Genomic DNA, 72,089 nt, shown 5'->3' with positions numbered 1-72,089 from the left:
ATTTTCCAGCTCCAACTACAGACTTCAGAGATGACAGGGCTAGAACCAACTTCAGACAGCACCAAAATTTTAACATATTGGAGATTTTTATATCTGCATATCAATGTTATTTGCCTTATGCTAGATGCCTTTTCTAATAACATAGAACATTTGATTTGCCTTTTTCTTGACTCTTACCGAGCTCTGAACTGACATTTTCACAGAACTACCAATCATAACTCCAAAATCTCATTTGCTCATTTCAATGTGATAATTTCAGCAAGGAATCCATCATTACATATGTAAAGTTGGAATAGTTTATTTCCCATGTGCATCACTTCTTATTTATCTAGATTGCATTTCATCTGCTGTTTCACTGCAGTTACTTAGCATGGTAATATCTTTCCTCCCTTCATCATAGTCAGCCTTTGTTCCTATTACCTTGAAAAACTTGGTGCCATCAGTAAATTCTGTCTTTTCACACACTCCCACTTTTTCAGTACTAATGAAAATGCTGAATAACCCAGACAGGTGTGACTCTGCTGGTGACCTCCCCTCCTCTTGCAAAAGAAACCTTTTATTTTTATCTTCTCATTCCTGACTGACTTGACTCTGTCTGGAGACTATTGTTCTACTTAAATTCTTCATTTTTCAGCTCTTTTCCTTACCTCTATTTTTCCTTATTTTGCTAAAATATCTTCAACATAATTCTATAATAATCAACATTGGAGCCCAGATGCCTTCTACAACAAAACCAACAACACCTAAAATTGATAACTTCTGGATAGGAGGGCTGGTACTGCTCAATCAGAGATATGTAACAAACTTAACCCTTATTGTGTGTATTTCTTTGATTGCTATTATGAGGGTAAGCAAAAACAAAACCCCACTCATAAATCCCCAAAATGTTTTATAACCATCAGACACATACAAATGAAATCTCCAAGTCACAGGTGACTACTGCACACTGCAATATGTCACCATGTTAAAGGACTGGGGTAATTCCTCAGTGAAGAGGCACTTGTTGTGCCACTTATTTTTCCTCTTTTAATGCTTTGCCAGTTTCTTTAGAAGAGTAACACTCATTGTGAATCATATTTCATCCGTGTGCCTTTGGAATGTGAGCAACTCCAGCTTCAATACCTGGCTACTAAAAACAGTCTGAAGCATTCTGCAGCAGTTTTCAAGAGTATGCAAAAACTTATATACTATGAATTACCCTTTCCTTATAACACATTGACAACATTAATCTACCACAAAATAGACTTCCCTCTCTTTGGCTTTTATTTGGATAGGCATGAGACTTGCAAACGATATCTATTGACAGTAAGGAAAAAAAGATCCATTTTTATCCCAGTACTATTTCCCTGCTGAGGCTGATTCTAACATCAAAATGAAGGTACTGGAGTTTCACAGGCAATAATTTCTACCTTCAAGCAAGTGCAGTTTGGTAAGGAAGGTTTGCTTTGTTATAAAGTGATCCATTTAAAAAATGCCTCATGTGAAGATGTAAAGTTCTGTACTGCTAGCCCCATCTTCATGCTTTTCTTGTTTTGCCTGCCCATCCTTCTCAGCTATCTTGGAAGAAGAATCAGAACAAAGAGTACATTTTCTCCACAGAGTTATTGCCTTTTTTACCTCTGAGAACAGTAAAGGTCTAGACTTGTACAATCTACCCTACTGCCCATATATCTTAGCACATGCCATACCCTACGCTGACATAAATAAGCCATGGCCAGGATGGCACATAGCTTCCCTGTTCAGTAACTAAAAAAAAAAAATCTACCACACAAAAAAATAACCCCTACCCCACCCCCCAAAACAAAACAACAAACAAAAATCCAAGAAAAACCTAAAACAAACAAACAAAATAGCTGAAAACTCCACTTCCATCTCAAAGTGAGAATACTATTTTAAGGTATTTTTAAGAAATTTAACAGATACTTCCAAAATGCGTGGAATCCATTGCTTTTTTCCACTACATTGTGCACTTGAGATTCTTAGTTAACATAGGCATCTTTGTATGCATATGAGGAGGCTTTGAATGTCGTTTGTGAAAGACTTTCTATAATGTTTTTCTTATTCCACTAATAGATCCTCCTTTGCTTGGTGTTCAAAATTCATTAAAACCAAAACGCATTGAGCTAACTTGCATTTGACAGCTCATTTAAAATAATCTAGTATGACATCTTATATCACATCTCCCATTTGTAGAGAAAAACACAAATTATGCATGCCAGCAATTTTATGAATTTTATGAATTTTCCTGGGTGATTTATCCACACCAGTAATTTTGTACACATGAATGCATCCCCAAAAGAATATGCAAAACCATTTCAGCTTTTCAGATATTTTCTTGCTAATCTTTTAAATACATTTTGCTAGCACTCATTCATTGCTCCCTAAATATACAGACATAAAGGAGGAGTCTGGATCACTACATACACTGAGTAGAGATAATGCAGATATTAAACAGATATTCATATGGAGTTCCAATCTCTCCTCTGCTCATGAACTCTCACAGGAAGTAGGACCAGGAGCAACATAAAATGTTTTAAACATTAAGATGAACTTTTTCAAAAGTTGCTACAATTAATTTTGCAAAATGCCATACAAACACCTTACATGGCAGAAAATAAATTTCCTTTTCTAATCACAGGAACAGCATCAATCCTGTGAGTGCAATTAATCTTTCACTTGAAATCTCCTTTTAAGTCTAGAATTAAAAGGAACAGATGAAAGAGTTTATCCCATCAACCTTTTCCCACCCTATACATGAGATAGTCCACAGTAGGTAAATGGAAAGAGGTGGTGCTTCAACCAATTAATTTCACAGCATGAATATCAGAAAGTGGGTCATAGTAGCCGAGTAGTAATTCTGCATTCTCTTAATTTTAATGAAAAAATAACAAGAATTGACACAGTTCAGTTACTTCTCAATATGACCAGCATCAAAACATATTGTACAAGTCTTTCATTAAATGTATGGGTTAATTGCCAAAAAAGTACCATTATCATTCTGCTGTATGACAGTCCCACACTGGAAAGACTGTGACCCCTAAGTATATGTTAATAAGCCATGCTAGAAGCTTCTGCTCAAAAAATATTACTAAGAATTATCAGTAAAGGCATTCAGTTGATTCTTCTTGTTACTGTAAAAGCTACAGAACATTTTCTCTGATGTTACTGGCAAACCTACATTACAATGCTGGTGCACTAAAAAAGTCAGGATCTATTAAAAAGGTGGGAACCACTTTGCAGGGATGGGAAAATGAAGATAAAAGACACAAAACTGAAAAGAGAGTTTGACTGGATACAAAAAAAGCTTTCCCCCATGAAGACACTCAAACTTTGGAGATGGTTTTTCAGCTAAGTTGTGCAAACTGAGTCTGGACATCCCCAAGGAGTGACAGGAAAGCTTGTCTGACCTGGTGGCTGACCCTGTATTAAACAGTGACCTCCCAAGGCCATTCCAACCCAAACTATTCCACATTCCTGCGACTGTCCACTCTGTCTACAAGCTGGTGATGTTACCAGGCTCCCACCTGGAGTCTGATCTTGGTTCCTTCCCAAAAACAACCCAGCTCATGGGTGCCCAGAAGCACTAGGACATGTGTGTATGTGTGTACACACACACCACAAACTCTCTGCTTTAATGATGCCTGATACAACCAGAAATTCCTCAAAAACCCAGTGGTACTGGGTACCACGTCCTGATTTATGTTGCACCTAGGATTTAACTTGAACAGAAGGATTGCCTATGAATGTCTTGTCACTTGCCTGTGTTTTGATATCTTCTAGAATGGGAGAGAAATTTAAATATTAAGATAACATGAATAATAGATTAATGTATTTCAGCAGGAGATTTCCTATCATACAGTAACTTCACACTGCTCTGGTGGACTGAAAGAATACAAGGACAAGAATTTTAAGCTGTATGATGGAACATTTTAAACTCCAAATCTGCTCTACATTTAACCAAAGTCATTAGGTAGCTTAGTCTGCAGACTGAAATCAGTTGCTTGACTGTGAAAAATGTGTGTCAGGGTAGTATTAATTAACAGGAATCATGATGAAGCACATTCCCAATTGGCAGATTGGCATTTTTTAAAACAATATAGAATATGTAATAGTGACAATTTCAGAAAGAGAGATAGAAAATGAATTGATGGTCTGCCCTCACATTTTTCACAGTTAACTTTTTCATACCCAAATCTTACCTGCTTTTGGTTTGAGTGATCAAGATTACTTTGTTACTACCTGGCACTTCACTGCTACCTTCTCTGAATGTTTATTTTTATACCTTTCCACTACACTGTGTTTCCTCTCAGATAAAAGACCTTTCTTTGCTGTTTCCCCACCCTTCTTTCTCCCTCACCACATTTACAAGAGGAGAAAGCCCTTTCTCCATTAACACAACTGCAACCTGGCAACTCCCCAGTCTGAACTGATTTCGTTTCACTCCTGTGTTGTATAAAAACAAAAATCCTTCATCCCACAGTACAAGATCTTTTTGAATGAGCTCTTTACTGAGGTTTCCTCCTGGTTTCAGAGCCTATCAGAAAATTTCAACTTAAAAAGTTGTGGTTTCTACAAAAAGCTGAAGAAACCTCTCCAACACATCCTCTTGAGAAGCCATGCTGTAAAATCTGAGCTACCCTGGAAGTCAGTCTTGGTACAAGCTTATGAAAACTTGGCTGGGGAGAAAATAATCTCACATTTAGTGAAGCTCTTCATTTCAGATGGTGGATTTCAGCATTCATTACTGTGTAATCAAAGAGCTGAACTCATGCTGGGTTCTTTTTTTACTAATTTTCAAATCCACAAGTCTCTCATGGCTGACTCTTTTTTAAGGAATAAAGTTAGTTGAAAGCTAGGAGAATATTTGACATGTAGGATAGATTAAAGCACATTAGCTTATGACTTTCAAACAGTTACTTCCCACAATGCTGATTTACAGAAGATAAACTCAGCATGAAATTATTTTAAATCCAACATAATTCAATCTCTAGGTGTGGAAAACGCTACAAGACATTTATCACCCTGTGGTTCTTTCAGAGCCCTGAGAAGAGTGGCTCAGAGTATCAGAGGAATCAATCTGCATCTCGGAACACTGCCCTTAATCAACTAATTTTGCATCCAATCAGTTTATCTATTTCTTCTAAGTAATAATCCCTTGATTATGGGATAAATTTTTCTATGGCAGACCTTGGCACAAAACTCATAGGTCTTCTTTTTCAATGATAAAATATAGTAATATGGATTCATCATCTTGCTTCTCCTTAACCTGGCCTTATAGTTTCAGCAGCAAGCATGAACTCCCAGCTTTTAAAAATATTTTTTAAGAACTTCTACATGTCTTATTACTGTAGCAAATGGGACCGTACACAATTTATTATTCTGAACTTGCATAAATTCAGATAAACTCACTAATAAAAAAATTTTCTGAGCAATCCATTTAGAAGCACATATCTTGCACACTTAACTGAAAACACAGTAGTTGCCTGAGCTACTGATGTGTTTGGATATAAAAGTATTAAAAAGAGTGACTACAGTGACTTCTGAGAAACACTCAGTGTCAGTCTGACACGTTTGAATTGCACTGTGAGTGCTGAAAAGTCTCCCTGAGTGGCACATGGGAGGTTAATTCATGTCACCAGACAGAGCTGAATCTTTTAGTCAAATGTTCTTTTTACTTTGCTCTTCTCTTAGAAAGTAACTGTATAATTCCTGAGGCTCCTTTCTCCTTTTCTCTTGCCTTTGGGCTACAGCTCCATTCCTCATGTTAGTTCTCTATTTCTCTGGCTGCTCACTCTAAATTTCAACAGCCAGTGAGCATGTGCCTCAAATATTGCTGTAAGGATACAACTTGTAGGACTTCTACCTTTTATTATCTCTTCTCTGTGTTACTGCATTTCTATTATTTCATGATGTGTTCAGTAAGAGCCTCTTAGCTATTTATCAAGCAATTTCCCTCCCAAATACATGCATTTTCTCTGCTCATTGCCCTCTGAGTTCAGAGAGTAGGGCTCCACAGTAAAAGGAATCTGCTCTTCCTTTCAATGCATGAGTCAAAGATTTGGACTCAGCAAGAGCAAAATCTCTTCTCTCTCAAAATTTACTCATCTTGTAACAAAAATTAGATATTACTTGATGGATTTTATGTGGCTGTAAAAATTTCAGTCTTACAACACTATTAATAATAGTTTAGCAAAACCAGTATTCGGTACCCCCAAAACCATACTCAAAGCCAAAAGCATTAGAGAAAAACAGCACTTGAGTGATAAAAAAAACTGGCAGGTTGTCTGTACTGGAAACCATCCATCTCCTTTTCATTATCAGCATGTAAACTGGGATCACTGCTCCATTATTCACATGAATGAGAGTTTAAAATTTGATGGTTCACTTGTGCAATATAATTTTCAGAAATCAGTAAGCAATTTAGCGTTTCTTATCCTTAGGAAAGGGTGCTCACTGCTACAGAAAACAACTACACTGAATTATAGCCCTAACATGGAAATTACCTCTGAACCATGCTGGGGCAATGACTTCTGTATGTGCAAATTAAAGAGACTTTTAATAATAGAGAAATAAAAGCTTTCATGCAGAAGTCTGGGTAATAAACAGTATCAAAAGCACAGCAAAGGTAATATGGATACTTTTACTATGCTTGCAACATGGGATGATAACTACGTCTCTAATTCACAAAGCGTGTAAAAACACAGGAGCAGTAAAACACTAACATGAACATGCTGAGTCATTAATCAGAAGATAAGTTCAATTTATGAGTAGCAATTAATGGTAAAGGATTGTGATCTCCGTTGGGTTCTAGGGTTAAAAGTCCCTGAATACTTTTAGGCTCCAAAGAACCCCAAATATTTATAAAGACAAGTATGGAAAAATGTGACATCTCTACATTCCATTTCACTTCAGTGAGCCAGTCTGGGGTTGATCAATATCACAGGCCTTTGATAATTGATGGAAGAAATCATAAAAAACTTTGAGAAGATCAAAATATTTTCAGGTGTGGTTTGGAGTGTAGTAGAGATTAAAAAAGCATGACATCAAGAAATAAAATGTTGTGGGAGTAAAATACCTATATGTAAAACTATGCAAACAAATCTCCATGGGCTAGAAATTAGGGAATTGGGATGTGCCTGTAAAGTTGGAATGTGAAGGTTTACTTTCATGCTTATGAAATGAATAGATTGACATTTGAATTACAAGCAGCATGTAAGATTAACTACTTCCTATGTATTCTTTCTCAATTTAAATTTAAATTAGTTCAATTAAACAGTTTTAAATTAGTTATGTTAGTTCTAATTATTATAAAACCCATTTTTCCATGCCTGTTTTGAAGTAATTCCCTACAGCAAGTCTTGATATAACCAAGCATATCCAAACCTATTTTTGTGTACACTCCTCTACCAATCTTTAAACACCAGCGTGATTAAAAAACTTCAGCATGAAACAATTTAAAATTACATTTGAAAATTAAATATTCTGATTATCTTTTCTAACTACCATGCAGAAAATAATCCAACCAAATTATTAACTTGGCCAATCCTAACAGGAAAGCTTGGTCCTTAGTTCTGCTCTTGGCCCCCTGTCCCAGGCCAAGGCTCTCACAATTTTATTGTCATGGTATTTTGTAGCAGAAAAGACCAAGCAACTTTCAAAATTGATTATTTAAACCTCAGCATTATTTTACTGGCCTGCTACAAAACTACATGGGTATATGTCTTGTCTTTTTTTAATTTAAAGGGTGATTATGAAGAGAAATTCAACATTTAGGAAAAAACAGCAAACTAATTCTATGCAAAGCATTAATTTCTTTTTATTCTTCTCTAAATGTAAAGTGCATTCATGGGAGACAATATCTCTTCCAGTGCAAAGGCTGAAGATTGGTCATGTTACCTAGCAGCAATACTTCATTTTGTTATCTTCTATAAAACTGTGAACCCATTTCATTTAAGACAAAGAAGTCTGGTAATAAATTACTTTCTCAGATGGTTCCTGTGTTCTCTTAAACTACATTCTTAAGCAATTTTGATTTTGTTTTTTTTTTTTTTAGTTCCTGAAAGAGGAAAAAATGTAGTCCCAAGGAGAAATAGCTTGTAATTTAATCTACACTCTTTCACTACACACATGTATTCTGGGACAAAAATAGAATAAGGGAATTCAGGATTGTCCTCAGAGCCTGACACCTGGAGAAGCTCAGGTATCTGAGGAGAGTCTAAATAATTGCTGAATCCGCTATTAGAGCAATTGATGTCAGGGCTCCTTCACCATGCTGGCACTGTTTCCTATGTAGCATTACAGATTTCCTGGCTCAATAGAAAATGAGAAGGCAGATTTTAGCCTGGAGAGCATGGCTGCATTATTTTCTAAGAAGTCTCATGAGTAAACAAAGGGTTCAATTAGTTTCCTCCCAAATCAGACACTCCCCCATATCATCACTGTCTCCTACATCCATGGTCAGACACAGGTAGTCAAGCAATAATTCAGCCCCCTTCCACCTTGGCTGCAAGGCTGCCCTATCTCAGATGCCCCCACTTACCATAAGCTGGAATGAATTCAGGCCCTCACATAACTATTCCCTAATTTATTTCCTTGAGCTTTACACAGTTGAACTTCTGTCTCCTGAGTCTGGTTAACTTTCAGGCACCATGCCAAGAGTTAAAGCCCCAGGCATAACTCTCTCTCCTCCTCTGAGTTCTGAGATGCTCTCACCCAGCTGCTGAAGCTTGTGACTCATGATTCAAGCTTTTCAGCAGAGTCACTCCAGAGCCCCTTCCAAGAGGATGCAAAGGTGATGAAGACTTCACAAAGGCTTTCAAATTTCCTCATGTCTTATATTTCCATGGCATCTTTTGAGCATGATACTGTATCAAGTGTTCCCACAGCCTTGCTTGCCTTGGGGAATGCTAATGAATCCCTGATATTTCCATTCTTTCCACTAACACTACGAGCTTTCTGCACAGTTTGGAGCTGCTGCCAGAGTAGGTTAGAAAAAGTCCTTTTTTTATAATGTATCATCTATAATTCTCTTATCAGCTTGACAATGAAGCAGGTCTCACATGTAAAATCTAAAGACTTCCATGCTACATCAAAATAAGTGTGTCTAACAGTACATTCTCAGACTGACCCCAACTTCAGGCTGGCAACAAGACCTTTTCTCCTACACTTTGGTTTTCCTGGAAAGAAAACAGGACCATGCAGATTACAGCACAGCCATATAACACTTTGCCTTGAGGCTTCAGTTTGGATAATTATAGGGCAAATAGGTGCAAGACACACAACAGCATGTCCACTGTTTAGTCTAGAGGCAGCCCAGTTGTCAGAAGAGAAAAAACAGACTCTGAGGATGGGATTTATCTGACCAAAGGTAAACCCATAGCCTTTAGTTTATTTGTCTGTTTTCTACCTCAGCTAGAGTGGGAAACCCCCAACACTGCACCTAAATGCCTCAACTCTACTCTTAACTACCTCACTTTATTTGGAATAAATTATGCAGAGCCTCAGGGATCAATTCAGATGCAAGTATCTACATGATTACATATACATGTCTGTGATGCTGGTTAGATTGATGAGGATCATCAAGTGTCAGCACAGAGATGGAAAATCTGCATATTTGAGGGGTCCAAACAATTTATTGCAACCTTGCACTGTACTACAAAGCACAGTGAGTGTTCTTGGTTAAGATGTTGGTCAAAAATATTAATTTTTTTTCTGCAAATATTGGGGCATTTGTTAAGTTTGTAGACAAAAGTTACAGTGCTGTTAGGCCACTGCTTTTGAGCAGTTACATTGAGTTCTGCATACAGCACTACTGAAGCTTAATTATTAGTAAACCCCTGTTGGTTTTTTCCTCCAAAAATTTGTAAAACATATTAATAAACATGCAAAAATATAAAACAACTTATGAGGATTTTCTATTGTATTATTTTAACATTGCCACAGTACACTATACTCTCTAAGTGAACTTGATAAATTTTCCCCATGTAAAATATTATTTCTTCCCTTCCACAGAAGTGGAAAGTATAGGGAACTATTCCCCATAACACCAAGTGTTTGCACCAATACTGCACAGACAAACCAAGATATGGAAGGTCTCATTTAAAAAAATATTTCAGTATATTCAACCTTAACAAGCTTCTTTTGTGGTAAAAAATGTCATTATATGTAATTCTAACTGCATACAATATACAAATGCTCAGACCTGCTGGAAAATGTGCTCATGGAGTCAAATTAGGTAAGCCATGGAATTAGATGTGGACTATTGATGCCTGTGAGTTGGCAATTTGTTTGAGGTCTTTTGCGCAGCAGCACTTGGGAAACCTGTGGCAGATGCATGGATGGGCTCCAGTTCTGTGTGGCTGCACAGGAAACAAGACAGGCATGGCAAAATCTGCAGTTCTTTTTTATATTATCCTGCCTGCAGTTCAGGAGGACTGTGCACTCAAATATAGGTGGGTTATTGTAGAAAAATATACCGTTCCATAAGCCATAAATCCAACAAAGCACAGCCTTCACTGCTCAATATGATATTTCCAACTTTTTATGAAATACCCTCTGAAATTCTTCCAGTGGTAACTCATTTCTGCTGCACTCTGCCTACAGCCTTCTCTACACAGTCCAATTCTCATGCGAATGTCTCACCCCTTCCAATTCTCTTTTCCTGTTACAATCAAAAATATCAATATAATCCCTAATATTTCCTCTCTCTGCACTAGTGCTACGAGCCTAAATACAGTAAAATAAATCTAACTGCTATTTTTCTTTAATTCTCCTTCCTTACTAGAAGACTAGCAAAGGAAGGAAAAGTAAAGAAAATGAAAGAGCAGCAAAACTTTTATTTTACAGCTATCCATTACTATTAGATAAGCTAAATCACACACAAAATATCAAAATCCACAGAAACATGTCTGCAACAGGAGTTTTGGTAGTATGGACACAGAGCTGATAACATGAAATGCTAACTCATATCATACTAAACAGGATAATGACATGAAGGAAACAGGCTTTGAGTACAGATGTACTTAACCAACACAGCATATTCTGTTTTCCTAATCCTTTAATATAACCATCCTCTGACTTCTCCACATTGATTTCAACTGATTGGCACTTCCACTCAGCACCTCCCTCTGGGAAATTTGGCATCACCTTAAGAACAAAAAAGACAGGGTAATCTGCCCAATAACTTTAGTAGAGTCCAACTCCTATTCTTCAGCAGCAATGGTCATAGGATTGACAAGATTTTCTCTTTCTAATCTAAAAATACAGAGCCTTTTTTTCAAATTCCACCAATACATCAAATACAGCATCAGCTGTTGAACACAACTACTCCTGGTCATATACAACTGAAGTACATTTAATATACATTTTCTAAGAAATGACAAAAAGACACCAAGCAAGCCCCACGGCCAGTTTTAGAGTTCTTGCTTAGAAGATTTGAGGATTTATTAAAGATTAAGGAGTTCTTTGATCTGACCTTTTTTTGGAAAGCAAATAAATTAAAAGCCACACAAAACCCAACATCCCAGAGCCACTTCTCCTACATGAAATAACAAAAACATAAACTGCAATCTAAATGATTAAGCCAGTCAAATGATAGCTCCTAATAAGTGGAGCTATCAATATGGTGAAGTCCATTACTTTATCAGTAATGAAGACTGAAATAAACTTCCCAAGTGATAGAGAACTTTAGTGTATGGTTAGAACTGAACAGGAAAAAGAAATTAAATTTACACTTGATAAATCTATCATACTGCTCATGCACATTTTAAGGACAAACAGGCTAAAAAATAAAAATAAATATTGCTGTAGATAAATATGAGAACACAAACATAAGGAAATATACAAAAGGTAGAAATGAACAATCATGCAGTGAAAATCCAGCAAAGCAGTCTTTTACAGCTGGGAAATAAAACTGAATGCACCTCTCTGAGTCTGAATGAAGACATTGAAATAGGAGGCAAGACAAAGACATGAACTGAAGATGACTCAGACCACTTAATTTTTCACTTTAGCAGAATTCAAGTCATGTATAAGCTTTCATGGTGACTGTCAGTGTCCTGTGGCCCTTTAGAGGAATTTTTTACTTACTTAGTGCAGTACTAAAATATTGTTTATGCTTAGTTACTTGCATGAATGTTTATGTCATCAACTGTGAGAATACGGATTTTACACAACTGGCCAGAATGCAGCAATTTTACTCTAGATCTTCCTTCAGATTCTAAAAACATGGGGAAAACGTGCTTTTATAAATTGTAAATGTTGTTACTGTAGCCATATACATAATACATTCTTTAATCTTTCTTTTTTACAAAAAGGAGTAGACTAGTTGGTTTATTTCTAGTTGTGCCAGTCTTCCTGAAATAGCCCAAAAGAGTGCTCTGCAATTGCTTATCAAGGGATTTCAGTTGTTTCTCTTGAGGTGACTGCAACGCAGATTGTTTGGAATTTCTGCAGTAACAGAAAGGTTAAACATTTTAAACTAGAGGTCAAAGTCAGGCTTGGCACTGACTGAACACCTTCCTAAGCTACTACTGAGCTCAGACCATCCTTTTTCTCACTATACTAAGTTTCTTTGAAATACTAGAGGATGCAGACTTCCCTGCTAAAGCACATATAACTTCAACCATTTAAAACCCCTCTGCACAGCTTTACAAAAGCCCACAATAATAGAATATTTATGGAGTGGGGAAAAAAAAAGCAGGAATCAGAAGCCAATTTCATTTACAGGCTGTTATAACTTCTAAAATGTCCACAATAGGGCAAAACACCAGAGCTCTGCAAGCAAAGCAGAACTATGAAATAAAGACAGCAGACAGTGAAGGAACAAAGACTGTAAGGTGTAGTCAAGGTGCCAGGCTGGCTTTAAATAAGCTCACTCAGGTCCCAGAAGTAATATAGCCATGACAGCAGGGAGCTAAATTTGGGAAAGCTGTCTGAAGGCTGAAAAGAGCTGAACCCAAGTTAACATTTCGACCTCTCCATGTAGGAGAGGGTTTTTTATTTAGACTTACAAGGACAGAGAAATTTCATTTTAAAAAATGCTTTAAAGGGATGGAAAATAAACTAGGTAGGCAGTAATCATTATCCTCTACCAGCTGTAAGTTTCATGCATTTTAGTTCAAATGTAGAATTGTCTGTATATTCTGAAAAAATTAATTAAATTCACACAGCAGTTGTGATCAGTATGTTAGATTGCCATGATTAACTTATGAGGCCAATACAAATTATGTCCTTCATCCCAAGTCCTAAAGCAAAGTTATTGCCTAAGAAGCTTGTACTACTGAAACAGCTTCAACTTAAAACCAGAAGTCCTCCATGAGTGTTATTTCAAAAACAGGTAACCAAAGAGCCAAAATTTACAAACAGATGTTACTTTCCTTGTGCAAGGTAGCTGAAGTAAACATGACATCTGCAGGAAAGCAAATCACGGCTATTTCAGACTGTAAATTGTAAGCAAATCTAAAAATTGAAGGCTAGAATTCTAACATGTTTAAACTCCAATTCTGAATCAGCACAATGCCCAGATTTCCTGATTACAGAGGCAGATGAAATCCAGGGGATCAGCTCCCATTCACGAGCAAAGATGCACTTAAAAGAGGTGGCAAAAAGAGATGATGCAAACACATGAGCAGAAGTGGTCTTGGGCACCACATCCTTCAAAAAAATGATGCTTCTTTAGGAATTACAGGTCAAACAAGCAAAGAAGTCTAAGTGTGCATGCAATTTCAAAAGTTAACCTGTACCAGACACTTGTAGTAACATACACTCAAAGACAACACATTCACATACTAAGTATCTTCAAAAAGCACAAGTGATCAACTCTGTGCTAGGTCAGTGCCATGACCTTTAATGAGTCTTAGTGAATATAACAAAGCGTATTTTCTGGAGCAGTATAACACGTGAACAGAAAATTTACATTTTCATGTCTACTTTCAATGCCAGATGGACATAAAGAGAACTGGAAACTGTTTAATCATACTTTGAGTACTGCATGTGAATGTAATTCTGAAGGGCATAGCTGACCCATTTTGCAAAGACAGAACAGAAGGTAAAAGACCCCACAAGCATCCTTTTGGTGCTTACCATAAACTGCCTTTTTTTTATATAAGTGCGACCTTGGTGGTCACCTGTGTGTCAAAATGAAGTAGGCTTAAAAGCTCAGTCTTTTATGATCTGATTTAAAAACCAAGTTCTAAACAAAATAATCAATTTTTGCCTTTAGGGTAATACTGGGGAGAAAAACAAAAATTTGGAAAGCACAAACAAGCAAACAAAAACCCAAAACCAAACACAAAGAATAAAAACACACCCGAAATGTAATTAAAGCAATACCTAAACATGGAAACTAACAGCAAATGGCTAACCAGATTTGCTTTCCAGCACTTTTAGAGGCTCTTCTATCTTTGTGGTAGCCTGTAACAACACCTTGAGCAAATCACATTTGTAAAGGATAGGTGTGCCTTTGTTTTCATGCAGCAGAGGAAAGGGGACATAGTGGTTTAGTAGTAGCTATTACACAGAACACATATAATAATAACGTTCTAATACATAGAATACTTGACAGGTTATTCCAACCATTCATATACAATAATTATTATGGGAAAACTGTTTAATTTGTATTAAAAACAGGAAGTCACTAAAACACCCAGCACCTACAGGCTTACGCTGTAAATTTATCAAATATAAAAGTATTGATTCCTCTTAATGTAGACCATATACAACTTTTCTCCTGAGTAAAAAAAAAACGTGGTGATTATTAAACCTTTACTTTTAGAGAAAAGTAAAGGATTTTCATGAACATGCATTAAAAATAGTTAGAATAAAGATCCAGCAATAGTTAGTTGCACAATGCTGTACTGATAATACCATCACAGTAAAAACACTCAGAATAAATTTATTGTCAATCTAACTGAACAGTTGAGAAATAAGCTTAAAAGAAGACTTGTTTCTTTCACCAATATCACTTTGATTTAAAATTCAGATTACTCAAAAGGGAGTAATTTCCTGTTTCATTTATGCAAAAATAAGGCGACTGACAAAAGGGTGTTTTTTCTGCATATGCAGATTCAGGTGCATATAAATCACCCTTTGTGAGGGCAGGAATTCTGCAAATATGTTCAACACTTATTAAAATATCTAATAAAGCATCTCTAGACATTCTATTTCACTGCACTGAAAATAAATTAGCAAGTACAGATATGTCTGCTGTAACCCCTTGAGTAGTCATAAGTGAAAACACCCTTGTAAATTGTTTCATTCTTTTACTGATATGACTGAAATTAGTTTTATAATTGATGTTAAAGACATGAAATTGCTTTGAAGCATTAACAGATTGATCATCTAAATAAATATTAGAGTCAAGAGAGACTATGTCATTTTGTGCTCTACTTTTCTAACTGAAAATTATTCTCAGGCTAATTGAAAAATTATGTAAAGAGACATTTATTCATGTTAATTTTAAGATGGGTAGAACAACTCAATATAAATGGAATTTTCCCAATATCTCCAAATACAGACAGAGCATTTATGCCAGTTTCTCCATTAACCATATAAAACACAATCTTTACAGAAGAACTTAAGCAAATGGATCATTCTTAGATTCTAGTGTGCAAGTGCCTGTTTAGTAACCTTGTTATCAAATTGGGAGTGTCACAGAGCCAAGTAAACTAGGAAAGCCTTGCAACTTAAGTTTATGGTGCATATGAATATGCATTATAAAGGTATGTAAGAACTGAATATACCATTTTCACTACTGGCATATTTTTGTCTCCAAGAGGCTAGGAGCTTCAAATAAAACTATTCATGACACAAAGAATGAGAATAATTTACCAAAAATGTTACCAGCAAAAACTTCAGATTCTGGTCTACACGTTTACAAAACCTTCAGCTGCGGCTAACCAAGTCTAAACAGAAAAACTGATTACATCCTCATTATATTTACTCAAACTTTTTTATATCCCCATGATTACAATTGAATTTTTTTTCTTCTTGTTCATCTTAAATTTTATTTTAGCAGGCAGCCTTCCCAAATCCTGATTTTGAGATCAGCTTTCATGAATGCTCTGTCAGAGCATCCAAAACAAGTGGAGTATCAATATATTTTGAGGAAAATGACAGGCATCAGCTTCTCAAGGAAAAAAGGATGAAATGCCTCTGAAGTTACATCCTTGAAAATTAAGAGAAAAGACAAAGCAAACTCCTCCTTACACACACAGAAAGATCTTACAAAGGCACCTACCTACAGAGACAATGACAGCAGCTGTAGCATCTCACGTCTATCAGTCATAATCTAGAACAGTGCCAATTTCCATTAACCAAGCAATAGAGGAACTGAAATTACTCCTCCTGGTCTACGCAAGTCACTGCGGTTGCTCCAGTGCATTCTGATGACTTAATTAGGAAGATGGTGCAGCACATGTGGTTTTCCAGCCAGGTTCATCACAAAGGCCACATCATCAAAGCACAAGAGTTGTGTCTTCTACAGCTAGATTAAAAATAGGGATTTCTTCATTAAGTGTCTTGCAGCTGACTGTGCCTCTTGATTTGTCTCCGTCTATTCAGACAATTAAATAAAGCGTCATGCTTTATTTATTTCTTTTTAAAGGCTAATAAAGAAGCTGTGAATTGAAGTACAGCTGGCAATCTTTTTATTTATTAAGACCTCAGTGTACACAGTGGCAATCTCTGGAAGCACGTGCTGGGATTTTTTTTCCGCTTTTTAATATATGTTCTCTTTGCAGGCACAACATTTCGCCTCATAGGAATTAGAAACCTTTGTCATCCTCTCCAGCATCAAGGAGTCAGAAAAAAAACCATCACAAAAAGCCCAGAACAATTAAAAAACAAGACAAAACTAAAACTACCACCCAACAGGGAAAACCTAAGGTCACAAAAAAGTCCACAAATATGAAATCCGAGTACAGAAATTGGAAAACTTAAAGAAAGATAGATAAATGATAAAATTGTAAAAATTAGCTAGCATATAATCAAGTCAGAAAATACTTAAAATTTGGTCACCATACTCCAAATTAACAAAAACCAGCTATTTCCTTTTACTTCTATCAGCAGGGATGGATGACTAAAGAAATTACATGATTGTTATGTAGGTATATTAACTGAAATTATTACACATAATATACTACACACTTTTCATTTCCTGATAACAAGAAATTATTATCTCTTGTGTTATTAAGTAATCTCATTTGTATAACCATAATGGGAATTATGCATGGTAATGTCATACCATAGAAACACCACAATATTTCCTTGATAACAAATACATTGTATCACAACATAATGGGATCTAGCCTTACTCCATGAATATTAGGAAATTTTAAAAATATTCCACAAGGAAGGATGACTTACTGCTCTGCACTTCAAAGAAAGCTGAAGCTTCCATGAGGCAAGATGACTTCTCAGTCTTAAGAGTTACTAACTGATAATTGTATGTCATTATGCATATTTACAAAGGCACATGCACACAAAAAAAAGTAGTGATGAAATGAGATGATCTCAGGTGCTAGTTCTTTCTTTCTGCAGGAGGTTTAAGGATGGCCTATGCACATTGCAGGGATAAGAGAAACAAGAGGAAGATGGGAACGCAAACATGGTCTTCACCAGAGCAGAGATTTCAGTTTTTCTTAATTTCTTAGCTCTCTTTTTATTTACTCAGCCTAAATAAAACCCTTCCTTAGGAGTCAAAATGTGAGGGGTGCTTGATTTGGGTTTTGGCTTACATTTCCAGTTCTGAACTGACAAGAATATTCCGTCCATTTCAAGTTAAACGGATGTGCATGATAGAAGCTCATCTTTCGACATGTTCCTTGACCCCAGCAAGGCCTAAACTGTCTCTCTATTCTCCCTTAATGCGACCTTGACTTCCACAACCTACAAACTTGGTGGCACTTACAAGTGGAAGCAATACATTAAATCATCATCCCTTGATACACATCACTTACAGATGCATTTGTCACAGTTCTATTAAATTAGGATCACAAAAATGTAATTTATGGCCAAGAGTGACACTTGATAAAGCCTGTGAAAACAAAATTACCAGAAAACGTGCGACAAAACACAGGACTTCTTTCCACTCCAATCTGTCAACAAGAACAGACCCTCCATGATTGTACTCTGTAAAGTAGAAGTTATGTGATAGAAAGTTAAGAGAATGTCAGGATGAATCTGGGAGCCTGGTTGGTGAGCTGGATTTGAGCTGGCACTGCACCCTTGACCTAAGGATGCCTACCAACACGGTGGGATGCTTCAGTGAGAGCACAGCCAGCAGGGCAAGGGGCAATGGGCTCCCTTCCTGTTGTGGTTTCATGAGTGCCCGTGGAAGGAAAAGAAAAGAAAGAGTGCATCCTATGCAGACTAAATGATTTCCATGTGTCTTCCAGCCTAATGACTTGCCTGATTCCGTAGGTGTTCCTACCTCTGGGTTACTCACTTCAACTCATATCTAAATGTATATATTAAATAAAAATATAGATAAATGTTATCTTCATTTGGCCTCAGACTCAAGGACAAATAGAAATTGCATGGAATTTGCAGATTATTAAAAATCTGACTCTCTTAAATCATATTGTTCTTCAGAGTTAAGATTACTCAGCAATTTAGAGCTTGTATCATGTTGCACAGTCTCAGGTACAAAGTATTTGTTTTGCTTTTTTTTTGCTTCTGTCCTTACCTTATTTTCCCTGTGACTTAAAAACCAAGCTTTGGAAAGCTTACTGGCTCATCTCACAATAGTTACCAACATGACTTTACTTTCAAATACTATAAATTTATAACAAGAAAACACCAAGCCCTGCCATTGTTTTTTACTGAGTTTTGCTGTTGGATCAGAAAAGCTGAAAACTATTCTGAAGTACTTCCCAATTGAAGGAATTTAAGTTCATATCCACCATTCTTCAAGAAGTGCCAAGATCACTCAATTTTCTTAGCTCAATGAGGCATCACTCTTCCTTTACATTTTCATGATGAGGGGCTTAGACGAAATGTAAGCATTCAATTCTCTTTGACTCTCAGCCTATGCCAAAAGACAGCATGGGTTGGTTGAGTCTGGCTGAACATTCCCTTTTTTTAAACATTCTTCTCAAAAAAAGACCTGTGTAACCACAAAACTAGCTCAATTCTATTCAATGCCTTTTTCAGTCCTTGACAGATTTATTTTGAATATTTGACTGAAAATCCATTCAGGCACTCAAAAAATACAGAAAAATTCCTGAATGCACATTACAAGACCCTGGTTTTCTTCATGAAGCAGCAAGTTAAGATCTTCCAGTGCTACAAAACTTTTACTCAATACACCTTCACAGGTTGCAGAGAAATTAGAAGAAGGTGGAATTCCTTGTTAAAATGTATCAAACAGACCTATAATTCCTAAGTATATTTTGACAACAAGTTCAGTAATGTTACAGGTTAAAAACACAAATCTTTTTTTCTCTAGCCAGATGACAAAGTTTTGAGTACTAAAAAGTTGACAGCAATTAAAAAAGAAAAAATAGACACCAAACAATTTAGTTACTGATGTTACTGAATTATGATTGCCCTGACAAAAGTCCTAATAAAGGAGTATTCAGATTCCAAAACAACTGCCTCTTTTTCACTGCCTTTAAGATGCTATGGTAAGTAATCTGAATTTATGGGAGTTTCTTTAGGATCAATTGTCTCCTGTTGCAAACAAGCAGACTAGGTAGGAGGGTGAATTTATTTCCTGCAGTGCTTCAGTAATAAGCCAGTGAGTATTAGGGAAAAGGAAACTTAAAATATTACTTTCTGCCCCAGGAAAAGTCAAATCCTGAACTGATCCTCCTCAGTAAGCTACTGTGGCTGCCAAAGAGAGTTGTTTACTTTATGAGTTTTATACATACGCCCATGAATAATTTCTCAAGTTTATATTTCATGATGTACATCTTGTATATCTTATGCTATATATCTGTATTTCTTATAGAGAACCTATTTTGTGGAGAAACAATGAACAGTAAACCATAGAGGTCCAGAAGCTCTTAAAAACTTCTCAAAAATCTGGGCTCAAAACAGGTGTTTTCCTTTTCTTCCTCTCTGTAAAACCTATAGAGAATTCTGTTGCGAAAATATTATAATCTATCAGAAGCATTCAAATTTTTTTGTTTGTTTTCAGCATTGCTGACAAATTTGTCATGTTTCTACAAGGCTTTCTTTGTGCAGGTATCTCTGTAAAGCTCAAGGATTGACACCAAACAACACAAGTGGCATCTGCTCCAGTTCAGATGGAGAGATTTTCCACAACACTCACTGTTTGGAACCAAGTTCCAAACCCGGCAAAAAGCAGCAGGAATGCTCCTGTTGTCTCCATTACCAATCCAAAAACGTGTAAGTTCGCAGTTATTTATGTCAGAAAGAAAAAAATAAATCAGTTCAAATTATTAACATCTCTTTCTGTATGTCATGTATAGTTTTGGGGGTTTTTTTTGTTTTTTTGCTTTTTTGACAATCTATTAACTGGTAATTTTAAAACACTTTAAAGACTTAACTGAAAACACAGAGCTCAACATATGCATCTAAACATAATATGACATCAGTTAATGCCATGTTTTCTTTAAAATCAGCTATCATGTTTTCCAGCTTTAAAATATGCAGAGCAACTGGCAAGGAAAAAAAAAAAAAAAATCACATCTTTCCCAGATAATGTTCAATCCCTGATTAAATAAAGATGTGCCAAGGCAGAGATACTTCATGCCTCAGGAGACAGCCATGGTGGAATTGTGAGTGTATTTTATATGTGAATTAGAGGTAAGATGTAATGACATGAGATGAAAGGCTCAGCCGTGATTTTAATAAAGGGGGGAGACAGTGCTTCCCTGCAGACCCCATATGCAAAGGAGTCAGACTCAACAAGAATATATGGAAAGATTCAACAAAAAATACAACAAATGCTTCAAAGTTATAAGGCCACTATTAAAATTCATCACATTTTACTGAAGCTGAGTATTCCACATCTGAGGGTAAGCGCTAACACATTTCTTATAAACTTCATTTCCTATGAAAAGCTACATCATCAGTAAGGCTGGAATATTTTCAATTTTCAGACAAAACAGAATCATGTTTTGAAACCATAACATCTCATTTTTTAAAGGTTTCTAATAACATCACTAAAAATAATTCCCTGAATTTTTTTATTTTAAGAGTATGGTCTTAACTGTAATAAAATATAACAACTTAGTAGTATTACTATGATAACAGATACTTCAGGTGCTTAATACTTTTAGCATTCCTCAGGAAAAGCTATTACCTATTGCTCCATTGTTTTTTAAAAATTTTTTATGGCTGTAGCAGAAATCTAAAGAACCATTATTTAATTTTCTTTCATTAAACATAGGAAATAGAGATTTTTCACAGTTCTCTCTCATTCTCTGCATTAAAAAAAAAAAAGACATGCCTTTGTAAGGAATAGACATGAAAAGAGCAAAGTGAATGGGATGAACTGCTTAAAGGAAAAAAATAATCCTTCTTTATTTGATCTTTTGTGATAATCACACTCCTGGCCCCCTGCCAGCAAGGCTCAGCATGCTGATGTCTGGCCAAGTACAGTAATCTCTTGGTTCAAGTCTGAGGTCTGTGATGAAAATTACAAAGCAGAGGCAAAAATCAAAATGCCACCTGTGATTTTATTCTGAAACTAATTTGATGGAAAAAGTAATACAATGAAAACAGTCTTTTTAGTAAGGACTATGAAACTATGACTAAATTGAAACCAAGGCAAGTGGATGGAGGTAGCTATCAAGCAAATACATTTGGATCTGCAGGCATTCCTTTTAAAACGAGCAGTAGATGTCTTTGTGACAGGTAAATTGCTTTGAGATTATGTTTGAAGTCCAAGGTCAAACTTTTAAAATGATAATTTTAACTTGCATCTTCCTTTACTCTGGAGTCTTTCTGCATTTGAAAACCAACAAAACCAGGAAAAATCCCCCAATAATTTATTTCTTTATTTTCTGTGAACCACCTTACAATACAGGCGAACAAACAAATGCTTGAGGAAATCTTTTTTCTTCCCCTTTTCTTTTAGAAGTCGGTATTTGAGCTAGTTGCTCAAAAGGTATGGGGAAAAGAGTTCTATAGCCACAAAATTCTGTATTCACAATGTACTCAAATTAGAAATCAAGCCAGTAAAGTCTTCTACATTATTATTCAGATTGAAACCAGAAAAAGCAACCAGTAAAATCCAGCATGCCACTTATTTTTCTATATAGTTGTGCTTTCCTGAAAGGTCGTACGTCATTAGCAGAACTGATCAAAGTATGGTTAGATTTTTCTTTACAAATATTGAAAATTGCTCAGAATTACTTGGAAGCTGCTTTTAGAGATTTGCTATTTAAAAAAAAAAACCCCAAAGTTTTGTTTCCTTTGTTTTACTACAACATAAATTTACTATTTTCTGAAGCAATACATGTTCCCTGTTTTACCACCATCTTCTTTATAAATTTGTACAGTATCTTGCCATTTGTATACACACTACCCCTCTCTGAACTGGTAAGAATTACCATACTCAAGCACCAGGACAATCCCTGGTCTCTGGGCCTCACTGAAACACTGCATTTCAGCAATCCCCAGCTGCTATTTTGCTTTTCTTCAGGAAGGTTCTCCATAGATTTCCAATTCTCATTGATATTCAAGTCTGTTTCTGCCCTCTCTATCTTCCCCCCACCAACTGTGCTAATCAAAGGAATGCTTTAATAGCCACCTTAACCTTCTCATATTTTCATGCCACTCCCTTTCTATATTTTCCTTTGCAGTCAAAAAACCCCAACCATTGCAGCACAGACAATACAATTAAACTGCCAGATTCTGTGTGTTATGCATGCAGATAGGCTCACAACTTCCTTAACTCCACACATACACACATTTTAACATCCAGAGAGAACTTCAGGTATATTCATGCACATATTCACATGGACAGCAAAAAAACCATGAGCATTTATGTTTAAATAAAAGGCACCTACCTGGAATGAGCTGGCCCAGTAACTGATGGCATCTGGAAAGGCTGAATACAGCAACTACAGCCAGAAAAGGATAATGTTTCCATTTCATGATGTGTCCCTCCTTGCATTACACCAGCTCAGCAGCACTAACAGTCAATGTCACCTGAAATACACCATGGAAATAAGAGCAGAGGAATTAATGACAAATTGAGGTACTAATAAATATTTTTGTCCAGATTAACTCCATGAAGTGTGCTGGTTTCAATACAGCTTTAGCTATTACAACAATGTTAAATTTCCTAGCAGTTAGACAGTTGAAAACCACAAACAGAATATTAGCTATCCTTGCAGAGCAGACAACCCCAAACCAGATGTTATAAAGGGAGACACAAGGATCCCCATGGTGCACATATATGTGTTTACAGTGCTGCATGTTGTTTGATTAAGTTATTAAAGAAATTGCTCACTTCAGCAGGATAAAGTACATGTTTAATCCATCTCAGTGCTAGAAATACTTAAACCCCTGCACAAGTTGGAACCACAGTCAAGGCTATTCAACTTACTATGAAAGGAGGGTTAAAACTTCACTTTAGCCTTATGAAATTATGTTTTGCTGAAGGCGGATTAGGTATAATTGTTCAAGTTATTACTGGGTAAAATTAAGACAATTTTCTGGTGAGTTTGCAATCTTATGAAGGAAGACAATACTTGGAATCAAAAAAAAATATTTTTAACCAAAATATTACTTTTAGATGCATCATTCTGACCACCACATCTGTAGATTAAAAAGCATTCACAGCTCTGCTGGTGCTTAAAAGCCATCTCTGCTCATCCTACTTATTAGTTTACTCTTCACCTACATTAGTGCTTAGTATAGACTTGTCCAGAAATCATGGAATTGTTGGGGCTGGAAGGGACCCCTGAAGTTCCTCCAGTCCCATCCCCTGGCAAGGGAGGGTTACCTGGAGCAGGTTACACAGGAGTGCACCCAGGTGGGAATGGAATGTCCCCAAAGGGGGAGACCCCATGGCCACCCTGGGCCTCAGGCCTTGTTTTCAGCCTGTTCCAAACACCTTTCCTCTAAAACTTCCGAAAATATACATGGTGTTTTTCAGATGATCTCAGTAGATTTTTAAAAGCAGTAAGATTTTTTTTTTTAGATAATTAAATGCACAATCTGATGGTTTCATTTTGGGTGATTTTTTTGGGGGGAGGTTCTTTGAGTGCTTTGGTTTTTTTTAAAGGGCCCTTCTCTAAATACTAACCCAAATGCATGTGAATGTAGCATTGCCTATATTCCAGAGTGTCTGGGGTTCATGACAAGATCATGATGGTGAAAAGACACACTGTTTTAAGTGTCTGTCAAATGGTGAGACGTGCCAAATTGCCTGACCCTAACCAACAATTAGAGACCACCAAGGAACTGTAAATCTGACATACACTGACACAATAAAAACTACTCCAGCAATAAATAATTATGTTAGACCTTAACTTCACAGCTACACTTATTTCACTCACCTTGTTGTCAATGTATACTCAGAGATGGCCAGTTTGGATGATGAATCTGACATTATTTAAATGCCATCAGACATAATTGCAATAGTGAAGAAAACCACAGTGACACCAGTCACTTGTTTGTGCTGTTGGGACAGAAGAGTTTCATCTGTAAACCTAATACCTATTTAATGACTACAGATTGAAGAGTTGCATGACTACTGGGAGCACTCAGTGCCACCTGACACTTTTGGATGTTCAAAAATGCATAAATAAGTTTCATATGAACAGATTCCATCTCCTACACATGTTGCATTTAAAATTTTCTTTTTGTGTTGCATCTGTGCCTACACTATCTTAGTAACTAGAAATAATAATCCATTTCCTATTATAATTACCCGTGTCTCACAACAGATTTTACTTTTTTTCCTCATTTCAACCACACAGCACACAAAATCTCCCTGTTCCTTCCATTCTCCTTCTTTTAATTTCCCCTATCACTCATATGGCTGCTCTTCTGTTGCAAACAGCTTGACAGCTCTTAATGGCAGAGTTAACTGCAATAAATGGCCAAGGTGCTACATGCTGCTCATGGTTGCTCATGGTAGGGCTCCAAGACTGAAATTTGGAGGCTCAGGCCCTTAAAATACCTATCTATTTCTCTATACAGTAATATAAAGCTGTTTACTACTTTGGTTTCTGTAAAGCTATTTACTACTTTGGTTTCATACTCCCATTGTTTCTTCACTTTCTGTGCAAACACCAGACTGAATGTTGCTTCTAACACAAGTTGAAGATGCAGCCCTTGGATTTTTCTTCTTCAAACAAAACCGGGAAAATAACACCTTCAGCTCAAGATTTACTTTGCCATTATGTGAGGTAAAGGAACACTGAGGTGAAGGAGGAGAGTTGAGCCAAGGAAAAACAAGAAAGGTAGGAGAGGGAGGGTTTTAATTTTTGTCTTTTTTCTCACCATCCAACTATATTTTAATGAAAAGTAAATTTTGCTCTTTAGCCAAGGTCAACTGACCCCCAACAGTAAAGTTGCAGGGAAGAGATGAATGCCAGGAACATACCTGATGGCACTCACCTCCTCTGAGAAGGCATGCCATGCACAAACCCAACATTTTGTCTTTCCTTACCTCTCTCTTGCATTTATTTAACTGGTAGACTTTGATTTCTTTTTAATCTGTGTATGTGATAGAGCTCCACAGGGAGCTCTGACCATGAATGCTTGGCTGTTCAGTTAAAAGCTTTTTCACCCTCTTATTCTGCTTGTAGGCTTATGTTTGAAATAAAATATTTCATTCTAAAGCTGGAAATTCTCAGTATCATTAGAAACATTTTTCTTACAGAAAATTTGGGGGAAAAGAGATTTCATTAAGGCAAATAATTTTAATAGGAAAAACAATATTTTTTAGTCTACAGTTTAAAAACAAATCCTGTACATATTCCTTGAAAACAATCTTCAATAGGATGTTAATTTGTATTATTTGGGGTACAGAGCTTCTGAAAGAGTACCCCTGATCACAGGAAAGATAAAGTAGAAAGAGTTGTCATCAAAATGGTTTTCAGATAGAAGCTGAGTCGAGCCAAAGAGAAACAAGATCTTTCTTTTCATCATCTACTGCCACAGTGCCACAATTCTGGCACTACACAACAGCAGAAGAAACACCCAGAAACGCACTGCAGCCAAAGGGACTCGGATGCAATTCTCTGCAATTAGTTTTTCAGTGTCTGACCTACAAAAGTAATGCTGCAGAATGATGACTGGCACTAATTAGATGTTGCCAGTGACAGGAGAAGGATGCACTCACCACAGACACTTCAGCTGGTCTGAGACCTCGCCTCACTCTGCATGAAATGGCCACAGACCTTCACCAGAATGTGCAAGGAAAGATTCAGACCCAATGCCTTGTCCAGGGTGCACAAAGAAGATAAACACTGGCTTCTCTATGACATTATAATCATTAAAGAATCAATGGCAAATTAAACTGCACAAGCCCAGAGGGGAAAGGAGTAGCGTGGTAAAGGCAGGGAAAAGGTCCAATCAATTTTTTGCCTCTACTTCCAAAGTCTAGTGCTATTTATCACTACAGCCAGTGTAGAAGCAAAGACACAGACAAGATGAAACCAAAGCTGGTTTTCTTTTCATGTCTTCAGGGATTTTTTTTTGTTTTATTTCGCCAAAAATTTTGATAATTATTGATGCTCTGCTGAGGTAACCAGCTTCCTAAGACTAGATTTTGACAGGGTCCTGAGTAGAAAGAGTAGACACAAAAGTCAGGTTTAAGATCCTAACTAATAAAATTAACTTCCCCTTATAAAACATACGCACTTTAGTAGATAATATGCTGAAGAAGATTGTTTATCTACAGAATGAGGTAGAAATTTGATTTGCTGTGTACCCAACCATTTAGGAGTGGACTAGCAAAATTGCACCAAAAGAAGGAAAAAATAGAAAATATTCCTTTCGAAGCAAGGTTAGCTATTTCTGGAAGTGTCATTTTTTAACGCTTGTAACACATTTTTAGGCCTGCTGGTAGTGGATGGTCCTTTCCTTTCAATCCCCATGTCAGACACATTTATTTGGTCATCCCTGTTTAGACTGACACTCCTTCTAAACTTACTCCTCCTGTTACAGATCACTGAACTTCCCTTCACTATTTTAAACATCCTGTCTATGTTAAACTAAGTTTATTTAAAGTTCCAGGAGGAAGCCCTGCCCTATATAGTCTCAACTGTGTCCATTTGGGAGCAAAAACCACAGAGTTGATGAACTAGGGGGAAAAGTCTGGTTAGCTCCTTTCTTGCTATCAAGTAAATCTACTCTACCAAGATCAAAGCAGCTGAAAAATATAAATCTATTTAAACCAGAGTAATTATCAGTATAACACATCTATGGATGTAGACTGTCACCCTTTCAGTGACAGTTTCAACAGGCATTCATAAAGCTCATCTTATTTAATCTTGAGTAGTCCCAGACATTTGCATTTTTAGAGACAACTCTTAACAACTGGTTTTAACAGTTATCATGCAAGATTTACACTTTACTTACTTTAAGCTCTTGTTTGCTTGCTTTTTTAATGCAGTGAGAAACCCAAGAATAAAATATTTGTTATTAATGATAGCAGTGTATTGAATGTGCTCTGTTTACATTCCCAAGCTGGTTGGTGACAAACTTGACATACAGCAGTCTAACCTAAATTGTGACTCAATTTCTGTATGGTACTTTTTACTGCCTAATCAAAACCACAGGATTTGTTCATCTACTATAATTAAAATTAAAAAGAAGCTGTCCATGTTCATCCCCTTGTAGTTAAGCCAAGTCTGAGGCATCAGACATGTAACAAAAGAATCCAATTTTTCTGCCACCAGTTCCTTGGACCTGACAGATGCTCAGGAGAGACTCCTGAGAGCTGGAAGAACGCAAGAGATACTCCCATCTTCAGGATTAATAATTCAGGGGAGAGCACGCCTCTTTGCCTCATCTCAAACCCTAAAAAGGTGAGCAATGAGCCCATTCTGGAGACCAACTCCATATACTTGGAAGGACAAGAAGGTGATCTGTAGTCAGCAAGGTTTTATAAAGAAAAAAATGTATCTATCCAACCTGAAATCCTCCTGTGATGATCAACTTGGCAGCTGAGGGGAGACCAGTGGGTGTTGTTTATCTTGTCTATAAGATGGCCTTTGATGATTTAGTTCACAAGTCCCTGGTAAAGAAGCTGAGGAGGTACAAACTACATCAGCAGTGAGTGAGGTGGACTAAAAACTGCTTGAACTGTCAGGTTTAAAGGATTGTTATCAGCATCATAAAGTCTAGCTTGCAGTCCATCCCAAGGGCTGCTACTCCTAAATACTGCATCCAACACTGTTTAATATCTTTGCCAGTTACCTGGATGGTAAGACTGAGTACACCCTCAGCAAGTTTGAAGGTGACATTAAACTAGAAAGACTGGGAGCATGGTTGTACCACTATCCAGAGGGGCCTCTGCAGGTTGGAAAAAACTGATTCAATTCCAAGAGTAACCTCAAATCCTGCATTGGGTGAGGAATAACTTAAGGCACCAGTATACCATAGAGGGCAGCTGGCTGGAAAGCAGCTCTCCCAAGGAGGACTCAGAAGTCCTTCTGGACAAAAAGTTGAGCAGCAATGTGTTCTTGTAGGAAAGAAGGCCAAGGTATCCTGGACTCGTCTGGGAAAGCTCTGACAGCAGGTAGGAGGAAGGGTTCCTTCTTCTCCCTCTCCCAAGCAGAGGTGAGGCCACACCTGGGGAGATTTGCCCAGCATTGGGGTCCCCAGTACAAGACTGACAGGGGAGCAAATCCAGCAGAGGGACACAAAAATGTTTGATTTAGGAAAACCTGTCATTTAGGAAGAGGCTGGGACTGCTCATTCAGCAGAAAATCCTGGGAATCAGCTCCATGTGAGTAAAACCTTGCTGTGATGGAATGAAAAGTAAAGAGCTCTGCCTCTTGGCATAGGTGGCCATTGACAGGGCTAAAAGCACAAGATGAAACACAGAAATTCCACTTAGATATAAGAAAAAACCTTCTCTACTGCAAGGTGAATGCACAGTGGAATAGGCAGCCTGGATAAAGGTGGTTACTCCATCTTTAGATGCAAAACATAAAAGACATCCCTGATCAACTAAATTATCCTTCCCTATCTCATCTTTGATTATCCTGCTTTCAGGCTTAAGAATATTGCATCAAAATCAGCAACCCATATTCTGTTTTGGCTAATAGAATATTATAAGGTGCCCAGCATTGAATGAAGAAAGGCTTTCTCACTGAAAATTGGTCACAAAATGCTTAGCAGCTATAGGGCAGGGTGACTAGAAAAGCTGTCAGCATCAAATGGTCCTGGAGCAGGGGCAGACTGAATGAAGACAGCATGCAGGGGATGTTCTTTAGGGCTTAATAGAAAAAAAAAATTAAATAATATGAATACAAAAATCATTTATTCTGTGAAAAGCCCTCAATTCACAGTCAATAAACAGAAAGTTGAGGAGGTTTGTGATGACATTTTTAGGGGAATAACCTTATGATCCCACAGGGAAAGAGAACAAGCAGATAGATGAATGTTTATGCATGCTATGCAGCATTGTAAGCTATGGCCTGTCATCACTGTGATAGTTGTGTTCAGGTTGATTATTCCCCTGGAATGCAAAAATCAATTCTAACTTGCAGACTATTATTGTGCACAGACCTTCAGCATCGCAGATTTTGTTCTCTATTTTATCTTCACTCACTCCCAGGGGAGAAATCAGAGGCCAAAAGGTAATTGGTACCAGTCACCAGTGAATTCACTGAACAAAACTTTCCTCAAATCCAGAAAGTGATTTCATTCTGCTAATTAGCCTTTTTTTTTTTCATGTGTGGAAACTGCTGATATAGCTAAAAGCTGGGGGAAGAGAGGGGAGTGTGTGTCATCACTCACAATAAGCTATTCAAGGAGGGAGAGGGAGAGCCATCAAGGTCTTAGCTAAGAGTTTTACAGGTAGCCTGTGTGCGCACACAGTGCCTGAGTGAGAAAAGGAGGTGATGGGGCTTTTGAGATCTTTAATGTGACAAAATTTACTTCAAATCTAGAGCAAAGACACTTTGGGTTGTTCTCCCCAATAGTAGCCAGGCAGCCTCACATAATTCATGCTCAGTGACACAAAATGTCTCTAGAATTCAAATAAATCTGGAACAGAACTACATTAACAGCAGCTTTAGCTGCATTGGTACATGCAACTCTCAACCACAAGATTTTTGAAGCAGCTGTTTGGGGTGGTTTTTAATACAGTTTCATATTTCTCAACATTTTACCCCTGTGGTCAGCCTGTGTCCCCCTTTGTTTTTTGCACAATTAGGCTCCATCTGTTAATGAGGACAAGCAAGCAAATGGGAAACAAAGCTCATAGTAACTAACAGCACTACAGAAAATCCTATGAGAAACTAAGTGGAATTCAGACTTGGATTTGGATGTTGTACCATATTCAAAATGTAAAGCAAGGAGGGGAAAGTAAAAGCTTACAAATCTTGGTTAGTAGCTCAATCCCTAACTGTGGCAAAGTATCTTCAAAGTAATTGCAGATAGTCATGAGACTAAAAATGATAACAAAATTAATAGGTTATCTATAAGGTTGCTACATTTAAAATTCTTTGCCTTGTTATAGTGAGATTTTTCTTCTTCTGCCATTCAACAACCAGAAAATAAAACTATAACATGATTTTGAATCCAAATTGCAAGACTGCCTAACATCACATACTTGTCTACACCTACTCAGAAGTATTTATGATATAATATACAATATGATATGTACGATATGAAATAATTTTCTCATAATTTCTCAAGCATGGGAGTTTCTCAATTCAGAAATCTCCCATTGAATGTCAGGTAGAAAGTGATGCTTTACTCCTATTAGGTAATTTCATCTTTCCATTCTACAAATGCCTTTTGCACCTAAGTGGTACAAGAATTAAGTACCTCCAGTTCAAACTGAAAAAGTTTCCTTCAAGGACCTTTGAACGTCTCGAAAGAAATGCTATCTTTTGAAAAAAATTTATGAGAAATTCAGTAACAGTGTAATGAAGCCTGTGTTTTCCACCACAAAAATTTGAAAACCTGGCAAAGTGCTTAAAAATTTTGTGCACAACAAATCTAAATAAAGCAAAACCTCTTAGTGCACCAGTAATGCAAAGTATATCTCCTTTTGTCCTTCAGCAAATTGAACAAAAGATTCATGTCTCAGCTACTAAGACCTTCAAGGGAGTGTTTGGGAACTGTGTTCTCTACATCTATACACTCATCAGTTTTTTAACAGGAAAAAAAATTATTAATGCCTTGATGTAATTAGTAGTTTCTTGATTTGTAAGAAATACTGACAGCTTTCAAATACTATTAAGTAGTGGACATTTGAAGAAGTGCCTGCTATCAAAAGTGCTTCCAATAGAGTCACACTGAAGAAGAAACATTTTCTAGAAAGAAAACCCAGTGCTGAAAGGTTCAAAAAACCCAACCAAAACAAACCACTCCTTTTAATTGCATTTTGAGTCCTCTGTTATACCTGATGTAAAAAAGCAAGGGTTTTCCAAAGGCATTGAAGTTTTAAGCATTCACAGTATCTTTGAATGTCCTCAGCAGCAGCAGAAAAGAGGGATTCAATTTTCAAAGATAATTGTGTCAGATAGCTGTCTCATCCCCTTTCAGAAACAATCTGATAAATACCTAATTACCAGCCAAGTGATTTCAGAGCCACACAGCTGGGCCTGAGAAAAGGCTACAGGGAATGACAAGGTCCCCATAAGCCATCAAGAGCAAGAGGCATTTGGTTTGTGAATTACTTCATTTACTCAGCTGATAAAATGCATAGAAAGTCCCCAGAGGAAAAAAAAAATATACATGAAATGTTGAAATAATAGATAGAACCAATATTTAACCAGAAAGGTAAAATGTTTTCAAATAACACAGAATTGCATGCTACAGAACAATTACATTCCAAAACCCACACTGGTAATTAGAGCCCTTAAAACCACTCATTTTTTCCAGAAAGCATTTGTGCAGTACTCAGACTAACCTTATCTTTTCTTGATACTGCTGTGCAAGAGGAAAATGGCTTAACAGTAAATTTATATTGCAGTTTTGTTGAGAACTAGAAAAGCATTCTGATATTAAACAATTACAGTCCTGCCTGTTTGGCAGCTGCCATATAGGAATGTTTAAAAATCTCTCATTCTTCTTGAACAAACTGGTAATACAGCAATGTTTTCTGAAAACAACAAGTTTGATCACTTTTAATTAATCTCCACCAATTAAAAACCCCACAGGTCTTTCATGTAGCACCTCAGATTTCAGTCAATCTTTTGAAAATCTGCATTATAAAAGCCAATCTTGTAATCTCGCTGAATTCCTTGTGCTTGTAGAAGTGTGGGCCCCTATTACATATCCTAAGTGTCAATGGATTGGAGAGCATTTATATCAGCGTAATGATGTTGAGTTCAGAATCACAGATGGGAAGGAGAAGATGACTGATAATGCTTCCACAACATGAAGTTGAACAACTTATATATTCCTCAGGCTTTGTGCAAAAAATGCAACAGATCTGGGGTGGTGATGTCAGAAGTACCTATTTCTCACCTAACTCCATTCCCAGATGGGAGCAAATCAATTGGAATTCTGCAAATGCAAGGAAACAAGGATGGACCTATGCAATTCTGTAGATCTCACAAAACTTATGAATGAGGACACAAAGTCTTGGATGTACATATCAGAGATGTGAGTCAGTGGGCTAATGTGAGGGATCAGGCTGCCCAGGAAAGGAGTCACTACCCCTGGAAGAACTTAAAAGATATGTTGATGTGGCACTTCGAGACAGGGTTTAGTGCTGAATTAAGTTGGACTCAGTCTTAAAGGCCTTTTACAATGTAAACAACTCCACAATTCTACAAAAAATATTTAAACTGTCTTGCCTTTCCTCTGCTACCTCACAGCAGTGATCTCACAACAAACAGCATGATAGTTTTCAAACCTGCTCCTTTCTGATTCTCAGCTGGTAAGTTTGAGCATTTCTGCACATGGCATCATTCACCTTGCACATAAACATGAAGTAAAGCTGTCTGGAAAGAACTGACACTCTGTTAGCATTTAAGTTCCAGCAGTCAGGCCTGAATATGCAGTGGGTATGAAGCAAAAGGTCCTGGGCTTGGGCCTGCCTGAAAATTAAGGTGTGACCTCAGGTCACAGCTTTGGCATAACCACTGTTCTGAAACCATTTAAATTATGGAAGTAAAAGCCCTGGATGAATTCACCCCCACAACTAAAACTGCAGAAAGAGACCCGAGTGCAAATCACATAGTGCAAAGAAACACCCAAACTTCTTTTCAGTATACTGTGAAATCTTTGTGTTCATCTGGTTTCCAAACTTCTTAGGTTTCTATCTATCATGACAGGCAAGGACATTAAATACCCTCTCAAAGAAAGAAAAAACTTGGTGAAATTAAAAAAAAAATAAAAGAATTCTAGACAAAACAGGGACTGCTTTCTACTGTGAAGCTGTGAAGCTATGAAACAATAAGCATTTTGGGACTGTGGGCTGCAGCTTCTGCAGCAAGGGGCTTGCTGGAATTATTCCCCACTCGAGATTCAACTCTGAAGGAAAGAAAAACACCTTGGCTTTTGCCCTTAGTAAGAACAAGAGCAATTAGAAAGGATTTCCACAACCTGTCTCACCAACAAGCCTTCTCAGAGACAGAAACGCACATCAGGATTCAAAGAAAATTCAGCTCTCCCCTACAGCACACTCATCCTTCTGGAGCCACCAGGAAAGGTGAAACAACACAAGGACTTTCAACCTTGTCTGCTCCTTGGTTAAAGGGTGAAATGTTAAATGTGAAACACTAACTCCTTGGGGGAAAGGAAGAGGATGCTAGCTTTCATGAAGCTTCTGGAAGAGCAGCAGGATCCCTTTGAAACTGAGACTGATCTGATAAGGTCGTTATGGTTGTTAATAGCAACTCCTTCCTCTGCTTCCCTGGAAGAGACTCTGGCATTCAGGGGCAGCTCAGGGAAGCTGAGCTGTCATTGCAGGGCTGTGCCTCTGAAAGCCTCATCCTGTTCATATCTAGCAGACAAAAGAGCTTTTCCCTGTAAGTGAGGAGTAGTAATGCCTCCTATTGTTCCTGGAATGAAATCCGGAGCTTTTTGTTATGCCTCTGCCATATAACATATGCCTATTTGTTATACTTAAAGCCATCTCCCTGACTTTGTTCCCACTGGAACCAGGAGCGCAGAGAAAAAAATATTTCAAGTAATTGCATTTCTACAGCTCCTGGGACTGTAAACCTTTGGGTCAAAGGTAAAAATCCTAAATGTCACCACTCCCAGTCACAGCAAGAATGCAGGGAGGATGTAATCCTTACCTCTTCTGTCTGGCTATGGGCACATTTCCACACTATCTGCAGGGAAGAGATGCAGAGCAGTGCGGTGGGCCTAAAGTACATGTGAGGGAATGAAAAGTGAGGTGTGGGATTATTTCAAAGGGAAAGTTTAGAGATGCAGGAATCCTTATGGTCATTGTGGTCTTGGTATTTTTGTTTCAAACTCCTACAATAAGAGCCAAAGAGGCAGTGGTACCACAGACTACATGCAATAAAATGCTACTCTGCAAGCCCTAATAATCCCTCTAGGATGCTGAATGAAAGGGATTTGTTTGGTGCATGTGCTGTCAACAACAAAGGCTGAGGTACCACCAGCAACAACAGGCTTCCTGTCTTTAGAAGCAGGAGGGAAGAGAAAATGTAAAGCAAGACCTAAACTTTCATTTTTATTGTGTCTCTGGAATCACAGAGAAAACATATTTAAAAGCTGCACTTAATTTGATGAAGAGCAAGATACTCTAAACAGTAATTTTAAAACCAAGATCACTCCTGAAAAGAATGTCGTCCTTGTCCCCCCCCCCCACCTTCCTCTTTAGTTTTTTTGCTTTTGATAAAGTCCTTTAGATATTTTTAGTCATCTCAGGGTCTATTGACTCATAAGTTCTGGTTCATAATTTAAGAGCTGAAGTTACTGGTTACGGAGTTAATAGTAGAAAACTCAAATGGATAGAGCATCATGACCCCAAACAATTTCCCTTGGGAAGATGCTCCCAGATCATTAATTCTGTCTGTTACAAAGAAAAGCTGCTAGTGTCCATCAGGATACAAAATTCAGTAAACAACAGGGTGCTTTTAAAGTTCTGTTTTGAAGTATATCAGTAAAAAAGTAAATTAAAGGCATAAAGCTAAAAATATCCTGACCAGGAGAGCACAACAGATATGGGAGAGAGAATGAAGGACTTATGTCTTAAAAAGGCTACTCAAATTCTGTGCAAAACTTGAAAAACCCTTTATATACAAGGGCAAACAACCATACGTGTCTCAGTACCAGATTCTAGAGTTCCAGCTATTCAAATACCAAAATAAACCAAAGTTAAATACTTATTTTCTCCTATCAATACAATGTACTTTTCTGAGAGAAAACAGTCAAGCAAAAGGCATTTTAACAAAATACAGATAATACACTGAAAGTTCAAACTAACTGGGTATTATTTCAACTGCTATGTAGTTCCTAGCATGGGTCCCGAGGCATTTTGCACCTGTCAGATGCACCATCAGATTCTCACACACATATCACACTCCCTGTAAGTACAAGGGACGCCAGCTATAAACATAATTTAAAAGTTATGGATGCACCTGACATAACTGGTGTGACCTTTCCTGATAGAGGAACTGCTGTATAATCAGTCTCATGTGGGCAGGAAAATACAACATCATCTTGAATCACTGAATTCAGTCACATCAGCAGGAATCTGAAAACGTAGACCAAGCAACTAAACTATAACAGCTCCTGAACCTTCAGAGGATAAATAGTTGAAGCTCAACTTTTCCCAAGCTTGAAAGAAATAGACAATTGGAAACTTACAAAGGAGGACAACTGATTTCCTGTGAGTAATCCATAATAATGGCACCAACCTTTAATGGACAAATAACTGAATCCTCAGGAATGGTGCGTTCATGGCTCAATCATCAGCTACATTCACACGTATTTTATTTAAATCTTTTTTGTGATCTGGGACTACTAGAGGAGTAGGTATTTTGAGACTGTAATTTTGAAAAGGCTAAGATTCAAGAGGAGTATCACTTCAGAAAACTCTCTATTTTCTTTCACTCAAGTGGCTGTCTCTTTGAAAATACCTGCAATAAAATTCATTTTCTAACAAGCCCTGTGCTATTAGAAATAAGATGCCAGTAGAACATAAGAACAATATAGTATTCTTTATCTCTGAGCTGCAAACTGAATCAAAGAATGTCAGTTTGATATTGAAGAAAATTATGCATGTGCTACTTGCACTTTTGGAAGGCAATACTTTCTTTCTACGACTCAAAAAAAGGCAACATTCACTCAGCCAAAGAAAATCACTGTAAAAAATGAACCACGATATTTTTTACCTCACTCACTCCTATTTAAGATCACAATTTGGTTCCAGTATTTCCACTGGCTTGGCTTTCCAACACTCACCCATTCCCTCCTTTCTTTTCAGGTAAGTGCAGGTAGATGGGTGCTTTGCCAATGCTGCCAGTGAAAAGGCAGTGGATTGGATGTTCCCATGGCTGCAGTGTAAATTTGCTCACATTTTGAGCAGATGAGTTATGATACAATCAGATGAACTAATAGGTATTGGTGTGACGAGGTCCATAACATGCCTCCAAGTCCCATCCCTACTAAGCATTAAACTGATTCAGAGCTACCCTTCTCCAGTTATTTTCCTGTTAGTGAAAGGGAAATAAAATCATTTTTGATCCTTGCTCTTATCTGCACCAACCCATATCACCACCATGCATTTCCATTCATCTCCTGATAAATGGATATTTAATTTGTTTTCAGCCTACCTTGGAGATCTCCAGTATGTATTGGCAGACAAAAAGCACATGTGCTGAATGCCCCAAAAAGCACTTTCTACAGAGTACAAAGCCTTCCTCAACTTCATCACTAGAAAGAAGTAAAGTTAATATTTTCCCAGAGAAATTGGTATGCAATAGCACATTTGCACGCACTTAGAGAAGAAAACTATCTTGCACAGCAAGCACTGAAATTGAAACCTCTAACAGTATATCATCACGTTAATAAATTCATACCAGTAAAGCTTCTTTTAAGCACAAAAAATTTTTGTGCCTGAAAAAATAACTTAATTATTCCCTGTACTCTTATTTCTTTTATGTCACTGTGTCTGTACAATTACTTGTGTATTTTTCACACATAGCAGCATCACAACTTTTGGCCAAACTTTGCTGACTGAGCTTTTAACTGGTATAATTTCCATGGAATGATCTACTCCTAAGCATGAAATGTACAGCTATCCTGGTCTTTGCACAACAGTTTATATATTTTGTTTATAAACAGCTACTCCTCAATAACAACTTGCGTTTTCCCCTCCCAGCTGAGGCAATGTTGCCATGAAAAACTCTCAGCTCCTGAAATGTCTCCCAGCTCCACAAAAGCTCAGCTTATTCAGAGTACTCAAATAGCCAACTGGTGACAAATCAAATCTCATTTCCACAAAATGAACACTATCTCTCCTGGCATTGAAAATTCTTGTCAAGATGGCCTTCAATGGAATAAGAAAGTCAAATTAAAGCCAGAGAGAAAGATCACGGTAAAGCACATTGTTATGCTGACAGTGGTCCAAAGATTCACAGTGGGATACCCTAATGTGTGTTTTGGAGGAAAACACTTTCATCAGTACTCTGGGAAAAATTTTGCCCTCATTGATGCCTACAAGCAACTCCCTCTGCTTGTCTCTTCCAGAACTATCACCTTAAAAGATACTCACACAGACAAAACATAACCAAACACAAAATAATTCATGACTGACAAGTTGTTGACATTCTTCAAAGCAATAGATGATGCTCTACTACTGCAAGCAAGGAAAGTTAAGATAAATAAAAATATAGGGCATAGAAATGCTAGCAAGTTTGATTATGGTGAAAATAAGAAAATCCAGGGCTTCTGAAAAGCTGTTTGAAAATCAACAGTCCTTGGTAAGAAAGAAAAAAACCCAGACAAACACAACCTGTTTCCCAAATGTCATTCAGAAAATCCAATTTCCCTGCAAAATCTTTCCATTTTTCAACATTCAGAACCCAGTCTTCAAAAGCCAATATTTATGAGACTCCTATTTACCAATTTGCTGCTCTAATCTAAAATAGCATTGCTCACATTTACATATAAATTAAGCCAACTGCATCATCACATTCTTTAAGCAGTTTATTTACTGTGTACTTGGCAAGGCATCTGTTTTAGTTTTCCATAAAATAGAAAACACCATAGAGAAAAACATATATCTTCTCTGAACAAGGAAATGGAAAAAAACTGAACTGTGTGCTCAGTGTGGTGCAGAAGATTCAGATCACAAGATCAGAAGAAAGGAAGTAGAAAACCAGGGCAGGAATGACATTCTATTTTCACTTCCATTCAGTGCAATCTGTCAGTCTAACTGTGAGCCTAAACCATTAAATTCCACATATGAAGGTCAATCTGATCTGTTAGGCAAACATTCTGGCAATTTATTTTAGTGGATCACTGTCTCTCTTCAAACATGAACCAAACCCCATGTTGTAAGCAATAGAAGATACAAGAACAATTTCTGGTAGCAGACCCAACTTCATGTCATGAAACCTGCAGTAAATGCACCTTTTATTAAAAATATCTGGTCAATGGCTTTTGAAGGTTTCTTGGGGGAGTTTTTGTGATTCTGATACAGACTTGATAAAAGTATTTACTAAACAGAATACACAAGCAACTGTATTGACAAATCCAAGATTAACCTCTCCACTCCTGACCTTTCCTATACCTAATACCCTACCAGAGCTGTCTCACTGATACCTCGCCTATCTGGCATGCCATCAGCTTAACATGGCCAAAATTGACCTCTTTGTCTTCCCACCCAAGCACTGCATCACCAGCATCCCTCATCACTCAAGCCCATAGTAAAAAACTCATTTTTGTTTCACCTTTCCCTAGCCTTCTTAATCCAGATCATAAATAAATCTTTCTGCAGCTTCTCCTACACATTCAAGATCATTTTCTTCCTCTTTGCCTGCACGGCTAAATGCTCACTTAAGCTCTTGGTTCTCATTTTGATTCATTTATTCTCAAGCTCCCTTACATTGTATCAACCATTCCCTTTCAGCCCATTCTAAATGCAGGTTTTAGTTTTATCTCCATTTAGGTTTCATCACAATGGCTAAAAATTCCAAAGGCATAAAACAGTCTAAAACCCAAAGATCCTTGAATCCATTTAGGATTTAAAACAAATATGGGTTATTTTAGTAAGCATTCATGCAGCTCAAGATGCAGACACATGTTATTAGACACATGAACATCTGCAAAAGCTTCTCCTCCTGACAATGGCACATAAGCCTGTAAGTATCCTGGAAACTGGACAATTTTACACTTTCATCCACTCCTGTAAGCCTTCTGCCATCTTCGTACATTTCACACATCCATTTATTTTGGTACAATTTCTTAATTCTGTCCTTCTTTGCTTCATCATCTTGTTGGGCATTTTAAATTATACTTCTTCTGTTACCATCTATTTTAAATACAGCTGTGCCACCTCATCCCAGAAATATTTAGAATTCCATTTCATGCCATGCCTTTGACATAAAGCATCTTCTGTATACTTCCTCCTTATTGGCACATCTAACTCTAAGTAGCAGTTCATTATTGTCACTTCATGAAGATGCTTAAAGTTACAAGAGTAACAAAGCAAGGAACTATTCATATAAAGAATATATATGTACATAAACGACATATATTTGATGGCATATTGTCACCCTGCTTACTCTACATTCTAATCCATGTCATTGCTGTGCTGTACCATGAGACTGAGTCTCCACTGGGGACAATCTTCTATCTACACATATATTGAACCCATAACTTCTGGTAATTCATGGACAGAGACTACATAGGAAATTATCAAACACTCAACACTAAAATTTTGAAGACAGCCATGCAGAAGTATGAATGAACAGTTGTTCATTATTTCCTGTCGTTTCTGCCTGGGACTGCACTCTCTTATACAACAATAAAATTTTGTTGAATTTACTATTAGATAACAAAGTTATAGAGTAAATTTTAAAAAGTGTTAAAGAGAACCATTTTTATGTTGTTAGCGTGAGAAAATGCATGAGGGTACCGCAGTGTCCCCTGCGGCAGCAGCAGATTAACAAGAGTGGTTCACAGCTGACTCAAAGAGCAAAGGGAGCCAGAACCTGTTGATGTTCCAACAACTAGAGCTGAACACATGCGCTGACTGCCACAGAGAGATGTTTCCAGGCTGTGAAGGACACCAGGTCCTGTGTTGTGCTGAAGTGACAAGTGGTGACAGGACTGGAGACCGGTGGGTCATGGCCTCAGCCTGCACCCATCCACTTCCATTCTGGAAGGGTGAGAGGACTGGCTCTCTAGGAACAGTGTGGTTTAGAGGTTCTGTTAAAAATTTTGTCCTTTGAATCCAAATCAATACCAACCACCCATGAGATCAAAATTCCAACAGCAATTTCTCCTGCTTGGTGGACTGTCCTGTTCCCTCTGTCTGAACTAGCAGGGGTAGTTGGTAGGTCATTATTGCTAGGCTTTGTTTTCAATGTGTGTAAGTCTCCATTCCCTGTAAAGAAAGAACATCCCCAAGTTGTTGGCTCAGTTCTGGTGATGCTATAATTCCTGCATGCACCCAGCCAGCCACTTTCTATTTATTGGGTAAGGTTTCCACTCAGTCTTCACAAATGCTAGGGGGAGCATGAAGGGCATAATCAAAATAGGCAGCCATGACTGTGGAAGAGGAAGGAAAGAATTGCTTCTGCTGGCATTTGTGCCAAACTGAATGACTGTATGACCATGGCTTTAGACTGACAAAAACACAACTCTGACTTGTCAGATATTCTTAATTACAAACCACTACCTTCTGGATTAATTTTTAAGGCATATATATGCAAATAAGCACTGCACAATGAACTAAAACACCAAGGAGAAAGCATTTAGCAGCTGTCATGGGTAAACTTTATACATAACTAAATTACTAAGAAGAAATGTAGGGTTCTTTACTATCCACAACAGAAAACACATATGCTCTTCTATTTATACATGCATTTCACAGCTATAAAATAAAGGAATATTTAATTATTTGAACCAAAAATTCTGAGCCTTTTATTTAGTCAACCCTACTGCATTTTTAAGGCTGTTGCTATTAGAAGGATTTTGAGAAGCACTAAATATGACAGCAAAAACTATCATGTCTATTTTATAAAAAGAATTCTACCTTAAAGCCTATATAAACTCATCCCATAAAATACTTGGAATTTTTCCTAGAGGCACTAAAATTTGCCCCTTTAATTCATTAGTTTTCATTCAACTTTGACTGCTGCTATAAAATGCTGTTCCTTTTTTATGATACCATGATCAGGTTTTTTGGCTTACCATAAAGAGACTATCAATCATTTCTATTATTCTATCATGATCAGTGCTCAGGTGGGAATGCTCAAGTAACTTTATTAAATCATGCATTACCTACAGCTCTCAGTTAAAGAACCCAAAAATTGTGGTTAGCAAAGAAATATGAATTGCCCTTTTCTATATGTATTATTAAGAACCCTTTACAAACAAAGGCCTAATACTGAAGCCAAAAGCAATTCACATCAGATATATTTAGGGATGAAGCACTAAGAAATTTCTGGCAGAAGTGTTAATTCAGCACATTCCAATGGTGGAATGAAATGGCCAGCACAAGCATTAATCACCTGATATTATCTTTTGTATAACAGCACGTACTTCTCTGCTACTCTGTAATTGTTGCTTGCTGAAATGGCATTTGGGCTGAGGAGACACATGAGGATTAAGATCATAATAATATACAACCAGAACTGCTTTGTCAGGTGCTCTGCTGAGTAAATCTTGGCCATGACTGTCCAGGCCCCAATTCTGCCAGAAGTTGCAATCAAGACACCCAGACAGTTAGAGAAACAGAAATGACCCCCAGTCTAAGAGCCATGTCCCAGTTTCTTATAAAAGAGCATTTGTAACCAAGAGATCAAGAATTAACATGACCAAGAATGTATTTTTATTCTGTCTCATGGCAGAAAGAGTAACCATGAGCACAAGACACTCTTCCACATGGGAGTATCACTGTTAACAACTCCCTCATAAAGGTGGTCCTCATCTGAGACTTCATACATTCTTACATCTATCCAGAAACTTGGAGACTTCTTTCACATTCCTCCCTTTATATTTCAGTGAATGCAGTTCCCACAAACGCTGCTGGATACTCAGCCCCAAATATGACTTTGTTATCTTGGTGTGTATTGCAACAAAAAACACTACAAATAGCTACAAATAGTGCCAGTAACACCACCAGCTTATTTCCACTGGCCCTCAACTTTAGCTACAAGTCTGAGGGAGTAAAATTATGGGCTTTTCTGCATAAAGCTTTGTCTTACACTTCAAGAGGTGGCTGGGAGCATGCATTGTATTGCCATCTGTTAGAGGTGGGGCAATTATCTCCTGTTAATTGGGCAGTTTTCTTTCTCTTCCACAACCAATCCTCCCTCCTGGAGATATCTCCTGTTAATGGGCCACTGAGTGTCACTGCATGGCTGATAAAACTACATCATCCCATTGAGAGAAGCTTTGTCCAGGGGGAGGAGCCAAGCATTCCTACCTGGATATGATCTGATATTTGGAACACCACAGCAGCCTTTTCTCACTGGGTTGCCAGAGGAGCAGCTTTCTTTCCCACTGGATTCCCAGAGGAAGACCAGGCCCATCTACACCATCACTGGATCTCCAGAGGAAAACTCCACCCTTCTACAGGATCTCTGGCACAACAATTAGATCCTCACTAGTGCTGGGCTCTAGAAGAAATAAGCCAAACTTTCTCACCTGCCTACTTAATTCTAAAAACTGTCCTTAGGATTAAGCCAAGCTCTTTATTTTAATATCCATGAAATAGAACAAAGTGTCAAGAACTTTGAAGTTAGTCCTGGCTTGAGCAGGTGGTTGAACTGTCTGCCAAGTAATGAAGTTTGAACATCTTAAGTGCACATGTTCCAACTACAAAGACATGGGAAAACAACCTCCCTTTTCCTCATGGTTGCAGCTCATTAATCACCATTCTCTGCTTATCACCTAACCAAAAAGAAGATACTTGGTAGCTTTTAGTTTTCAAGTTCTACTGTCTGAGAAACAAAAGATAATATGCATGCACTTCAGCATATCTGAAATGAAGATTATCTTCCTCAACAGACATTCTACACCATAGCATTAATACTTATAATACTGATGTAAAGCCATTTACATGATTTCATAATGCTTTACCTGAGCCTTCCTAAAGTTTTGGTACTGCAAGTACAATTGCTACCTGAGCTTGGTAGATCTAATGGTATAAATTTCAACATCTCAATAGGAAGAGTTGGAATCTGATATAAGTTACAGTTAAGTTGAAAGTACACAACCTATTGACTTAAGGAATTGCTAAAATTATTTTAAGAAATTGAGTAACTTTATTTTCATCTTCCTATTTTGATGGGGTTTAAATACACAGTAATTATTATTCTCAAACTCCACCTGCATATGTGGAGTAGTTGCTACTTAGGTCATGGGAAAAGACTCCCTGATAATAAAGACTGGTTCATATTTGTTCCTGAAAGAATAAGAATACTATGGATGTTTCAAATAAAGAAGATGCAAATAAAGAAGAGAGATGGCCCCAACAAAGGGTCTGATATACTAGAAAGCAGTAGACAGGGGAACTGAGGTCTCATCACTTACCACATTTCTAAAAATATCTACTGTCAGAAATAATTTTTACTGCAATATCAGTAGATGTTGCTGCATTGTTTCTAGATGGGCAATAGGTCATACACACCTAGCAATGTCATTGCATCCACTTAAAGTAACTGTATATCAAGCTCATTTATCATGCTTTGGTAAAGGGCGGGTCTTTCTGCCTGCTCTTATTTGCCTTTTTAGTCATGTTAACAAGAAAGCAACCAGAACATCACAAAAAAAAAACCAAACAAAACAAAAAACCACCAACCCCAAACCACACCACAACACTAAGCCTGTATGAACTGGACACAAATACATACAAATACAAATTTGCTGAATCTCTCTCTTCAGCAGTCTATATTTATGCAGTTCTCTTTCATTTGCATATCTCTGTTCCCAATAATAACTTGGGCACTGGAGAATTTTCTCTTAAGGAAAGCAGTGCTGATTGATTGCTGCCAGCTCCCCCCACTGCTCCTCATGCAAGCCCCTCACAGTGGGCTCATTGCTTCCTTCCATCACCTCAGCCTGAGCGCCTGAAGCAATGGATCCCTATCTAAGCTTCAGATCAGGTTTTCAAGGAGCAAAGGACCTAATTAAATCAACTGGAAAAGGAGTTTAATCAATAGCAAGCCATAAAATCACATCTTTGTTTCATCTGTAAATACATAAATTACAAAAGAAAAGTTGAAAGCAGCAAAAGAGATTGAGAGAAGCACTACCCAATCTACTCTACCCAAAGCTTCATTAAATTAAGCCTCAAACTACTCAAAAGGAATAGCTTGAATTTCAATCAGGAAACACAAGATTCATTGTACACTTTGATTGAGGCAGGTGAAAAACTATAATTTATTCCCTGTTTGCAGCTTATTTCAGCTTGCAGTTTCTGCTCTTTAACAATTCCTTCCTTCAGCTCTTCAAGGTACAAAATGCTTTTCCATTTCCTGTAGTGTTAACTGTCTGCTGCAACCTCTGCCCATTTGATTGGAATGCAGCATAATAGATACAAATACTGGTCAAATACATATTGATTATTCACAGTTTTCACAGCATTTTTGCAATGTGGTATCTCCACAGCACCTAGTCTTTCCTGTCATGATGAGAGGGACTCTGCCCATCCAGACAGCCTTGATAACCAGAAGTATCACTATGGTTTCCTCATTGCATGAAAACTGTCAGGTTTTCTGCTCCGTTCACATAGTTCATAGCATCTATGCCTTTATAAGCCACAGGCTCTTGCACTGTTTTCATGATGCTGTGTTTGTAAGCTCCTGTTCCAGACCACCAGGCTGAAGCACTGCTGAGCTCCATCACACCACACATGGTGTCCAACACCATTTACCATACTCAGACATGCTTAATCTCAAGCAGTTTCTTAAAGACATAATTTTAAAAAGTGCAGAGTGAACTTCATATAGCAGACATAACTCAAAACTGAATTTCCATTCCATCCCACTCTGCCTGTGTTGCTTGAATTTGCAAAGTACTAGGTAAATATTCTTCTCAAACTTACCTACTTTTAGCTGCATGCTGATAACCTTCATAGGCAAAATATCAAAAAAGGATTCCATATTTCTAAAATACCACCCAGCATTTACCTGAAGAACCCTCCATCCTAGATTTGCAGCTTGTTTTGCATAGACGTATATGAAGGTTCACTTGCAGCCAGAATTTCTCTCAAATCTCGTGGACACAGATACATCTGAACCTAGCTTGCACATCTGTTTAAACCAAGCACCAAACTGGCATGGAAGTGACAGTAAAATGTACCTTAATAGACAAATATAACCTATATATAAAGGCAACAACTTTTTTTTTCCCCCTGGTAATAGTTGCCTGAACTAAAATAAAGAAACCTGACTTCTTTTTCCCCTCCTGGTATCCTTCAAAACAAGATCTATGCAATTATATGCCATGTACTGTGAATCCAAGACCATGGCAGGTGTTGAATCTGCTCATAAACTGTACCCAAGGTTGGGAGGTGGGGGGGTCTCAGAGAGCCTGCTCCTGGATGCCCTTCAGTGAGAGCACTCATGGATGTCTCTTTGGGTGCCCATCTCCAACACACGGAATTGCAGCAGGGTCTCTCCTCACCAAACAGCTCCTGCCAAGCCCAGGAAGTAAATGAGCACATCTGATCTCTGGGCAAACACCACTGTCAGGCAGGTAGGGGAGGCTGGACCAGGCACCTGCCACGCAACACCAATTCAATTTTGGAAGGATGAGGCTGCACCAGAGGTGGAGCTGTCGGGATTGGGATGTGACAGGACAGACAAAAACCTGGAAGAACATGCCTGATTTCCCTACAACAAAACTAAACCACATGCTTGCCAAAAATAAAAAAAGCTAAATCTAATGATGTTTCAAAGGAACATTATATGCTAGTGACAGACACCAATTCTCTTTTCCTCTCATCCTTAATTCTGCAAGGAAACTGCAATGAGACATCAAAATCCATGCCTACCACTACAGTAAATCATTTTTTTCTACAACAAAATCTTAGCTACTCAATGGAGTCAGATATTGAGTTTCATAAAACAAATTGTTCAAAAAGAACATGGCTTCATAGCATTGACTCAGTATTTTTTAAAAGCTGTTATTCATATTCAAAAAAACCCTAGGAACTCCATTGTTGTATTTGACCCACAAATCACTGGCTTCCATTAAGTCCGCAGTAATATTTTCTCCTCTTGCCATATTGCAGGGTTCATTTTATTACTGTCTACATAAAAATGTGGAGAAAAATAACTTCATATTTTAAACCTTGCTTAATTAATTAAATGTAAAGAACTCTATATCTTCCCACAAAATCTCCATCTTATTAATGGTTACAGCCATGCCATTTGGATATGTAATTTCAGAAAGAGTGAGGAAGAGACTTGTCCTTCATTTCAAGTTCCCTTTTAACATCAGCAAAAAAAAAAAAAAACACTCAAAAAAAGTAAAGAATGAATAATTCTAGGGAAAGTTACTTAAAATTTATTTTAAAACCAGCTTCACTTAGTAAAATCTTTTACTAATATTTTTAGGCAAACAGAAAAATGCAATTATTCATGCTTATAACTGATAGAGAAGAAATAATTTCAATCTTCAGTACATGAACCATTAGGCTCCTGCAAAAAAATTTTCACTTCTGCAAGACAAAGTGGAAAAAAGCACATCTGAAACACACCCTCCATCCCTAACTGGTAGTAATGTTTACTTTGCTCATAAGGAGTTGAATTTTGCTATTTTCTTTGACAAGTTTGAACTACAAACAAAATTTGCACTTTTGATGAAAACAGCAACAAACCAAAAGGGTAAATTATATAGCATGTAGTCAATTGTTCAGCTTTCAAGTTACAGTAAATAACAAATCAGCAACTCCATCTGTTTATCAGACTGATCACATTGTAAAGAACTGAGCTTACATCTCAAAAATTTGATCAAAACTAAAATCAGAGCCACTCAAAATAAGCAGACAGTGTTGAGTTTTCTTTGTTTTGTCTCTCATCTTTGGGTAGAAATGTCTGTGTATAGCAAACTCTTATTTATTGATCAACAGCTATTTTCACTTCAGATCCTGCTTGCAACTAAACCTTGGTTCACTTACAAATTCTGAGAAAATAATTGTTACATGCCTACAGTGACACTCAAGTTTGTATGTTCAGTTTTATCGAAGTAATTCTTTGGTTTTTTGATCCACAGACATTAACATATCCTTCCAAGCATATGTTTCTAAAAAATTAAAATTGACTAAATGGCAAAAATTTCAAAGCCACATAAAAAGGTGTTTGAAGAGCAAAAAACCAGCCTAAGATTCTCATTATAAGCAGAAAAACATGCTACTTCAAAACAAACACTTCATTACAGTAGTTCAAGAAAATGCCAAGATACTAGAACTGTTGACATTTACATAAACAATTAAATGTGATTAATGAAAGGCAGAGTGGCTAAATCAAATCTAGTTTATGATGACTAATTTCCAAGAACTGATAATGTATTGGCAGCACTTTTTATGTTGATGAACTAAGTTTTTAATGTCTGTTGTTAACTCCTGTTAAATTCCCAGGTTTCCATCACATCTGGCTTCTAATTGCACATAAAGAGCAGTTGCTAAGATGTGCTCTACCATTTGAGAGAGGAGATGTCATTTTCACTCACAAAAATATCATATCTATGCATCATTTATGTTTTGTGACAGCCAAAACCTCTTCGAAATTACATTTCCCTATTACTGGCAGCTGGGTTGGGCTTGTGTAAATCTGAAGAGCCTTTACAAGATGCACCAAAGAGCAAAATGAACCTACATGGATCTACTCCTCCTAGAGTACCACTCTGAACCTCACAAAACACTGGACACTTACAAGGCCTGTTGAAGTAACCAGGATGTACAGATGCTTGGCAGTGCAAGAAAATGGCTAAAATAAACTAATTTAAAACAAATGGGAAGGCTTAGAGCAAATTTTAACCCATTTTATATTGCTGCAGTTTGCAGAATGGAACAGGCACTCAAGTTGGCAAATCCTCCAAGACAGGTAACACAAATGACACAGAAAGTGAAAAATACTATCCTTTGTCTTTTAAAAAGCAGTCTTTCACAAAGAAATTTTCATCTTATATTTCCAAACCAAACAGCAGAAAATAGACCAGAACTGTAACACTGATGACATGCGTATAAGTATTTCCTTGGTTTGCTTTCCCCATTGGGGTAATAATTGACTTCAGTATGTTTGCAGATATTTTTTTTAAAGAAAAAAGAAATAGAAGAGATTGTCTTATTCTATTGTTTTTTCACTTCCAGTCCAGACTTCTCTTTCTGGTGTTTTGGTCAGCTTGTTTTTTTTCACCCTCGAGAATCAAGTCCAGCAATTTTACTGCCTTCAAATAACCACTGAAATTTGCTGCCTATGAAAATCTAAGCCTATAAAACCCAATGTAACTGTTCTTCTATGGTCAGCTGATGGTCCTTATAATATAGACACACATTTAATTTACTATTTGAAACATTGCAAAGTAAAATACCAGTGATTTGTTGCTAAAATCACAGTATTTATATAAACACTACACGTGTTTAAGCATGTTGTTGCTAACATTAATTTGTACACACAACGACGTAAAGCAAGTTTTGCAAGTTGCAACTTGAAATTTACACCATGACCTCAAGGTTATGATCTCAAAAGAAAATATTAAAGCTTTTTGCCTTTCAAAATTTTTATTCTGCTTTACAAGATTAATGTGGATTTTTTTACTCTGTATTTACTTGTTAAAAACATCCAGGAAAGCTTCACTACAGGAAGGTCAATGTTATCTCTTTGATATCCTTAATAAATTACCAAGTAACTCAACACTGCAAATGGCAGGGGGAGGTGATACCTCCCCCTGTCTCACTGTGGCTTTCAAACATCCTTCAATTTTGTCCACAGAGCAATAGGTAAAGAGTGGCAAAGTTCAAGTGTTCTTCACATGTGGCATTTTAATACTCCCCTTCATGGTCTCCATGGGTAAAACAAATTATTAATATCCCTGCGCAAATTGTGATTGTCTGAAGGATGTCAACATTTGGATAGTTAGAAGCCAGAGAAACTGGATTGTGACAATTTTCCCCATTTCCCATGGATTATGGAACAGCTGTCAGATGGTAACAACTTACACTATTAAGCTAGTCTGCATTTGAACTGGTGACCTAGGAGTGAAATATTCTCTCTTATGACCGTTCATTCTCTCATTAACAAGGCCCCTGAGTCTTTTACTTTCCACTGAATAGTTCTTCCTTTTTTTTCCCCCCTTTCCCAAATTAGATGTATTTTCCTGATTATCCTGTAGGATCACTCCAACTGGTGCATCTCTTTCAGACACCTGTGATCAGGGATAGAGCAATTGCTGGCTAGGCACTTAATGGAGAAGGTAAAATACAATAAATAATATCTACATTGCACCACATAACTGAAATAGAGGTTGTAAATAATTTGAGGATTAAATCCAAAATGAAGGCAAGGATATAAAGTATAATGCTACATTTTTATAGATGTACACATCCACACATTAGCACTGCCTACACCACATTTATCAGCACTAAGACTGAACAAGAAAAGCAGAGTTCATTCTGACGGAAAAGCACTGAGTTCAAAGAAGCTATATATCAATATATCTGCCAAAATGCCACAGTAGATGAACAACTTGTCCTAGAAATATCACATGTTCTCGCTCTCCAAGTCCTGTAACATTTTTAACAAGCTGATACCTCTTAAAGACTCAAACTCCTGCAGGATTTTACTGAACATACCCTGAGGCAATGGATGTTGTAGAACTATAAAAATCACAGAAAGATATAGTGGAGAGAAACAAAGCCACAACCCCACTATCAAAAGACACAAAACTGTCAAAGTGACTATATATTTATTCACTAGAGATGCAGAAAACTACGAGAAACATAAAAGAGGAATAGGCAGCAACCATTTAATCTTTAAAGTAAGGAAGAGTGGATGACAGCCAAACATATAGAAGCAAGAAGAACAAAAATAAACTATCATTAAGAAAGGATAACAGGCATTTAATAGCCCCAAATCACAACTGCTTCTTCATTCATCCTTCTTGGCATAATAGACTAGAAGGAAAGTGGAACAGCAAAAAGGGAAGCAACTTACTCATATTTAAAAGGGCACTTATATTCACAACACTTAACCATACTTAAAAGACTTGGCACAGTTAATTCCATGGATATGCAAGACTGTATAGGATTTAGCAGTAGAACAACAACACAAGAGCAGGCTAGAAATTCTAAACCACACTTTCAGTAGTTTTTTTTACAAAAACAAGCAAAATAACTGGTTAGTGGCTTCAGTTATTTTTTATAATCAGGTTTTGCAAATAAGTACAAAATGAAGTTCCCAACCAATATACAACAACTACAGATATAAATACTTATGTCATTAAGCAAAGGGTCTGACCTGAAGCATATAAACCAGGCATCTTTTTCAGTCAACTAGGCAATTAAAATTTAGACACACTTAGAAGTGAAGGTGCCACTTTATGTTTCAAAATTTACTTTTAACAGGGATTCTAAATGTGTTGGTGTTTCTCCAAGCTAGGGGTTAAATTACTTTCTGGTCCATCTGAACCATAACCAAAAAGCATTTTATGAATGCAATAATGCACTTCAATAAATGGAGCTCACAATGGATACTCACTTTTCTCTGGGGAAAGAAGAAAACTAGTGTTCTCTTTCTGCTTCACAACACATTGGCAGTCTAAGGTATCCTTCAAAGGCACAGTGCCCACTGTGTATTACTGGATTTATTTCACTTATATAGATGCAAGAAGTTAAGTACAGCCCCTCACCTAAGGTCCAACTTCTCATCTCTCCAACTGTTACCTTTCTTATTTGTGCAGAAACTAACATTATTTCTTAACTCCATCCGAGTTTCCATTTCCATTTTGGAAAAAAAAAATGTGAGGTAATTCTGAAAAAGGGCCTTAAAGTTAAACCACATATATTTAAATACTCTTATTTATACTACAATAGCCATTCTATTACCATAATAATAAGCATATGGATATAAATAAATGCTTCACTTCATTTTTGTCAGCATTTGCAGAAAATAATATGACAGAGAGCAGGGCTCCAGGGACTCTTTTGACATTATTGAACAACCTCTTTGCCTAGGATCTGCCTGTAGCTGCCCTGCTACAGACAGGTTATACAGACAGATTACACAAAGGAGGATCTGCTGTTGGCTTTCCAATGCAAGACTCAGAGACTTACACAAAGAATTGGCTAATGGGAATGCAAATAGCATCACCTGTATAAAGCAGAACAAAAACCCACAGCAAGAAAATCCCAACAATTTAGCCTCCATTTAAATACTTTCTAAAGGATGCTTCTCTAAGGGGGCCCTTGTGAAGACTCTTTCTGCATGCACCAAGGAGCAACAGCTAAGATTTCCCATACAAAATCTCTATTAGTACTTCATTATTCCATTTCAAAAACAATGAAATACAAGAGGTTTTTAGCTTCAGAGGCCATGAAACTTAATAACACACCCTAACAATAAGAGCGTAGTATCAAGTGCTATATTACTGGATGTAACTCACAGAGCTAATTCCTGAAAATTTAATAGCAACCTACATGTGGTAAAGCATCCAAACTAACTTGAAACAATTATTTTTTAGGGAAGTGCGCCATATATTACAGAGCAGTTTAAAAGGCCGAAAAATTTGGGATACTCTGCTGCAAAAGGACTTCCAGTATTCCAGCTGGGGAATATCCTACACTGCCAAAGCTCCAGGAGAGAGCTTGTTACCACTTTAAAGTGCAGAAGGAAGAGAAGGGGTGTGAGGGCAAATCAAACCTCTCAGGGGGCTCCTTTAAGGACAGACTCCTGCTGGTCCTGGGCATATTGGATAGCATCCCCAGCCTGAGACAAGTCAGGAAAGTCAGAGTCGTTATTTGTAGCAGAACGCTACTAAAATAAAGATTTAGAAGGTCATTAGAGATCATTTATACAATAGCCTTTAGTTTACTCAGCAAAATAAGGGGCACTCATTTCCACATGTAATCACCTGGAGACAGATACAGCCCTGCAGTCTACAAGCAAAAAGAAACCTTTTTTTTTAATGAAATGTGGCCAATTACCTGCTTTTTACATGTTGCATTTCAAGTGCACTTGAAGTCAAAAACCTACAAATTTTCAATTCTTATAATGTCTCATGGGGGGGGGGAATTAAATATCTGCACTATTAACAGCTCCACCCATAAATTAATTTAAAATTAACATGGGGGAGCAGTCTCCAACAAACCTATGGATCACATGGCACACCTGAGGCCGCCTTGATAGAACTTCAAGACAAAGGTTCCATGCAAAATTAGCCTGAATGAAGTTCAGGTAAAATCACAGCTCTGAAAGGAATACTCTTTTTGGCTTTTAAAAAATTATTAATAACTTGATGTGAGAATTCATTTAGAGTGCTAATGTCAGAGCTGAATTTTTACACAGTTTCACTGCTGTTCTTTAATAGCTTTTTAGATGTGCATCAATTGAGCATAAATTTAGAAAGAAGTAAAAAACCAAGTAGAAAGTTACATGGCTGTATAAAATGACAATATAAGAAAGCCATTTGTGAATATACTAAGCCTGACCTCAAACAGGTGGAAATCCACAAAGCTTCCTTTTACACCAGCTGAGAATTTGACCTATTGAATTTAAGATGACATTTCCCATCAATATTTTATTTTTTTTTCATGCCCATTGACAGTTTTCTATGTACTGTATGAACCAATATGAACTAAATCTATTAGCTGCTGTACTCAAGACTCAGCATGATGACATTAGAAATAATAAGGATCAAGTTCAGCTCTTTCCTTTTTTCCTCCTTTATCACGCTTTACAACTCTTTCAGAACTTGATAATTCTGCTTGGCACCATTCCAGCTACCTTGTCTTATTTCAATAAATAAAACAATCTGAAAATTAATGTGGAGCATGCAGAAACTAAGTTAGAGATTAAGGATAAATTGAGGATGCTCTAAAGCAGTAAAAATAAATTGATTTTTATTGCAATGAAACCACCTGTAATAGGCTGCTTCAGCAATCTTGTACCCTGTGATAGAGGCCTGACCTGCCCACACATCAAAGCACAGAGGGTGAGGTTCACTACAAACTCACTTCTCAGCTGAGGACCATCCTTGGCACAGGTGGGAGGAGAAGGGAGGGAGGCCTGCAGCATTCTTACTCACCCAGTAAGGCTGGTACAGTATTGGTATTCCCTTGGAAAAGCAAACGAGAAAACGGAAATTACCTGCATTTAGATTTTACTTCCATTTCCCAGGAGCATTGGGCACGCTGCCTTTTATTTGGGGTGAATAATGGGACAGCCATAATGTGCAGAAAGATCTCAGGTGTGGAACACAGAGGTGTAAAAAGTAGGGAGTCATAAGGGAAAGAAGGGGGTGTAAGAAAATTAAATGTAAACTGCTGATAAAGAACAGAAGCATAGTAAGAAAAAGAGCATTCTTCTACAATGGGATACAGCCAGCACCCACTTATTCTACAATAAAAACTTCAGCCTGAAATGGCAATCTTCTTACTAACTAGCAAACTGTAGCAAAAGAACCTGTAGTTAATCCTTGCACTGTGCCACTGGATATTACTCCATGGCATTAATTTGGCAGTGCATTTACCTTTTAGTGCGCTCAAAGCTGCAAAATACTTTGAATATATCACAGAACATGGTAGAGGGAAGTAGGAGATTGTGGCAGCTGCAAAGGAAGCAGTTTGCATCTAGCATTTGGGAGCAAATTAACAAATAATACAAAGTAGCTAATTGATCATTGAGAATGCACTCTCATGTCAAGAGTCTTGGCTAGTAAACCAAGCTGATGAGGGCAAAAAACCAATCTCACTTGGCTACAGCTCTTGGGCTTCCAACATCTGCTACAAATAAATTGACCCTGCTTTCTGATGAAGTTTATCCTCTTACCCTCAAGAGTCCTGAAAAACTGGTCTCTGAATGCAGGAAAATAAAGTACAAGTTCTTTCACCTTCCACATGCCAGTCCCAATCTGCGAGCTCCAGCCTCAACTCCTCAGATTGCTGAGACAGTATACATTTCTCACCCAAGTTCGATCTAAACATATTCTCAGTAAACATTTAATTCCAATAAAATGTCACGTTTATCACATAAGTATTTTTGTTGAAGCAGATTCCTTTTTCCTAAACACATGATTTCATTTCACAGCTGTTGTTTGTCTTGAAAAGCAACAGCAACAAAGACACACACAACAAGAAAAACCACCCAAATCCTTATCAATGCCCACATCTTGGAAAAATAACTTCACTCACAATTTTCAAGTAAGACAGCATATCCTGAAACTCCATCTCTGGCCTTTCTTTGAGCACAGGCAAGAGGGGCTTTTCACTAAACTTCAGTGTCAATAACCAATAAAGAAACGCTGTTGTCATCTTACTGCAAAGCTCCCATACCTTCTTGGTGATTTCTAATGGGCACCTCCTTGCAGCGCTGACTCCTTCACAGCACAACCAACCAACTCCAACTCTCTCCTCACCCACTCTTTTACAGCACTCATGTTCTTATTGGACACAGCTGTGGCCTGTTAAAGGCAGGCCTGTTCCTAATCTTTGGTGATTGGTACACCTGCAACTCATCAGGTGTGAGACTGCCTTCCACACTATTCTCTTAGGTTCTATCCCTTCACAATCCCCTTTTTTAATTACAAAGTTGCACCATCTCTGGAAAGATATGTTTGAGTAAATTGATATTACAACATTCACATATCCCACTTAGGACTAACAATATACAAATGTTCAGGCAACATGTCACAGTAAGAACATACATTTCTAAGTTCTGATTTAGTTTTGCTTTTCACAGTCTAGAACATCAACCTAAGGCTTTTCACAAGCTAATGCTGTGTTTACTATCTTTTGCAGGGCCCTCTGCAAAAGACAGTAAATCGAGTACCAACATATTTTGTATGGATTTAACTTTGGAATATGTCTGTGCCCTGACCTTGATTCGCTACCCAAACTTACATTACATATCAGAAACCCTTATACTTACACTTGTAGAATATTGACAATATCAGTAGCTGTACAACTTGATAAGGCAACTCACAAGCATAAGCTAAAGGCTATGTATTCAGCTAGTAACCAATCAACAGTTACATAATTTTATCAATAACTATAGAACTTGAATAACATCTGTCAAATGTTCTTATGTGTATGGAATATAAACTTTTACACTTATGCCTAATAAAAAATTAATAGCTGCAATTCACAAACAAAATGCATGTTTCATCAGCAAACAAATACACCACACTGAATGATAGAGCTACTCTGTCCCCAGCTCCCACTGCTGGTTTAACAACTCTCTTCTTCCTTTTACAGTTTTTTGTTGTATTAGTTGGCCACTGCAAGCCTCTCTTGCCCTGCTCTGTTTTCCATGTAGATAAAGCAATCTATTCTTCACTAGACATGTTATTTCCCACTGTCTCCCCAGCAGCTCACCTGTGCTCCAGGTGTCCAAATCCATCAGGTCAGGACCAGGCAGCCTCCCCTGCTGCTCTCAGTGCTACGCTGGGCTCCATCTCTGGCTGCACCTTGCTCCACAGCCCAATCCTGAATCACATCAGGCTACTGTGGAGATGGCCACTATTCAATTCTAGAAGGCTTCTCTTACATACTGACTGTGCAGCTCTGGCTCTGCCTCTCAGAGCTCCATGTTACAGCTTGTGTCCTTCTTCTTGCGGATGGTATATCATACATATTCCAGACTTCCAGGTTCCCAGGTCTGCCTGGCTGTAACTCATCTGGATTTTTAGGCTCTCAGGCTCTTGGTGTGCCTGACTTCACTATCTTATTTCTCTTAGGTCTGCAGTCATCTTCCTGAACCACCTTGGGATCACATTGCTTAATATTAAAGTCCTTTTTCCCAAACCACCTTACTGCTCTCTACTGTTCTCTACCCAAATAGCCATGGGATCACGTTGGGCTCACCAAATGTTGTCATCTTATTGCAAAGCTCCCATATCTTCTCAGTGACTTCTCATGTGCAGCTCCTCACAGCACAACCAACAAACTCCAACTCCCTTCTCAACCACCTGAGCCACTCTTTTATAGCACCCTTCTAATTGGACACAGCTGTGGCCTATTAAGGGCAGGCCTGTTCCTAATCTTTGGTGATTGGCACAGCTGCAACTCCTCAGGTGTGAGATTACCTACTGCACTATTCTCTTACATTCTATCTCCCCACAAAATACACCTTCAGGTGCATGACTCACCCTAAATACAAATTTTTAGGAGGAACCAACTCTGGACACAGTCATTGGTCCCCACTGACATTTTGGTCAAGCTGCTAGAGTGTAACAGTGCAAGCCTATCCTGAAGATAACTGACTTGGGATGGGAGATTCCTTCCCACTGTGGGCACCTGGTTAACATTTCAGTACTATCTAAAACTGGAAGGAAATAAAGCTGTTCTTCTCAACACTTCCAGAAGACATCTGACACACAGCCTGCAAGGGAGTCCATCACCAAACTGCTAAAGCAGATGGTTTTCTCCTCCATTCTCTGCACATTGAAGGCTTAGCCCATTCCCAGTCGGTTCCTCATTGTCACTCATCTGTGACTTGACTCTCCATCTGTATTGCCGTATGCTGAGTGATAAGGTCAGATCAAAGTCCTATCCACAATTAAAAATAAAAAACAAAAAATCCTGCTATGTAGCATCTTAGGCAAACAAGACAAAATTTAACAGCAATATTAAAAAATTTCTAACTCCCACCTCAAATGAAAACATAACCATTCTGTAAGTACATGAGTATAAAACTAGGGTTAGTTTCAAATTCTGCCAGTGTTCAAGTTCATGGCTCAGAAAACAATACTCTGGATTGCTTAAGGGTGTTGTTTTCAAATCTTATTTTCTCTTTATCATGCATTTCTGCAAAGAAATAAAACACTATCAGATATTCTGTGTAGTAACCATATGTGGATAAAAAACGAAACCTGCAAAGCAGCTGAAGTAAACTATTTCACAACAAAACTGTTTTCTCTCTCCGTCTCATGTTCCTTCCTCACCCTGGCATTCTAGAGCACCCAACGAAATGGTGGTGAAATTTATGTAGTTACTCAAACCTCCAATGTCCCTAAAACTGCTGACACAACATCCTTCTCTCAGGACGCTACTTCTCATGGGTGATGAAGCAAAGAACACCTTTATCTGCACATGTCAAGATAAGTAAAATTCATGTCAGCCCTTGCAAAACAAAACTACTGGTGCAGAAGGTCACTAACCACTTCAGGCCAAACACTGCACTAAGGAACTTATCCTGCAAACTTTTCCGCTACAAGGCAGGGTCAATGGAGAACATGAAGAATATATGTATATAAGTGAGGTTAAATCCTTGTTGAGGGACTTTTGCATGAGCTAGAATTATTATCCTGAATATTTACTGTTGTTCTGGAGTATTGAAATAGAGTTACATAATAAAAGCTGTTATAGTTATTCTCCTCATAACCTAGGAAGAACTGTAGGTGTGATTATAGATAAACTAGCAATTCAGCAAAGCATTTAACCTTGTGCTCTACAACTATCCCTACTTAGCAAAATCCTTGGACTCAGATGAAAGTTTTAAATGCTCTAGGTAATAAACAGCAGTGGAACAGCAGCTAGATACTGAAATTACCAGCTCAGGAGGACAATTTTTATGCCTATGCAAACTAATGGCAGTACTTGAAATACCACTGGCCCACATAGTAAACCAACAGCTATATAATTGCAAAAGAGGAAGGAAGAAACAGCTGAAGTAAAAAAAAAAAAAAATATATATATATATTTACCTAAAATCATTAACCATCTAGAACATTTCAAACCATTTTTTCTGGCTTAGTACTGTGTAGATCAGTCAATGGGGAAATGGAAGCACAAGAACAGTTCAGGTACACAGAACTGCTTCTCTGGTGTGACTGCCCAACTTGTAGCAGTTCCTGGTTGAGGATGTTCCTAGCTCTGAGGTCACATCTGTATTTTTACTCATCATGTTTCATATAGAATATTTTTTCCTTATTCAATTGATGTTTTAATCCATTTTGGCCACTGCAGCATTTGCCAACGTGGTCCATAACAATAGAAGCAATTCCTTACATTTCATAAACATACTGTTTAAACAGATATATCAGATTTCATGAATCAAATATTTGGTTAGTTTTGTGCTCCTTACAGACAAAAAGCCCTTCAGCTGCTGAGTTCAGTAAGGATGGTGCAGGGTACACCAGCACAGACTGCTCAGTGGACCCCCAGGTATCACAATGCCATTCCTGGTATTTTGTAAAGCTGCGTGAGAAGGAGGAAACTTCTACATTTGTATCCTTTCAAATGCTTTATTCAACCACTTTTAACACAGAACTGAGTGTATTCTCTTAGCAGGTGAGACTCAGGGACACTGGGTCAGGACCTGTAGGCAGTTTTGGTCCATCTCCCTCCTGCTGCTTTCAATGCTAAGGGAGGGCTGAAGCACTTGCCACTGAGGCCACCTCACATCTACAAATGGGGACATTAAAGCAGGTGTCCCTGCACTGTTCTGTCTCCAGAGCTGGAGAAAGACAGCAGGAAAGCATTGATAATGATTATGTTACTTTCGGCTATCCCATGGGAAATAACTTCATCCAAAAAACACAAAAAGTTCTTGGGCATGACAAAAATCCTTCGTATTTGTCATCACAAGATATAGTCTTCCACATAGATGAATTATTACTGAGATTAAAACCAAAAAAGCAATTTTACCTTCAGTCTCTATTTCCACTCAGGTTGCAGCTCACGAGGGATACTAAAGTGAGCATAAGAAGAAAAAACCCCAATAATCTCTGTATTAAATAAAAAAGTTACCATAAAGAAATGCATTTTAAAAATAAACAATCCATACCCACAGAAAGTAGAAAATTAAAACCATAAATGTAAATTTAAACTTAAGGAAACACATTTTCCAAGTCTTCAGAGTCCAATAATCACCAACAAGCTAGCAACAGACTCCTCTGAAGTGAATGGCATTTCTACATCACTTTCTTGGTTTTTATGGCTTCAGACATCTGGGCTGACTAATACAAAATCAAATCTTGATGGGGGCATGCAGAGGAGGAAATCACATGAACAGCACAATCCAACAAATTGTGGAGTTTTGCAATCATAAAACACCACATTGCAAGGCTCATAGAAATTTTTCATGTAATCAGGGCTAACATAGCTTTAGGAAAAAAAAAACACCTTCAAAGGCTATTTTCAGTATTAATACTTAAACTGAATTAGTTACTTATTTGAAGTCTTAAATGACTATGAAGCATATTACTCTTCAGATGTAGTTTAATCATTTTCAGGAATGGTAAGCATGGATTTGTGAATGAATCTTCTTCAACTTCACAAAGAGCAAGTAATAAACAACAAGCCTGATTGTACCTTAAGACTTGATTAATCAGTTTCTTTAATTAGAACCCCAATATATCTTGCAATTTCAGGGTGATCAGGTAGAACTCCCATTTGAGATTTTCACTGATTATATTTCGTTCTTTGGAGAAGTAGCAAATTTGTATGGGACACTGGGCAGATGTCAAAGGCAGTGAAAGGGAGCAGGACTTTCCTCCTCTGAGGGATTTACAGAAGCAGTTGGTCTAAATTTGCTCCAAAAATCCCTTTGTATGCAGATTAACCCTCTCTCATTTACATGAGAAAAATCTTTCCCTCAAATCTCGCAGTTGTTATGCACAGTAGCGACTCATGGCTGTCCCTTTGATTACATTATAAATTAATATTTGCCCTTGCTTTCCAATCAATAGGAAAGAGTGTTTTGTCAAAAGGCACGCTGTTGGCAGCACTCGAGCATATTCATGAGGGCTTAGCAGTGATTAGGGCGCTCAGGCACAGGCAGCAGCAGCAGAGCTTCTCCCACCCTGTGCGCTTTGTGTGCTGTGAAACAAGTCAATCACTTGTTTTTAAAATTTTCAAAGTTACATAGTAATAAAATGGCTATAAAAATAGCAACACAATTAGAGTAATTACAATTGGGACAGTTTGAATTAGGACAATATAAGACAATAGAAGCAGAGTTACAGACATCCGGGCACCTTTTTCTGGGCTGCATAAGCCCAAAAAAGGACACACATTAACAGAGGATTAACTTCTAAAGACAGTAGACCTGTTGTATATTCATATATCTCCTACATGATGCCTAACTTTCATTCAAACACAGGATTCTGCCTGGGCATCCTCAACTTCTTCCTCATAAGCCTAATGGCGTCATCCTACCCAAGCGAGGCATGAAGAAGTTTCTCCTGATAATGGAGCAATAAATTATTTCTCTATAAGATTCAGGTGTCCTGTGACTGCTTTTTCTAAAGAAAGGACTTGCACTGAGATAAAGTACCCTACATAGCATAGCTTCTATTTTCACATTTTGTTATAACCTAAAGCTATATTTAACACACCACTTAAGACAATGAACATTGTCTTAAGCATTACTTTCTAACAAAACACACCTAACATTCATTTTAATATTTGCAAAAGCCCAACCACAAAACACTCATTTTTCACACGTGCTCTGCACCTCGCATCCTTCCTGGATATTTTCCACAGGCTCTAATAGTTCCCAGTTGGCCTCCCCAGGGCAGACCTTTGCACAGCTGGGAAGCCGACGTTGCTATGGAGCACCACCACCATTACTGAACAAAGGTGCAAAACGCTGCATTACAGCTGACACGCAGCTCAGGAAGGCATTAAGTGTCTTTACCGAGCTGTCACTGCCAGCCCTGTGGGACACAGAGCCAAGTCACGGGTCCAGGAAAATAATACACTGCGTTAGCAATAACTGTGACAGAAAGCTGAAGGGGTTACGCAGAATTAAGTGTACCACATATGGCCGTGCTTGGCAAAGGTTGACTGAACTAATATTGACTGTTTCAAAGCACACAGCTCTGCTCCAGCCTCTCAGAAACCCAAATGTGTTGCTAGAATGGTGATCTGACCAAGAGTTATTACCTGTTTTAAATATAGATATATAGTAGACATTACATGTCTATTTTGTATATACATATATCTATTAATTTATCTGTATGAGAGTGAATCACACGGTTTTGAAGCTTACACATGCCAGCCTTATTCACTGCCCTATGAATTGTAAATGTACATCCCTACACCACAGTCTATGCCTTATAAGAATATATAAGTAAGCCAAGTAGTGCTCTCCACTATTTTGTATTTCTGACACTCTCTTCTGTAACTTGGAAAAATTTCCATACAGTAAAATGTAGTAAATTAGACAACACTATGATCCATCAAGTGTCCCTGCCCCTGTTAACATCTTCAGGTCTCAGAGTCAATCTATAAAATATGCTTATTCAGATACACTTTTAATCACAGGTTTACACATGAGAGAGGAAATGCTGACTTGTTCTTTTGCCTCCAAATTTTTTTTTTGGCGGGATGCTATCAACAGGCAGGTGGCCATAAAAACCCACCAGTTCTTTTTTATCAAGCAAAGTCTTCTCTTGTACTAAAATATAATTTACTTTGTGTAACCTCCCAGTTTAAGCCTTCATATTCCTTATACCTAAGTTTGAAAGTCTCTGACTAAATAAAATGCTCCCCTGGGATCTAAGTATGCATCTTATATAGACACACACAGGAAATCCTGATCTTCATATGACCTTGTGAAAACACTCACTATAAATTAGGGTCTGAGAACAATCAATTCTAGAGTTACCATGGCAGCTGTGGTTACAGGTTACCTTTACTTAACATGTTGGTTCCAGTGTCACATGAGGTATGAATCCAGCTGAGCAGTGACAATTTGGCAGAGCAGAAAAAAGCTTCTGATCAAACCAAGACATTGCCCATCTGCTAGAACTTCTGCAATCAACACTGTCCATATCAACCCATTATTAATTCCTACTAAAGAGCACCACACAGGACAACATGAACTTATCCATTCAGGGTTTTACTGCATTATGGCAATATTTAGGTGTTTCCTCTAGATCAGGATGTTTTCCAGAGAAACACACGTAGTGGGAGCAAAAAGTTTATCTCCCAAAGAATAAGACCTTTTCTTTTTCTACAAAGAAAAACACTTATGTTCATCATGGCTGAACACTATTTCATATCAGTATTCCAGAGTAGGTTTGGATGTGGTGATTTTATTGTTGTTTTGCTAGGGATTTTTTGAAATTGCTAAGTATGTTTTTGCTACAGCTAATGAAAATAATTGAGGAGTTGAGGGACTTGTTTTAAACCTCAGAAAAGTGGGAAGACTTGCTTTGACAAGAAATCACTTCAATTTTATCGGCCAGATGGATAAGGCTTTGCAGCTCTATGGAAATGTAAACCATTCCACATTTCTCATCTAACAAAAAAGACACAATATGGAGTTAAATTGTATCTCCATTATGAAAACAGCAAGTCAAATCAGACTCTTTTAAATCTATGAGCTTAATTCACTCTTCAACAAAGCTATTCCAAGTGCAAACATAGGCAGACTTTGAAAAAGCACTACTAAGTAAACAAACTCAAACATACAAGTTATGCTATATCAGTAAAACCTGACTCAAATGCAAACAGTGGCTGGGTTCTTACTCAAAAAAGAATTCCCAAGTTTAAATGAAAATACAGTAGGGGAGGAAAATCACATGATATTACATATTTAATAGGGAATGAAGAAAGCAAGCTCTCCCTTCTCCAAGCACAGCTCCTTTCAGTGTCCCCACTGGAGATGCACAGGAGTTATTTCACACCTAGGGCTGCCAGCACATCACAAGATGCTTTGATGCACCCTGGCCAAGCTTTTTTGCTGCTATTTACATTCTGCCCATTGTCTGACTTCACTGTCCACTACAAAAAAAACCTGCTAAATAGAGTGTACACATATAATCCATGGAGACCTGGTCAACTGCTACCTAACATCAGTTAACTTTGACTTTTAAATATGCAGCACAGCTGCATATTTATGTGACATAAATGCTTACAACTATCCATATCCAATATACTTACAAAAAAGGAGAGTTTGGATTAATATTACCCATGAAGGTGCTGTTGCTTGACACCACATTAATTCAGTTTTCTCCAGGGGAATCTATTCACTGCAGTGGTGCAGTGAATAGCAATACCACAGTAAGTAGTTTTTTAATAATTTCTGATAATTCAATAATTTCAGAACATGGTCTGGGGATGTTATAGCTACAGATAATGAATATTTTATATACTTTTTTTAAGGATTTTTTTATTTCATGCCAGACTGACATGGAACAAAAAGAATTTAAACTGAGGGTTTCTAAAACGTTGGAAAGGAGCAAATAGGAGTTATAGAGTTGCCAGCCTTTCTCCTAAAGTAACATTGTCTCTGTTAATAAAATATTTCAAGTCCATTACTACTAGCGCAATGCAGGTTTTGTGATAATTTTGGGGTTTAAGTGCATCATACCTTTATTTTACCACTTGCCCAAATAATTCAAATCAACACTGGTAAAAAAATGACAGATGTCCATTAGCATAAGTGACTGATCAAAAAATAACATTAATGCCTTATTACTTATAACATATTCACCCAAATGTTTCATTAACTTCGTAATGCAATATTAATGAGAGAGATAACTAAAATTTTCTGGACCCAGCAAGTGCAAACCGCCAGCTAATCATTAAACGCCAGCTCTCCTTTCACTTAGTTTCATCTGCACAGGTTCCTCACAAATTCCCATTCACAGATCACAAAAGAACAATTTGGGTTACTTCAAGAATTAATTAGACATCTGTATGAAAGCCACTAGAACAACTGCTCCTCCTGCGAGTTCATAAAGCTGTTTAATTTGCTCTTGTATTTTCATTCAGAGGAGCTGGCAACACCACAATAAAACGCAGCATGCAGAGATAGCAAGCCAAATTTCTCACTTAATTGTTCACTTTCATTTACTATGCTCATTTAAAAGAAGCAAGCACTAACACCTTTTAACCTCAGCAGTGACACAGCTGGGGCACTCCTCACACATAATGCCGAATGACTTGGAATAACGCGCCCCTTGTCAATCTGTAAAGAGCATTCAGGTTGAGATTTAAAGTCTGTGCTCGCATTAGCAAAAGCCTGAAAACCCCTCACTCTTGTACAGTTTAGCTTTTATTATGTTTATGTCTTGGCAGCTAATTGCCTGAAGAAAGGAAAAGAAAACGCTGAACAGGAAGTATTGAAATGTGTATTAAATGCTGAAGAATAATAAAACAGCATAATTACTGATTTCTTTTCTGGAACATCTTACCTTCTTCACTGAGGAGTTAAATAGCCATTTGAATGATGCTCTTTTGCAAAGCTGTCTTTATAGAGCTGCTATTGAGCAGAAGTAATAGACAAGCTCCTATATGGGACACAGGACAGATAGGATTTCTGTATTCAGCAGAGGTATTCCACAAGAAACTTGGCTTAGCCATGGAAATAATGTCACTGAAAAGTCAGAGTGAGCCCTGTGGAGAGCTAATTGAGGGTGGAGACAAGGATAATCCTCCCTCTGAACAGCAGCCCTGGCTAACCATAGCTAATATCTGCTGCGTACTACAGCAATATATTTTTCTAGTCTCCCACCATGGAGCTGGAAAGATTGGTGCATCCTTTCTCCCTCAACCTGAAAGTCCTTTTAAGATTTTCAAATTTGCTATCTGCAAAGAAAACCTAGCCACTCAGGCTCATGTGCAATGTGAAAACTGGCTGGAGCATACCAGCACTGATGTCCATCTGTCAGCATGGCACTTAGCCCAAAGACAAGGTGGGACGCCAGTTCCAGCAGGGCGTAGGTGCCAATTAAATACAAATTTAGAGTGATAGCCTGCAGAAGGCAGAAAACAGCATAAATTCTGCAAAGAGGCATTACTGATGGTAAATACTGCCAAATGTTTTATTGTAAGGGATCACTTGTGTTTATGATAGCAGGCATTATGAGTCAGATCCAAATCCCACAAAAGTCAAAGTAGCCTTCCAAACACTGCAGAGAGTATACATATGTAATGCGTGTCACAGCCTGCTCTTGCTAACTTGAATAGCAAGACTATTTAATTCATCAGAACAACTGAGGCCTTAGAGAACGTGCTTTTTCCCAATCAATCTGCATGACAGTGAAAACTCTCTCTGCACAGAAAGCACTAATTAGGTGTGATTGACAAGGCAAAAAGAAAGACTGCAATGCTTGCCCTAAAAAAAAAAAAAAAAACCCACAACACAAAAGTACACTATAAGAAAAGCTTGGCTGGCTGCAACTCCGTTTTCACCCTTCCCTGTGGCAAAAAGGTTTCAATTAAGTAATACTCATGTCAGCTACCTCCTAAATAACTTCCGAAACAAATGTGCTACCAAGATAAACAAAACCTGGAAATTTGCATTTATTCTTCATCAAAGAAGAAATAAAATGCATCAAGGCATTGCTATTGTTGTTATTTTTCATTGACAGACTCAAATTTCCTTCTCAATTCCCTCCTCCTTGGTTTCACTACCTACCTTCCAACCTCTGCTACTCCAGCCTTCCCCTCCTCCAGAGACAAAGGGAGATGGAAAAAAAGCACATCACAAAACCCAGTGGTTCCTGTGAACTGCAAGACGTGAGAAGGGAAGGGCTGCAAGGGCCAAATAAAGAGAGGCAGCGGTTGAGGACCAGCTGATACCAAACAAGTCAGGTCTAACAGGTGTGGATCCAAATTAAAGCTTCTGGAAGCAGCTGGGTGCAGGGGGAATTGAGAGGGCAGTGGCTCAGAGAGGACAGACCGTGAGCAGGGGTGGGTTGTCAGAGTTAGGGACTGTGGTGCTGGACAGGGCATCCAACCAAGCTTCTGGAGCTCTGTGGTGACAGACTTGGAAGGCAGGCAGATGGAGCACAGAGGAGGAACATGGACCACCTCACACCAGGCTTTCAGAAACAACCACCATGCCAAATTCAAACAGCTCTTCCTCACTTAGCTTTTCACCCCCTCAACCTCTAACCTAGCCCTGCTCTCCCCCATCCATATCTGTCATCTCTAGATGTTGGCAAACACTGCCAATATTGGGATCCAACTCCAATAGACAATAAACACAGATAAACTGTTGTCAAAGTTTGCAAGAGAGGTAATGCTGGGGCTGATGCAGCTCATGAACTCACCCTGCCACTTGAAATGGAAGTATGTTGCACAGGCACACTGTTACAGTAGGAGAGTTGAACATCTTGGTGTTAATATAGTTCTAATGGCTTGTTTCTGTGAGGCGTATGTATCACTCAAATAACTTTCCCCTTCTTAAGCTTTACTTGAAACTGTCTGACCAGGGAAATAACACCTCATTTCCAATACCTGTCTTTGTTTCTTCTGTCAAAATCACAGCATTTCAAAGTGTCAGATTCAGCTATCAGGCAGATTTCTGCCACTACAACAGATAGAAAAAAAAACAAACAATCTTGTTGTTGTTGTTTCAATTTGGAGACAAAATTGAAAAAAAAAAGCCCCAAATAAATAAAAATACCATAAAATCTCTTTAGAATACATTTCATAAACAATTCAACATTAATTTGCATTAATTCATGTAGGAGGATTACTAGTGTCTGCTTTACAAGAAACTGAACTTTACAGGGGCGTGTAAACATCTCTCCTGCATTAGAATAAGACATAAGTTTGTGGGGTTTTTTTCCAGAACGCTTATCATCAAATGTTGGATAAGCCCAGCATCTTTAGGTGCCAGCTTGGACTGGGGTACTTTTACTATTCAAATCTTCCCTTAAAGAAGCCTTAAAGAATGAATTTTGTATTTGAAGGAAAAAAAAGACAATTTAAGAACTCTGCATTTGTATTCCGTTTTCTTTCTCTCCTAGAACAACTCTTCTTCTCTCTGAAAAACATTAACTGCAGCAACTTTCTCTTTATTGCGCCTCTATACAGTCTCATTTACTGAAAATGGGGAAGTCAAGCTTCTGGAAGGTTTAGGGATGGAAGAATTGCAGTCTAATTTCCAGTTCCTGCAAAAGACCCTGGTAAAAATCACTTTTGCTGAATTCATCACTGAAAAGCACAGAACAAGTTATCCCTAACAAATACAGAACCTCAGGTAATATTCCAGCACAGAACAAAATTCATCACACTCTAAATCATACAAAAATTTCACAAAAGATAAACAAGTATCTTTCAAACACTGGTACACAAACAGATGATGGGTACCCGAAACAGCAACCACTTGATAACAAAGGATTATAAAGCACAATGCAGTCCTTCAGTGTGGCCTAAGCAATGCATGTCTGCAAATTTGTCAGTGAATTGTAAAACCAAAGGCCTGTTATTGAAATTATCTTGCAAGTGGGTGTTTCTTGCATTCCTTGTAATGTATGACAGACATGCCTTAAACTTCCCAGGAACTGAGCTCAAATTTAACAGGATCCCAAATCATTAAAGCTCATTAAACTATAATGACAGGAAATTTTAGTTGAATCCACAGTGTTAATACACAGTGTAAAGTACAGAGTTTTGATAAGGATAATTTTCTGCCTTTTTTCTGCCTAGGTCTGAGTAACAAGTTTAAACACAGATAAATTTTAGCATTCCATTGTACATACCCACCCTCCCCCAAAATCAAGACTTGAAATTTTGTGAAAGTCTTAATTCCTTATATTCCTTATTTCCCTATATGTTCTCACACCCTTAACCTTGTGTGTGCTGTCTTTAGGACAGCAAAAAGGCTCCTTTCCTTCCAAGTGACAAGGTGTGAGCACAAATTTCCTGGTAGAGGCTCACAGAGCCTTCCCTAGAGTTTAAAGAACATCTGCCATGCTTTTCCATAAGTAGATGAGTTAAGAGGGGAATATTAAATGGTATCAAATCAGAGTGCCCTAATTTGGCTGCCTGGAAACAGACAAAGGGTGATCTCTCAAAGAGCATATAAAGCATAGAGATGGATTATTATTAACACTAACTGTAGTAGTATTAATTTCTAATAAGAAGTAGGGATAATAATATTGTTATTACCCATAACATGATTCCAATTATGTAATAAGGCAATTCAGCCACTTTTTGTCAGAAATGAGTAAACTAGAATCTCTAAAAACTGATTTGGCCAGAAAACTGCATGTACTGTGATGATCACCAGCTAGTATTTCCTGTGTCAGTGTCTGAATTTAAATGGAGCCTTGTTACCTGAGGGGCTGCTATTGGAGACAGATGTTATTGAAGCAGCAGACAAATCCATAGATTTAGGGACACATTTAATGATCTCTCCGGATGCAAGATTACTGGCTGAAAGGTGTTTCACAAGTGGATTTCAGGTAGTCTATGCCCACCTCCAGCTTTATAGAAGTGCATCATGCTCTTGGCATCCTCAGTTCTCACTGCACAGCAGCATGACAATCCTTTTGCCTTTGTTGTGAACTGCAGAGGTGTCAGACCTACAAAATGAACGCATTAACAATGGCACAATGACTTGCTTGTGCCTGTATAAGTAGAACAAAGTCATGACAAGAAATTGGAAAGATCTGCTCTGCACTACCAGGGCATTTCTGAATGCCAGCTGCAACACAAGCTCTTAGAACGAAATCCCTCACTAAAATAAACACAGATTTGGACTATTAAACCTCTTCCTACTAAAATACTGATTTCGCTCAGTATTTGCTGGTCTGGAGGAACCTAAAAGGAGGACAATCTTTCCAAAATCTCTTCCTCACTTCTTGCATCTCTGCTGCATCCACTCTAGCACAACACACAGAATTTCATTTACATAAAGTGTCCCTAGTACTGGATTACCACACAAAGGTTTGGTTTTTTTTTTCTTCCCATCCATTTAACAATTCCTCAAGGAAAAGTGCCCAAGCAGAGGCCCTTCCTGGCTAAGATGGGTCTGTCGCAATGGGTTCATTTTGATCCTCTCCTCTGGACAGAATGTGCTCCATCACCAGTGCACCAAGCAAGGCTGTTTCCCACATCCTGCTGTTTAACTCTGAGCCACAAGACTCACCAAAACCCAAATAACTCCAGACAAGCCTGTGGTCATTGCCTTCACCCCACACTGCCATGGAAAAGAGTTCACTGAGGATCAAGCACTTGACTGTTTGAAGGAAAACTGATTTGCTCCAAGGTGTAACTCCAGAAAGTCTCTCTTGGTACCAGAGCTCAGGCAGGAGCAATTTACTCAGCCCTTTCCAGCACTGGGAGGTGTTGCATCATTTTAGAGGCACACAGTGAGTATAAGCCCGCCAAAAAGAAAATGCTAGCCTAGCTGAACCAGATCCAAACTGTGCCAGGGAAACTCCCACTGTTCCTTAAGCTACAAGGATGAAAACACTCACTCAGATTATACAGGGTACTGAAAAGAAAAAGAAGAAAATAGAAATTGATATTTTGCAGTTAGAAAGTAAGGACTTCTACCAGTTTTACCAACAGGCAACATAATGGATCATTACCCATTACATCCATATGCAGAAGCCCAACAGATTTACAGGCATCCTACAGCTCATTAGCACTAGAGATAATAGCTGTTGATTAAAAACTGACACATTGATCATTTGCTCATGTTTTTGATTTGCCCAAAGCTTCCACACAACTCCTTACAGTCTCCTGAAGCATTCTATCCCCCAGATCATGAAAACTGTGGTCTCAGCTTCATGAACACACATCCTGAGTCCATCTATTTATGGTATTTATGCAGCATGTCCTTTGATAGGTTCCTGCCCATATAATTTAGTCATAAAATCATGCCAGGCCCATGACATGATTTGCTTCAAATTATTAAACCACTTTGTTCATTATTTATTATGGCAATATTGTTGCCCTGTAACAGCTAAGGTTATGTTAGCATTTCCATTACAAACACGGATACATCAGGGGATTTAAAACTTGACTGTAAAAATCTTGCTTTAGGCTGGGAAGCTGCAGACAAGGTTTCAGCTGACAAGTGATTTTTACTTTTAAACACTTTGTATTAAGAATGAAAACAAAACCCATCTCCTAGCAATTTGGCTATAGATAAGGAAGAAAATAATTGCCATTTGCTATCAAATGACTTTCGCATAGACATTTTCCTAAATTAAGATATTTATAGCATGCCCTGGGTCATTTTGTTGTATTTTAAAATTATAAGGCAATTCAACTCTGTAAAGCTGGCCACTATATCTTCTTAATAGTTCAATATTTTATGTATGGAACTCAGAAATTGTACAAAAGCATCATACCCTGCACATGTAAATGTAACAAATTGCTATTTAAGGACACATAATGGACATTTCTTTACCTCAATATCCATACAGAGGTGTTTCAATACAACTTTTCAACCAAATTGAAAACCCCAAATTAATAATAACATTTTTCAACACTGAATAATTCATTGCTTCTCCATAAAGTGCTGATCCTATTGCCTATGCCCACCTCAGCAGTGTTTATGGGACTAGTATATATTTTTTTAAAGTGTGGCTATTATTTGTTTATAGATGCAAAAGCCCAACACAGTATGAAATTATGCTTCTTCCCAGCATTAAGATTAAAAGAAAGAAAAAACTCAATTTTGCCAGTGCATTTGCTCATAATTCAGATGCAGAGCACATCCTATTCTGATGGATTAGAGAGACAGACCATTCACCTTCAAAGAAGGTGGAAAGTAATCTTTGCTTGAGGCACAGCAAATTCCAGTACAGTTCACTTTTCCTATTAATGCATAAGCAGATATATGATAAGGATTAGTAATAAGGCCGCATGGTTTCCTGCACTAAGCTGTCTCAGACATCTTAGGCATAATTTGTCCATTTGCTTTTTTATATAGGTACCTATCCATAGGCAGCTCATGGGTTACCCAAATGTAATGTATTGGTATATCAGCTGTTTTCAGTTGCAATGATTGAATGAATCATCCCTGAGACAGGAAGCTGGAATTTTAAGTAATCATTTGTTTTTGCTACCTTATAATCAAAAGAATTCTTTATTGCGCACAATTGGGGTTTAGGGAGTGTAAATTTGAGATTGAAATGGAGAAAGAGGAAGAAGTTCAAGCTCACATTTGATCATGCTTCAATATTGAGTTTCATTTCTCTGACAGCTACCCTAAAGTAACCAGAAGATTACTATTTTTAATAATGGAAAGGTTACAGCAAAATTGTAAGTAAAACGTTGAACTCCATCTTTAAAAAAAAAAAAAAAAATGCTCGGTACATACACTCTTCCAGAGACATTTAGAACAAAACATTTTCATCTTGCAACAGCAAAAACAAACATGAAGACTCTAATACTTAAGAAAAAAAAAACAAAAACATTTGAGTCACATCTCAGAGCTCTTGTTACTATGATTTATCATATTATGTACTTTGTCATCTAGAGTCAATAATGTTTGCGTGTGAACAAATTTAACTACACTTTGAAGAGACTGGTTTCAGGAGTAGATGCAGACATTTTGCAATCACTATAGATACATTTGTGAACTTATCCTTTGTTCCCTGTGGTATCTTTATCAAATTTGGCATTTTCATATAAAACACTATCATTAGTCTCTGATGTGCTTCTTCCCAAATCTTTTTTGCACTCACTTCACTCTGACCTTCCTTTAGCCTTCACAGTCATACACAAAGAAACCCCAGAGGATAAGACACCAAGAAATGATTCAGCGTATCCCTCTGATCAAAAGCTGCAGCAATTACAGAATTGTAAAATAACAGAAGGGTTTGTGTTGGAAGGTACCTGAAAGAACAACTCATTCCAACCCCCTGCCATGGGCAGGAACATTTTCCACTATCCCAGGTTGCTCAGAGCCCAATCTAACCTGGTCTTGAACAGATCCAGGCAT

The 72,089-nt window shown here is 37.7% G+C and overlaps 1 long non-coding RNA gene across 1 annotated transcript; it reads right to left on the bottom strand.

Annotated features, from left to right (window-relative positions):
* Window positions 1–15,478: 15,478 nt before the first annotated feature.
* Window positions 15,479–68,604, bottom strand: LOC131554910 (uncharacterized). Its single transcript, XR_009274471.1, has 3 exons — window positions 68,465–68,604; window positions 22,983–23,124; window positions 15,479–16,483 (listed from the first exon to the last, which is right to left on the bottom strand). It is a non-coding gene; the product is annotated as an uncharacterized LOC131554910 (long non-coding RNA).
* Window positions 68,605–72,089: the final 3,485 nt, after the last annotated feature.

Source organism: Ammospiza caudacuta, chromosome 2 (genome assembly GCF_027887145.1).
Source record: "Ammospiza caudacuta isolate bAmmCau1 chromosome 2, bAmmCau1.pri, whole genome shotgun sequence".
NCBI classification, from domain to species: Eukaryota; Metazoa; Chordata; class Aves; order Passeriformes; family Passerellidae; genus Ammospiza; species Ammospiza caudacuta.
Note: the sequence above shows the minus strand (reverse complement) of the source record. Positions and strands in the feature narration are given on the sequence as shown.